Source organism: Pelecanus crispus, chromosome Z, assembly GCF_030463565.1.
Source record: "Pelecanus crispus isolate bPelCri1 chromosome Z, bPelCri1.pri, whole genome shotgun sequence".
Lineage (NCBI taxonomy): Eukaryota > Metazoa > Chordata > Aves > Pelecaniformes > Pelecanidae > Pelecanus > Pelecanus crispus.
The window spans coordinates 85070257-85141783 of record NC_134676.1 but is presented as its reverse complement, the minus strand read 5'-3'; the positions used below and the strand labels follow the sequence as shown (position 1 = coordinate 85141783).

At 45.7% G+C, this 71527-nt stretch overlaps 1 protein-coding gene across 1 annotated transcript; it reads right to left on the bottom strand.

Annotated features, from left to right (window-relative positions):
• Positions 1 to 35230: 35230 nt before the first annotated feature.
• RHOBTB3 (Rho related BTB domain containing 3) lies at positions 35231 to 65538 on the bottom strand. Its single transcript, XM_075726985.1, has 12 exons — positions 65531 to 65538; positions 63377 to 63593; positions 55316 to 55508; positions 52817 to 52968; positions 50839 to 50950; positions 49635 to 50003; positions 46196 to 46308; positions 44473 to 44584; positions 40531 to 40704; positions 39192 to 39358; positions 38177 to 38273; positions 35231 to 35346 (listed from the first exon to the last, which is right to left on the bottom strand). Exons 1-12 carry the CDS (start codon positions 65536 to 65538, stop codon positions 35231 to 35233), a joined length of 1830 nt encoding a protein of 609 aa, XP_075583100.1.
• Positions 65539 to 71527: the final 5989 nt, after the last annotated feature.

Here is a 71527-nt window from a genome sequence, read left to right as displayed (position 1 = left end):
TCTGCCTCCACAAAGACTCCAGTTTTTGCACCTTCTTTTGTAGCAGCCTTCTTTACCCTAACACTTTCCTGCAGTCTGGACCAAGCTGCTCTGCCCTCCCACAAAACACCAACAACTTCAGTAGCTTCACCTTCTCTCTTCTCTGAAACTGTAATTTTCAAAACCTGAGCTTTCTGCTGTCAGTGGGGCTGACAAGAAAAGCAAACACATATTTTCTGCCTATTGAAGGACACAGGACAGACGCTGGTGGTGACATCCTTCCCATCCTCTGCATCGACACATCCCCCAACACCAGTGATGGGCATTTCGGGAAATGCCAGACTTTGCCCCCTGCACCCATCCAGGATGAATCATCTCTTTACTAGCCAGAAATGGGGACCACGCGTGGTACTGGCCACCAAATCCATTTGCCCCATGGCAGCAGCAGGGGGAGTGGGGCGATGCGTGGGATGATGCATGGGCCAACGCACAGGACTGTGTGGGGCAATGATGTGCAGGATGATGCGTGAGGTGATGTGCAGGGTGATGTGTGGGACGATGCGCAGAGCGATGCGCGGGGCGATTCTGCTGCCCGGTGAAGGTTGTGCACCGTGCAGCAGATCCCTGTGTCCCCCTCCCCACTTTCCCCATCCACTCATTTTAGGGAAGAAGGCAGGGAGTGACGTTTCATCCCAGGTTCAGGGGGCACAGGCAGAGAACGGGGACTGCAGTACCAAGGTCATGGTGTGAGTGGCAGTTACAGAGAACTAAGACAACGAGCTAGGTATAAACAAAAAGAGTTCACACTTTGCTCTTGATTTGACTTTTCAGTGGAAGCTGGGGGCAGGAGAGGGCGCTGAAGGATTCTGACCAAGCAGTTTCCTTTGCCTGCTTCTCATGCAAAAAACTGCTGAGACTCGAAGTTCCTGAGCAGGGCACTCACCCGGGGAAGAGGTGGCTGCAGGCTCCAGGGAGCATAGCTTGCATCCAGGCAATAGTTTTCTGGTGCCTGTCTTCCACTGCAATTGTGTCCCACAGGATCCAATTCTCCATTGCTTGCACCAGCCTATAGCCACATTCATCTCTACCAACAGGAGTTAAATCAGCCATCCTGACCAGATAACTGCTAGTATTCACTATGAACAGGTATAAAGAGTGACACAAGAGACACCCCTGCCAGAGTGGCCTGACAGTACCCCTGACCACATGCGGGGGTGGCAGGAAGCCTGCCTAATCCTGGTAGAAACAGAATTTACTGGTTATTTCCCAGCTCTCTACAATTGTCACGCTATATTTCTGTGAAAACAATTTTTAAGAAGTCCGTCTGTAATTACAGGAAGAGAGAGAGCCTGAGAATGTGGCTATGTCCATGCTGTCTGCATGTAAACTGGCAGTAATACTACGCTCCCAGCTGAAAGGAATGTTCTTCTTGATACATACAACTATTTACTCCTGCCATATCACTGGGATGTCCAAATAGTGTTAATTTTCCTGCCAGCTGCTTATTAAAGGAACTAGTGTCAGGAAGCAAAGGTGCAAAGTGCAGAGCCCAGCTGGCTTTCTAAATGCTTCACTTCACTTGGCAAGATTTCTCAGATGCTTGATACTCATCTACTGTCAACCACAACAAGCCTCATCACACTCAAAATCCAGAAAATAAAATGATTCAGCATAGTAAGAGGAGCTGCATCTTCTCCTAAGCTCACAAACCAATACTGATCACTGTGCATCATCCTTAAAGAATTCCTACAGATACTCAACCGTCTGACCCTGTAAGGCCTGTTTTCAGCTGGGATCCCAAGCATTCTCTCCACTGTAGTGCAAAGCCAACATGAAGGGAAACAATTGCAAAACTGTGGCAGTATTACTGGTTTTTTCAACAGAATATTCACTGAACCCTTATCAACTGCTACAAACAGTCTCAGCTATGCATGTACCTGTATCATTGGAATTTGATGATTTTGGTGGAATTTGCAAAAAAAATTTCCTCTGGGGTATATCTCCACCATTTTGCCCAGCTCTGGACTGTGATTCTCTGCTGGGAGGGAAAAAAACCCAATGCTTTGCTTTTATCATCAGTTCTGTGCCTTCCATTGGACGGAAAGGGCTTAGAAAGGTAAATTCTCAGTTCAGATTTTTCAAGGTATTAGGGCCTTGCTTTGCTCAGCAGTGCAAGATGGAGCCACTTGGGCCCATTTTCAGGAGTCACCTGAGATGTGGACTGAAGTCACACCAGGTCAGCACTGCAGGACCTAAATTCACAAAGCATCTCATGGACCTTGCAACCTCCTATTAGATATTCACTGGAAGGGTAACCAAGCCTCCCATTTCTATCCCTATTATGTGTCTGTCTATGTGAAAATAAGCGTGATTGTCCCCCTACTTGTATTGGGGCACAGGTTGAGATGGTGTTTAATAAAAAATGGGCAGTCCACACGCATTCATGCTTTCCACAGTCAGACATTACTCAACGTTCAAAAAATCCTTAATGTGTAGAAATCATTACCAGTTAGTCAGCATCATCTCTAAGGAAATCCCATGCAGAGCAAAAAACTTTGCAAACGCTGGTGACAAAGTCAAGTGGTGTGGCCCATCCTGTCAAAAGCCCAGGCAGGCTGCAGCTCATCAGCAGTGAACAAAACCACTCCATAACCTCCCCTCTGTGCCAGAATCGCTCCATGTCAGCCTGCACATCAAACCCATTTTCATCATTTTGAAGGGGGTTTGTCAGCATATCTAAAGGATTCAAGTTCCTTCATACTTTATCAATGGTATAAATCATTTCAAATACACCCCTGAATTACTCAACTGTTTTTCAAGATATGTCCTTTTTTTTTTTTTCCCCTGAATTAAGGCAAATAATTTCTACAAGTCAGGTTCTGATTACTTGGCCTCATTTTTATTTTCCCTATATTAACAGCCTGTGTTTATGTTTAGTCACAATTTTCACTGCATGGGGCAAGACCCTGGCTGCTAACCCTCCCATTTGGCTTCAAAAGATGCAAAATATCATCCATTTCACTGAAATAATCATCAAAAAAAGTTAAAAATTAAGCACACGTGTAGAAACAGATGTGTGGGGAGGACTGGCACCCTCGTGAGGGTCACCTCCCTCCACGACCAGCACATCAGACATTCATGCAGCCAGCTGCCAGTGGGGACGTAGGATCACGAGACCCACTTTTCCCCAGAAAGTCACTAGTGCCAGTGAATTTTCTCCCACAAAACCTGCGAGTGGCTGTCGACCCCATTCCCTTTCCTCCCAGTGCCTACCAGTACCGTACGGATATGCTCTGAGCAGACTTAGCTCTTCCTGACTTTTTTCTTTAGGGGGGAAGAAGTACAATATGACCATACTAACAAAGGTGTCCTGCAGATTATTAAAACAGACTTTCTTCTGCTATTTACTGGGAGGAAAAATTATTTCACTTTTTAGGTATTTGAGAGGCACTAGAGATAGTGATGCATATCGTGTTGCACAGACATTCCTCTGGAACTAAAATAAACACTCGTATGACCGTAAGAGTCTCGGTAAAAGGAACTACAGGCTTGACTTGAAGTAGAAAATGAATAGTAACGAAGATGCTTATTAAGCCTACCCTTTATTTGGCAAACCAACAGACGTGGCAGTAAATTTTTGTGTTCTGAAACTAAACATTTAAGGAAGTTGGCTTCTCAGCTTCCCTGCACTGCTACTGCGCTCCTATGGTACGCAGATTTACAAAAAACTCTGTTTTCAACAGATGCTGTCTTAGCAGCCAAGAAATAACCATGAGAACCAATAAAATAACCACTACAGAAATTAGAAGGGGGAAGAGGTGACAGTCATGACACTGTCCTGTACTACGTTTAATCCCCATGGGTGTGAAATCCTTGTGCTTGAAAGAAATCGTCGTGCTACATTCCTCCGTGCTTTAAGGAAAACAGTGGCGTGGTTTATTATCAAAGCGAGGAACATCGACAAGCGCACTGCAGCATGGCATACAGTGCTCCAGGGGAGATGAGTATCTGGTTTTGCTCTGGGCACGATCTTGATACTCTGTATAATTCCCAGCCCGAGGTTTCCCAGTCGGGATGCACTTTGCGTATGTTCGTCTTCTCTACATGACTGTGCAATGGCATTTCTGAGAGTGGACGTAGTTCCTGTAATCGGCAAGCTGCTTCAGGTACAAATCGGAAGGCCATCTGTGCGTCTCTACAAAATTGCGCTCCTCCACTAAACAAAGCAATAAGGGAATTACATGTAATATCCAGGCATACGGCACAAGTGCACAGGCTGCAAAAAGCCTTTCAAAAGACGTTAAAAAACATTAAGGATATAAATATGACTAGAAAAGTGAAGATGAGTGCTGTCCATTTTGCCTCGGTCTCACTATAGTACAGGCAGAAGAGCTTCCACACAGTGTTCCCTTGCTATTAAGTGAGCAAGAAATAAGGTACTTAATAAAATAAATACAATACCCATTAAAGAGAGCAGATCGTCTTAAAGATGAATATTCTTTAACCTGAGAAGATAACCAGACGCGGTAATCAACCGCGAGGGCTTTTCTGCGCTGCGACACGACAAAGGAGGGTATTTCAATCCCTATGCCAGTAGTTTGTCTCAAGATGATTCCAAAAAGCAAGGTAAGGCGAGCAATTCACAAGTCAGCAAAAGCTTTTTCTTTCCTTCCATGTGCTTTTTGTCACTGACAAAATCAGGTAACAGGGTTTTTATCCATATTGTTTGGATGAATGCCCTCTGCCTTTCCCAAAATGTGCATTTTCATCCCCCTAGCTCAGATTTTCCCGAGGCAGCCTGCAGCAGTGGTCGCCCGGTCCTTTGAGGGCTTCAGGCCAAGCCGGACAGAGACCAACGCGCAGCAGAGAGACCCACAGCTTGGCCAGGGCTGAGGTCTGGGAAATTGCAGTAATAACGGGCAGCAGGCAGGGCCCTCCCGCTTGCCTTGCGCAAAACGCGGGGCCGCTTCTGAAGAGTTCAGGGGTTGGAAAGCCAGAGGAGAGCCACTGCCTCATGCTGCATTGCTCTCCCTGAACCTTGGGGTGATGCTGAGTTGTGGTGTCCCGAGTACCAAAGGTCAGCTACCCGTAACTGCTGCTGCCTGGAGGAGCGCTCCCATGGGAATGTGCCTGGGAGTGTTTGTGCCCGGGCAAGCCAGGACAGAATGGCTTCACCCCATCCACCTGTATTTCCTTATGTGCTTTTCTTTCTTTCCTCCGGCTTGCTCAGGGCGAGTTCGCTGCAGCGGAGCATGCTGACCCCTCAGCTAACCGTGCGGAAGGGACTCGAAGGAAGGAGAGAAGCAAAGGGCAGGCTGCCGGGCACGGGGACACCAAATCTCAAAGGATGCATGTCCGCTGGCGTGGTACCCTTTTGCTTAAGTCAGTCCCCAGGTACTTTCCGAAACGGCCAGCCTGGTAGCGGCCACCCGCCAGAGACTCCAGAAACCTCATCCGACAGCCAACAGCTTCAGTACTGCTCTGCACCAGCCCTGGATGCTCCACAAGTGGTGGAAGCACGGAGGAAACGCCAGGCAATGGCATAGCAGACGTCTGGCGTGGTGATATCGTACACCTCATCCCCGAGTTACTCGGGTGCTGTCAGAGCACGTGCTGACAAGTGCAGGTAAGCGATGCTTGTCAGAAGCATCACTGCGTAATTTTCACGACAGGCTCATACGCAGCCTGCTATCCATCAGGATAACTGCAACGTGGAGATGGCAGCGCTGTTGTTATTACTTTCCACAGCAGAAAAAAAGCATTTAATAAGCAATAGTGATAAATCGGTGTCCCACCGGGGAACTGGAAAACGGGTAAGTAGATGTGCCTAGACGGAGCCCTGTGGCGATCCTAAGCCATCGGGTCTCTGCGCTCTCCTGCCTCACCAAGGGGGAGCCACCGGCACCTCCCACCTTCACCAAGTGGAGAGGACAACCTGATTCCTGCAGCTTCGGGACAACCTCAGGCTGGTTGAGACCAACGCCCTGTCGCATGGAAAATGCCACAGGGTGCCGTCGAACACACCCTGGCACCTGAACCAGCAGGACGGGAAGCAAAGCAAGTCCACCTTGGACTGAACCAGATCCATGCTTATCACAGAACAAGTAGCTCCGGGACACCAGCCGCCAAGTACTCAAATAGCCCTGCAAGCTCGGTAGGGCTGCTTCTCCCCACAGTATGGACTGGAGCATTTTAAACTAGAAGCCCCAATTTCTGCTTGGTGACCGCATGCAGACGTCCCACGGCGCACGCAGGAAGGCGCAGCCTTGCAGACTCGTACCACTCATTCAGCATCGCAAGCACAACGTTGTGCAGGAAGGGCTCTCCTGCACCCTGATGCCCGCCGCATCTGCAGGCTCTCAATGTAAATATCTGGTGAAGAGCATCCCAAGCCTCCCTCCCTCAGGCACGTCAGGTCTCTTTTCTCTTTTCCTTGTCGACTAACAGCCCAGTCAAGAGTCTCCACCTCCACCCGCAGCTGATGCTACCTAGCAGTCACCACAGCAGGCAGACGCCTGCAGGCTGTTTGTTCGAGGGTGTTTTTTAACCCTGATGCTGCCTGCCCTGACACTGACCCGTCTCGTATGACCAGCTATGAGTAAAGCCTTCCTGAGGCTCTCTGCGGAGAGCAAGCTGCCAGCCTGTCCTCTGGAACTGCAGCCTGCAATTTGAATGCATGCGGGCACCACGTGCCAGGAAGAATGAACTTTTCACCGCTGGATTATAACATTTGGTTTCCTGTCTTATGGCAAGGCAGCATTTACACGTGGATTCAAACAGAGGGTTAGAGCTCCAGGGAACTCCACGCCGAGAGCTGATGATACAGACCATCAGGTTTTGCTTATTGAGATTTAGCAGCATCCCTCTTGTTGCTCATTCAGTTTTCACCAGATTTTGTCAAGTGTCCAGCCAGGGTCCATGTGCCTTTATCACGCGTGAAAGTGAAGCAAAAAAATACTTTAAGAATAAATTCAGTGTTGAACACAGACAAGAAAAAATCAGCAAACCCAAGTGGTATGTCCATCGTCTCCCATTCCCAGCCTGCTCCCCTTTCCCCACCCCCCCCACCCCCCACCAAAAAAGGGAGGTTTTGGCAGTTACCTGCCTATACACCTACACCATTTCCAATTAATATGATCAGAAAAATTCATGGTTTGTCCTGGTAGCCCTTCTGCACTCAAAGTCTCCATGTTGGAAACTAAAACTAAAACTGGCTAGGAGAGAAAATGATCTGGGAAGAGCACGTAGTCTCAGGACTCTTCTGTTTTCCCAGAAATAAGAGAATTACAAGTCGCAGTGGCCGCTGAAAGCGGGGAGAAGTTATGCTGCCCGGGACTTTCTGTGGTGTAGCAAGCATGCGGCCGGTGGCTGGCAGGCTGCTGTGGTGTGGTGGTGCACAGAGGTGCCTGAACCCAGCTGCCCGAGTTTTACTTTCTGAGGACTGCAGAGGAGCAGACTGAGCTCAAAATGGGTCTTTTCCTGGGCCCAATGGAGCAAGTTTCCTCCTCCAATGCTGATGCTGCAGAAAACTGAATTTGGGAAGCCCTGGCTGGGGTAGGGGCAGAGCCCTTGTGCCTGCCTGTCACACGCAACATGGATTAACTGAAAAAAGACAGCATGGGCCCTGGTGCTGGTTTTTCCCTGCCAGGCTCACGAAAAGAGGCAGCTGATTTTCTTTGTTCTCCTTCTGTATTCAGCCTCGCTATTTTAAATAGCTAAAAAGTGAGCGGGTTGCTTCAGTTGGGCGAGGGGCCAAGATACTTGCAGGGATTTCTCACCCATGTAGAGCAGTCCTGGGCTCTCCAGGATGAGAGAGAGGTGGAAATGCGGGAGCGAGGCCAGCAAAGGACTGTGCAGATGTTGAAGGGATCGGCGCATCTGTTACATGAGGGGAGGTGGAGAGAGCTGGGCCCGCTCCACCTGGAGAAGAGGATGCTCGGGGGGGTCTTGCCCATGTGCATAAGTTCCTGATGGAGGAACAAAGACGATGGAGCCAGGCTCTTCCCCGTGGTGCCCAGCACCAGGACCAGAGGCAAAAGGCACAAACTGGAAGGCAGGAGGCTCCGTCTAAACATAAGGAAAACGCCAGGTTTGTTCTGGTTGCGGAGGCTCCGTCCCTGGAGACGTTGAGGCCCGACGGGACACGGCCCTGAGCCACCGGCTCGTGGTGACCCTGCTCGGAGCAGGGGCTTGGGCTGGCTGACGCCCAGAGCTGCCTGTCGTCCTGAGCACGTGAAATGTGTGGAAAACGCGAGGGACTCCCAGGCAATGAACCGGCTGAGTGCAAAAGGAAGTGGAGCAGGGCTGAGCGGTTTAGCAAAAGCTGAACTAAATATTAGACCGAGTCTGCCCAGCAACAGCGCGACGCGTTGCGTACACGTGTTTGGCACCCCCGCAGTAAAGCAGCTTTATGCAGGTGAGCGGATGCTCCGAGACGGGCTCTGCCCACAGGAGGGCTGCTGCGGCGCTGGAGAGGGCCGCGCTCCCACCGGGTTTCTCACTTGCGGGTGGGTGCAACGTCACTGCCACAGCTCGACATCCAAAGTTTGGGCACGATTTAGCCCTGCAGGGCTGGCTACCTGGCCCTGTCTTGTACGACTTCAAAACTATGAAGGATTGCAGTCTTCAGATTTTTCCCCCTGCCAAGTTCACAACATTGTACTTGACTGTGTCATACAGCATGTGTGTCGAATCCTTTTGATGCCATTAATCCGTTCCCTAAATACATTTTCAACATAGGTCCCCTAAAGTAACATTTCTGGACTTTTTTTCAATTCTGGAGCCGGGTCTTTGAACACTCTTGGGTCTTAGTTCATGTCTGGGGTAGCACACAGGCCCTTTGGGAACTGAAGCAAGGCTGGCAAGCCGTTTAGGCACTTCCGGAACCTGTGGGCAGGGAATCCCACCCATCACCAAAGGTCTGCAGGTAGAAATACGCTCCTGCAAACCTTGTGCCGCAGCGCATGCACTGAAAGAACACCGGACAGCCAAGTGTCTTCCTGCTCTTACACTGTTGCTTTGTCCAGCAATCTGGATTTTCTATAAAAGCGGAGAGAAAGAAGAAGTATTGCTGCTTTAAACCAGATGGTCTGGTGAAGAGAGTACGTCCTCCCGGGGAGGAGTTTTCAGGGAGGAAGGCACTGTGCAGCCCATAAATACCCCGGACCGGGATTGCCGCTGTCCCATCTGCCTGTGACCTCGCCGGTGAAGGGCAGCAGTCCCGCTCGTCTTGAAAAAGCAGCATGGCTGATGCATTTGTGGAGAGCAAAATCAGGGACGGCAGAGTAACCCTGTTCATAAAGCCAGACTGCTCTTACTGCAGGAATGCCTGCGACATTCTAAAGAAGTACGACTTTGTGTACGGAGGCCTGAAAGTGTGTGATATTAGTGGGCGGGAGGACGTCCAGGAAACCTTGCAGCGAAGAACAAGGCAAAGAACGGTAAGTTCTCACCGTCTTATTTCAGAATTTGCTGCTCCCTTGCCCCAGGCTGAAACGAGGTCTCTTTCCCCAGTACTTTCTGTGCCAGAACACAGGCAGAAGCTGCACCCCTTCCCTGTTTTTAAAAATGCTCCTTCTTTCGATTCCTCTGCTCCTCTTGTCACTGGAGCCACTGCAGGGATGCGAGCTGCCGTGCCGAGGCATGCAGCCGGCTCCCCATCGCGGGGACCGGGGGCGCGCAGAGCTTCGCCCGCTGCCGGCTCCTCCCGGGGAGCCGCGGCACCTGCCGGGACACGTCTTACCTCCTCCGAAACCCTTTGCTGTTGTAACACGCAGAAGTTACACGGGGAAACACGGGGAAACACGGGGAAAGCTTGATGTTAAGGCTTGGCTCGTGGCTCTGCTGTCTAAAGAAGGGCTGGTGGGGAGGGGTACCTTCATGCTTCTAGGGCTGTGAGCCAAAGCTCCTTCAAAGGGCCTCCTGCGACGCTGCCCGAGGCAGCACCGGTTTGCACAGGAGCAAGAACATAGAGCTGCAGGTTTGTCTCACTTTGGACACTTGCTTTGCCCTTTGACTTGGAGCAGAAAAAGCCTTTTGAATTGCATCCTTGCGTTCGCCTGTAAACTAGACACTGCGCTGGCAAAACTTAGCGGCCGTTTCTTTTGAAGAGTAATTGAATGATTTGATCCGTCTTTGGGAGCAACGTTTTGTGCGCGAGCTTCAGGAAGTAATTGCCTGAGAAGTGCTGTCGCACCGGGCAGGCGCTTCACCCTTCAGTGATTTTTCTGCACTGGCTGCACGTCCAGATGTGCGGCTGGACTCAGCCCAGGAAAAATGCAGACCCGTACTTCACCTCAGAGCCCGACAGCTGAGCATCAGTCACAGCAGCAGCACTGAGCAGTGCTGGGAACCGCAAGCAGTATCCCAAAAGCAGAAGCGTTTTCCCAGCAGCGGGGGAATTTGGGAGGGAAGGAGGGAGAGGAGGGCCAGCTTTGTCAGTGAAGCAACATAGTGAAAGCAGAAACTGATTTCTCAGCAGGAGGGGGATTGATAGGATTAGTAGCAAGAAGAAACACGACAAGCGGAAGCAAATTTCCTGGCTGAAGAAGAATGGTGTGGGTGAGGTTTGCCAGCGAGAGAAGTCAGTTACTGGAAGCAGAAAGTAATTTCCCAGCGGGAGAGGGAAAGGGAAAGGGAAAGGGAAAGGGAAAGGGAAAGGGAAAGGGAAAGGGAAAGGGAAAGGGAAAGGGAAAGGGAAAGGGAAAGGGAAAGGGAAAAGGGAAGAATAAACCCAAATGCCGCTGGTGAGCCAGTGTGTGCCCCGGGCTGCCACTGCCAGCCTGCCTACGGGGTAGGGCGCACCTGGTACCGGTGAAGGGAGATACCGGAGGGCACTGCTGTCCGCTCACACGGGTCCCCAGTGAGGGCAGCGGGGAGCTCGGGGGGGGTGGGGATCCCTCCGCAGGGTGGGGGTGTCCTCCCCCCAAAGTTAGACCTGCACACAAGCAGGGGAGAGGGCTTTCTGAGTTGCTGCCTTCCAGCTATCCGCTTTTCCCCTTAGCATGGCACGCCTGTTCTTGCCCGTGTCTTGTCTCGAGTCCTTGAGCTATTACCATCACAATAATTTCACTTCTGCCTGTGTTTTCATTTCTTTTTACCTTCCCTGGCTTTAGCTGGGGTGCTTTTTCCCAGATCGACAATGATTTTCACTTCCCCCTGCGGAGAGCGGTACATGCATGCCTTGAGGAAGTCTCAGACGCTGAGGTTCACTTATTGTTCCCGCTCTTCAGGAAAGGGGTTTTTGCTTTTTCTTTTCCCTAAATTTGGCTCTGCACTGACTGCCACTCGTCTTGCACCCAAGTGAGCGTTGCGAGATGGGAAGGAAAAGGGACCATCGTGGGCAGGAGAATAACAGACGGTCCGGGCTGTGAAGTAGGGGGGGGACAAAAGGCCAGAAAAAGGGTACCTGGAGAAGGGGCTGTGCCAGAAGGGTGTTTGCTGTGCCCAGTGACTTTGGCAGTAACGGTGGCCGTCGGGCAGCCGGCAGCGTGCCCCAGGGCAGCTTCACGTGCCTGGGAAGCACTCGGCAGGACGGCGGGACTCCTCGGCGCTTGGAGAAGCTGCTGTGGGCCCACGCACGGTCCCTACGCGCCGCAGGTCTCGGCGCTCAGAGCTGCTCGCTCGCTGCTCTGCGACCGTGTGTTTGGAGCCCACCCAGCGCTACCCTGGAGGGCAGTTTTATCCTCCTGCGGCCTCTCTAAAAGGCAGAGTATCCCCCTACTCCTTCTTTTCTAGCAGCAGGTTGTCAGACAGACGGTGGGTTGGGGACAAGAGGGGGATGATTTTGTAAATCGTGGTCTCCTTGGTGTGAAGTCCGCTTCCCAGACAAACCCTCTCCCCGCCCTTTGCCTTCAGCGACCCAGCGCTACTGGATAATCCACGGTGTTGTTTTTGCCCAGGTCCCTTACGTGTTCTTTGGGAGAAGCTGCATCGGAGGATTAGCCGAGCTGCAGAGCAAGAGCTCAAATCTCCCCAGAATGCTGCAGCAGATCGGTGCCCTGAAGTAGCGGGACGGTAAGTGCTGGGAAGCGCTTTCTGGCCAACAGCGGCGGTCTTTCAGTAGCCTAGACAGATTGGAGTATTTTTACTGCTGAAGCATGGCTTGCCGGAGCCGTGTTGCGTGCCACTACGCAACAGCAAAGTGTGCATTCCTTTCCGGGACTCCCAGCTGCGCTAGAGCCATTGTGACTTTCTTCCTGCATGCTTGAAAGAAATGTCACCAAAATCTCTGACAACACAGGCTTCCGTTGCCAGCTTTTGCCTAGCGTCTAGACAAAATGGTTCAGCTCATAGGTCTCCCTTTCTTTTTTTTTTTGCCACCACGCCAGAAGATGGAGCCTGTTGCTCTAAAGCAAAGCCTCCGAAGTTTCAGCGCGACTGCTGATAGAAGATGGGCTTTTATCGTATTGTAATTGGCTGTAAAAAACCATCTGGACACTCTGTTGGGGCCGCGCTGTGCTCTGCTGCTGGTGGGGAGTGTGGTGACCCTCAGCAGGACTTTCTGAGGCGCTCGCACGCAGGCGTGGAGAAGCGCCGCGGCAGGGAAGCAGTCAGCCAGAATACACGGAGACGGGTGGAGCGTGTGCAGGTCCCACACGTGCGTGCCGTGTCTTTTACGCAGGGAAATGGCCGGCGGGAGGTGAGCAGAGCAGGGAAGAGCTCTTCAGCATTTAGGCGGAGGTGGTTTAGGGCCCTGGGTTTGCAAGTGCAGCTAAAAGGGCTTCCAGCACTAAATGCTGACCAATTAGAGGAGAACCAGACATCAGAGCTACCTCACTCATTAAAGGCCTCTGTTGGGTTCGCGTTTCCCTAAGTCCTAGCTTCAGCAAAACCCATGCAACCCCGAGTTTGGAAAAGAGTCATCTGCAAATTCGTTATGAAAAAGGTTTGTTGTGAAACAAGTCAGACCGTGGGCTGATGCATGGCTTGCGGTAGCCCGGAGACTGGCCTGCAGGCGGGTCCACATGACACGGGGGGCGTTAATTCCCACCAGAGCGGCGAGGAGACCTCTGCCCAGCCTAGCCGTGCGATACCCAGGACTACCAGTTTCCCATCACAGGCATGCTCCTTTCACATGGATGAAATCGTTTCGCAACGTGATGACCTCTGAGAGTCTCATCTGAAATCTCTCTTCACCCTGATTTGTAAAGCCCCAGGACTGCGCCTGCCGGTCCCAAAGCAGAGGCCTGCCGCTCGCGGCTGGGGGAAGGCGGGCAAAGAGCGGCAGCCTCGGGCGCGTCTTGGCACCACCATAGCGAGCGTCACGCCTGCAGAGCAGGCGACGTCGTGCCCCTTCTGACTGCGCAGCGTGCACGCGGCTCTGCAGACGCCATAGCAAAGTCACGACAGAGTCTGGCCACACGGTCTGGAATTTTAAGGTGGATTTTGCTGCTACTGGCCATGAGGAGGAGCAAAGGCTCCGTGTAGCCCTGCCAGGAGGTACCCGCCCCTGGAGCCTTTGCCCCACAGGCGTGCTGGTATTGTACTGTGGTCACCTGCCTGGTGCTGGAAAAGGGTCGTATGTATGTACAAGGTACGTGAGCATTAGAAAGAACACCGAACCGATTACAAAACAAGAAAGGAGATTACAGGGAGAAGGCGAGGAGACTCACGGAATCGTCCCGGTCAGAGGAGACCTCCGGAGGTCTCTCGTCCAAGCCCTTGCTCCAGCAGGGTCAGCTATGGGATCAGGCCAGGCTGCTCACGCCTTTACCCAGCCAGGTCTTGGAAAACCTTCAAGGACAGAGTCTGCACAACCTCTCTGGGACCGTGTCACTCTCCAAATGGGCAACGCTTCTTTCCTCACGCCTCTGCTGCCTCTTGCCCTCCCACCGCGCACCAGCCTGCAGGAGCGAGCTGCGAGCGCAGCCCAGTGAGCTGGGGGCCCCCCTTGCTGCCAGAGCACGCTGCTGGCTGGCATTCGCTGCCCTGGCTGCCCAGCCCCAGCCCCGGCCACCTTTTGCGGAGCTGCTCTCCAGCCAGTCAGCCCCAGCCTGTGTCGCCCGGGGAGGCTGTTCCTGCCAGGCAAAACTCAACGCTAGTTGCATTTCATAAGGTTCCTGCCCACCCGCTCCTCCACCCTACCTAGGTCCCGGGCAACGTTTCCAAGTTGCTCCCGTGCAGCCTGTCCCTGCTCCCGCCTCCTGCGCGCTGCCCTTTGGCCCGAGAGCCCAGCTGCGCGTCCCTCCCTCAGCCACGACGCTCTCCTGATACACCCCCCTGTTTTCTGGAGTATCAGGTTTGGGGCAGACCGCTTTTGCAGGAGGAAGTTAGAGGGCGGGACAGAGCAGCCTAAAATCCACATCTACGCTAACAGATAGAAAGGCACAGAAGAAACCGAGCAAAACCCTAAATGAGCAGAGCAGCAGCCACAGAAGATGAAGAGCAGCAGGAGGCAGACGTTGCCATGGACCGTCTCTCGTCCTCACTGCACCGAAGGGCGGGTGCAGGGCATGGAGGCGAGGTGACAGGAGCCATCGCTGCATTCGCGTGCGGCATGAGTGGGAATGGGCCGTGAGCGGCCTTTCAGGGACATCACGAAGGAAAACCCCTGCACTGAGAGTGACAGCAGAGATCCATGTAAATGCGTGGGCTGCGTTAGTCCCGGTGCAAGAAGAGAACACCTTGCTGCTCCTCTAGAGCATAGAGAGAAGGGCAGATACAGGCTGGGGTCCGTCGCTCTCACTCATCAAGCACCCCTTCAGCAACCCGTTGTAGCATGTAGAATTTTTTCTACGCTTCTATCCCACTTGTTCAGAAGCTAAGGTGCAGCGAACTGCGCAGACAGACACGGGCGTGTTTGCGGGTGTGCGTGTGCACACCTCAGCTACTGTGTGCGCCACGCCGGAAGGAGCCTGTGACCATGGCAGCAGCGTGGGTCAAACGTGCAAGCGCTTGCGGGGCCGAGCACTCGACTTCGCCGCCTCAGAGGTCCTTACTGACTAAAACGTACCACTTCGGTAAGACGGCTCTTGGCAAAGATGGCCCGACTTACGCGTTTCATAAGTAATGCGCGTGTACACGCACAAAAAATGTGTGCATGTGTAGAGACACACACGTATATCTGTATATAAGTGAAAGATGTAAGTATGCATAGACATGTAAATGCACTATTTAAAAGGTCCCCAAAGTCTGTTCTAGACGGGTAGGGTATTAATCAAGGAGTTCCTAAGGGCAGTGATCTCCACCATTTATGTCTGCTGTTTCTGCTTTCAGAAAAAAGATGACCGGGAGCTATGACCTCATCGTGTCGACATACGCGCTTCCTGGAGCAAATTCCTTGCAACTGCCTCCTGAGAGATGAGATGCACCTTCTGGGCAAATGCAGCTCCTTTTCCTTTCATTAATCACTGCTTCGACACGTTAACATCTCTTCAGCCTTTCTGTAGCTCTGGAAAGAAGTCCAGAACGTGACCCGATGCAGCTCAATAAAAGATGTTTGCTCTAAGTGGCTGTGTTCACCGTTGTCGTTCTTTCCCCCACAGACCCATTCATACGCTCATCCTAAATGCCTCTTTTCTCTCTACAGTCTTTTCCTACCTGTCCCTCCCAAATGACCTTCTGGAAATTCTCGGTGCTTTCCATGTCCTGTTAAAAATGTCCTTACAACGGTCTGAGCTGGATGTATGCGCAGACTACCGTAACATCAGCATCCTGCAGCGCAGTCTTGAAAACAGCCACTGCAGCCTGTGCACATATCCCCTGCCCTGATGACCCATCGTGTTTTGGCTGACATCTCATGCCAGGGTCGTGACAACTTGTCTGAGCAGCACTTTTTTGGTACAGATTTTGTCACAACACAGCTGCTGGCAGGAAACAATATAGGTTTTTTATTTTTTGCTGTAGTCATTCCAAACAAAGGTGCTTAGGGCAGAAAGCGCCTGGGGCCACGCAGCGGGCTGAGGGGGCTGCTAAGTGCAGACTGCCCCGCTGAGAGAGCGTGGGCCAGATTCAGACCTGAAGTAAACAGTGCTGTGTCGGGAAACGCATTTATGGGAAATGCACAGCACGGCTGCTGCCAAGTCAAACTGGGAGCAGAGCTGCTTTAAATACTTGGCATTACAACAATGCTATCTCAAAAAAAAAGAGTTTAAGGACTGATTCAGCTTGACGATAAGGCAGAAACCCCAAAGCACAAAACCCTTCTGAATTCGCCTCACTTTTATTTCTCCCATCCTGTTTTTTTTTCCCTCCCCCCCCTTTTTTTTTTAAACAAAAAACTGAAAGCTTGTTTTTCTTCTTCTTTTTTGAAAGTTCAGTTCAAACCTGTGGAATTAAAATTATTGGGTTTTTAAAACCTGAAACGTATTTGATTTTTGATAAACAGTTTAACCTTTAGAATTTGCTGAGCAGACAAATCCTGATGGGAAAGACCCAGCATGGTTTTGGGCTACCGTGTCAGCGTGGCCCCTTGACAACTCATCCCTGACAAATCCTCCCGTTAAGCAGGGTCTCCCTCTCCCAGAGTCAAGCTGGGATGAGGCAGCACAAGCCTCCCCCCACTGCCGCCAGCTCTGCAAGAAGCCGTGCAACCTCTTCCTGCTGTAAAATTCCCCAGTGACACCAGCTGGGGTTGCCGGTCCTCCTTACCCTCATCAGGAGTGCAAGAGAGGACATCACAGACTTCCTCCCATGCTTGGAAATGAACAGGAAAGCCAAAAGCTTCATTCTTAGCGAGTTTAAAGTCCTTCAGCTCTTGGCAGAGTAACGATCTCATGTTTCAGCGAGTCCTACATAGCCTAAGCTGACTTGTGCAATCTTCTGCAGATTCATGTTTTTTCAGCATATCTTAACCCCGGGCAAAGGGCAGTCCTTACATGTGGGAAGTTAAATGCAGACATTTTCTACATTGCATGACAGATTTTTTTTAAGTTTAAAATCTAATAGCAATGTTTAAATGCATTACTATCCAGAAACAATGTCAGGTTAGGCTGAAGTTTGCACTAGTCAGCTATTCTGCCAAGAGCTGGAGGACTTTAAACTTTTCATCGAGTGATAGATCTATCTGCATAAAAGGACTGGGAGCAGTGAGTTCTGCTTGAGAACAGATCCAAAAAAATCTAGAATCTGTGGGGGAAAGAACGACAACGGTGAACACAGCCACTTAGAGCAAACATCTTTTATTGAGCTGCATCGGGTCACGTTCTGGACTTCTTTCCAGAGCTACAGAAAGGCTGAAGAGATGTTAACGTGTCGAAGCAGTGATTAATGAAAGGAAAAGGAGCTGCATTTGCCCAGAAGGTGCATCTCATCTCTCAGGAGGCAGTTGCAAGGAATTTGCTCCAGGAAGCGCGTATGTCGACACGATGAGGTCATAGCTCCCGGTCATCTTTTTTCTGAAAGCAGAAACAGCAGACATAAATGGTGGAGATCACTGCCCTTAGGAACTCCTTGATTAATACCCTACCCGTCTAGAACAGACTTTGGGGACCTTTTAAATAGTGCATTTACATGTCTATGCATACTTACATCTTTCACTTATATACAGATATACGTGTGTGTCTCTACACATGCACACATTTTTTGTGCGTGTACACGCGCATTACTTATGAAACGCGTAAGTCGGGCCATCTTTGCCAAGAGCCGTCTTACCGAAGTGGTACGTTTTAGTCAGTAAGGACCTCTGAGGCGGCGAAGTCGAGTGCTCGGCCCCGCAAGCGCTTGCACGTTTGACCCACGCTGCTGCCATGGTCACAGGCTCCTTCCGGCGTGGCGCACACAGTAGCTGAGGTGTGCACACGCACACCCGCAAACACGCCCGTGTCTGTCTGCGCAGTTCGCTGCACCTTAGCTTCTGAACAAGTGGGATAGAAGCGTAGAAAAAATTCTACATGCTACAACGGGTTGCTGAAGGGGTGCTTGATGAGTGAGAGCGACGGACCCCAGCCTGTATCTGCCCTTCTCTCTATGCTCTAGAGGAGCAGCAAGGTGTTCTCTTCTTGCACCGGGACTAACGCAGCCCACGCATTTACATGGATCTCTGCTGTCACTCTCAGTGCAGGGGTTTTCCTTCGTGATGTCCCTGAAAGGCCGCTCACGGCCCATTCCCACTCATGCCGCACGCGAACGCAGCGATGGCTCCTGTCACCTCGCCTCCATGCCCTGCACCCGCCCTTCGGTGCAGTGAGGACGAGAGACGGTCCATGGCAACGTCTGCCTCCTGCTGCTCTTCATCTTCTGTGGCTGCTGCTCTGCTCATTTAGGGTTTTGCTCGGTTTCTTCTGTGCCTTTCTATCTGTTAGCGTAGATGTGGATTTTAGGCTGCTCTGTCCCGCCCTCTAACTTCCTCCTGCAAAAGCGGTCTGCCCCAAACCTGATACTCCAGAAAACAGGGGGGTGTATCAGGAGAGCGTCGTGGCTGAGGGAGGGACGCGCAGCTGGGCTCTCGGGCCAAAGGGCAGCGCGCAGGAGGCGGGAGCAGGGACAGGCTGCACGGGAGCAACTTGGAAACGTTGCCCGGGACCTAGGTAGGGTGGAGGAGCGGGTGGGCAGGAACCTTATGAAATGCAACTAGCGTTGAGTTTTGCCTGGCAGGAACAGCCTCCCCGGGCGACACAGGCTGGGGCTGACTGGCTGGAGAGCAGCTCCGCAAAAGGTGGCCGGGGCTGGGGCTGGGCAGCCAGGGCAGCGAATGCCAGCCAGCAGCGTGCTCTGGCAGCAAGGGGGGCCCCCAGCTCACTGGGCTGCGCTCGCAGCTCGCTCCTGCAGGCTGGTGCGCGGTGGGAGGGCAAGAGGCAGCAGAGGCGTGAGGAAAGAAGCGTTGCCCATTTGGAGAGTGACACGGTCCCAGAGAGGTTGTGCAGACTCTGTCCTTGAAGGTTTTCCAAGACCTGGCTGGGTAAAGGCGTGAGCAGCCTGGCCTGATCCCATAGCTGACCCTGCTGGAGCAAGGGCTTGGACGAGAGACCTCCGGAGGTCTCCTCTGACCGGGACGATTCCGTGAGTCTCCTCGCCTTCTCCCTGTAATCTCCTTTCTTGTTTTGTAATCGGTTCGGTGTTCTTTCTAATGCTCACGTACCTTGTACATACATACGACCCTTTTCCAGCACCAGGCAGGTGACCACAGTACAATACCAGCACGCCTGTGGGGCAAAGGCTCCAGGGGCGGGTACCTCCTGGCAGGGCTACACGGAGCCTTTGCTCCTCCTCATGGCCAGTAGCAGCAAAATCCACCTTAAAATTCCAGACCGTGTGGCCAGACTCTGTCGTGACTTTGCTATGGCGTCTGCAGAGCCGCGTGCACGCTGCGCAGTCAGAAGGGGCACGACGTCGCCTGCTCTGCAGGCGTGACGCTCGCTATGGTGGTGCCAAGACGCGCCCGAGGCTGCCGCTCTTTGCCCGCCTTCCCCCAGCCGCGAGCGGCAGGCCTCTGCTTTGGGACCGGCAGGCGCAGTCCTGGGGCTTTACAAATCAGGGTGAAGAGAGATTTCAGATGAGACTCTCAGAGGTCATCACGTTGCGAAACGATTTCATCCATGTGAAAGGAGCATGCCTGTGATGGGAAACTGGTAGTCCTGGGTATCGCACGGCTAGGCTGGGCAGAGGTCTCCTCGCCGCTCTGGTGGGAATTAACGCCCCCCGTGTCATGTGGACCCGCCTGCAGGCCAGTCTCCGGGCTACCGCAAGCCATGCATCAGCCCACGGTCTGACTTGTTTCACAACAAACCTTTTTCATAACGAATTTGCAGATGACTCTTTTCCAAACTCGGGGTTGCATGGGTTTTGCTGAAGCTAGGACTTAGGGAAACGCGAACCCAACAGAGGCCTTTAATGAGTGAGGTAGCTCTGATGTCTGGTTCTCCTCTAATTGGTCAGCATTTAGTGCTGGAAGCCCTTTTAGCTGCACTTGCAAACCCAGGGCCCTAAACCACCTCCGCCTAAATGCTGAAGAGCTCTTCCCTGCTCTGCTCACCTCCCGCCGGCCATTTCCCTGCGTAAAAGACACGGCACGCACGTGTGGGACCTGCACACGCTCCACCCGTCTCCGTGTATTCTGGCTGACTGCTTCCCTGCCGCGGCGCTTCTCCACGCCTGCGTGCGAGCGCCTCAGAAAGTCCTGCTGAGGGTCACCACACTCCCCACCAGCAGCAGAGCACAGCGCGGCCCCAACAGAGTGTCCAGATGGTTTTTTACAGCCAATTACAATACGATAAAAGCCCATCTTCTATCAGCAGTCGCGCTGAAACTTCGGAGGCTTTGCTTTAGAGCAACAGGCTCCATCTTCTGGCGTGGTGGCAAAAAAAAAAAGAAAGGGAGACCTATGAGCTGAACCATTTTGTCTAGACGCTAGGCAAAAGCTGGCAACGGAAGCCTGTGTTGTCAGAGATTTTGGTGACATTTCTTTCAAGCATGCAGGAAGAAAGTCACAATGGCTCTAGCGCAGCTGGGAGTCCCGGAAAGGAATGCACACTTTGCTGTTGCGTAGTGGCACGCAACACGGCTCCGGCAAGCCATGCTTCAGCAGTAAAAATACTCCAATCTGTCTAGGCTACTGAAAGACCGCCGCTGTTGGCCAGAAAGCGCTTCCCAGCACTTACCGTCCCGCTACTTCAGGGCACCGATCTGCTGCAGCATTCTGGGGAGATTTGAGCTCTTGCTCTGCAGCTCGGCTAATCCTCCGATGCAGCTTCTCCCAAAGAACACGTAAGGGACCTGGGCAAAAACAACACCGTGGATTATCCAGTAGCGCTGGGTCGCTGAAGGCAAAGGGCGGGGAGAGGGTTTGTCTGGGAAGCGGACTTCACACCAAGGAGACCACGATTTACAAAATCATCCCCCTCTTGTCCCCAACCCACCGTCTGTCTGACAACCTGCTGCTAGAAAAGAAGGAGTAGGGGGATACTCTGCCTTTTAGAGAGGCCGCAGGAGGATAAAACTGCCCTCCAGGGTAGCGCTGGGTGGGCTCCAAACACACGGTCGCAGAGCAGCGAGCGAGCAGCTCTGAGCGCCGAGACCTGCGGCGCGTAGGGACCGTGCGTGGGCCCACAGCAGCTTCTCCAAGCGCCGAGGAGTCCCGCCGTCCTGCCGAGTGCTTCCCAGGCACGTGAAGCTGCCCTGGGGCACGCTGCCGGCTGCCCGACGGCCACCGTTACTGCCAAAGTCACTGGGCACAGCAAACACCCTTCTGGCACAGCCCCTTCTCCAGGTACCCTTTTTCTGGCCTTTTGTCCCCCCCCTACTTCACAGCCCGGACCGTCTGTTATTCTCCTGCCCACGATGGTCCCTTTTCCTTCCCATCTCGCAACGCTCACTTGGGTGCAAGACGAGTGGCAGTCAGTGCAGAGCCAAATTTAGGGAAAAGAAAAAGCAAAAACCCCTTTCCTGAAGAGCGGGAACAATAAGTGAACCTCAGCGTCTGAGACTTCCTCAAGGCATGCATGTACCGCTCTCCGCAGGGGGAAGTGAAAATCATTGTCGATCTGGGAAAAAGCACCCCAGCTAAAGCCAGGGAAGGTAAAAAGAAATGAAAACACAGGCAGAAGTGAAATTATTGTGATGGTAATAGCTCAAGGACTCGAGACAAGACACGGGCAAGAACAGGCGTGCCATGCTAAGGGGAAAAGCGGATAGCTGGAAGGCAGCAACTCAGAAAGCCCTCTCCCCTGCTTGTGTGCAGGTCTAACTTTGGGGGGAGGACACCCCCACCCTGCGGAGGGATCCCCACCCCCCCCGAGCTCCCCGCTGCCCTCGCTGGGGACCCGTGTGAGCGGACAGCAGTGCCCTCCGGTATCTCCCTTCACCGGTACCAGGTGCGCCCTACCCCGTAGGCAGGCTGGCAGTGGCAGCCCGGGGCACACACTGGCTCACCAGCGGCATTTGGGTTTATTCTTCCCTTTTCCCTTTCCCTTTCCCTTTCCCTTTCCCTTTCCCTCTCCCGCTGGGAAATTACTTTCTGCTTCCAGTAACTGACTTCTCTCGCTGGCAAACCTCACCCACACCATTCTTCTTCAGCCAGGAAATTTGCTTCCGCTTGTCGTGTTTCTTCTTGCTACTAATCCTATCAATCCCCCTCCTGCTGAGAAATCAGTTTCTGCTTTCACTATGTTGCTTCACTGACAAAGCTGGCCCTCCTCTCCCTCCTTCCCTCCCAAATTCCCCCGCTGCTGGGAAAACGCTTCTGCTTTTGGGATACTGCTTGCGGTTCCCAGCACTGCTCAGTGCTGCTGCTGTGACTGATGCTCAGCTGTCGGGCTCTGAGGTGAAGTACGGGTCTGCATTTTTCCTGGGCTGAGTCCAGCCGCACATCTGGACGTGCAGCCAGTGCAGAAAAATCACTGAAGGGTGAAGCGCCTGCCCGGTGCGACAGCACTTCTCAGGCAATTACTTCCTGAAGCTCGCGCACAAAACGTTGCTCCCAAAGACGGATCAAATCATTCAATTACTCTTCAAAAGAAACGGCCGCTAAGTTTTGCCAGCGCAGTGTCTAGTTTACAGGCGAACGCAAGGATGCAATTCAAAAGGCTTTTTCTGCTCCAAGTCAAAGGGCAAAGCAAGTGTCCAAAGTGAGACAAACCTGCAGCTCTATGTTCTTGCTCCTGTGCAAACCGGTGCTGCCTCGGGCAGCGTCGCAGGAGGCCCTTTGAAGGAGCTTTGGCTCACAGCCCTAGAAGCATGAAGGTACCCCTCCCCACCAGCCCTTCTTTAGACAGCAGAGCCACGAGCCAAGCCTTAACATCAAGCTTTCCCCGTGTTTCCCCGTGTTTCCCCGTGTAACTTCTGCGTGTTACAACAGCAAAGGGTTTCGGAGGAGGTAAGACGTGTCCCGGCAGGTGCCGCGGCTCCCCGGGAGGAGCCGGCAGCGGGCGAAGCTCTGCGCGCCCCCGGTCCCCGCGATGGGGAGCCGGCTGCATGCCTCGGCACGGCAGCTCGCATCCCTGCAGTGGCTCCAGTGACAAGAGGAGCAGAGGAATCGAAAGAAGGAGCATTTTTAAAAACAGGGAAGGGGTGCAGCTTCTGCCTGTGTTCTGGCACAGAAAGTACTGGGGAAAGAGACCTCGTTTCAGCCTGGGGCAAGGGAGCAGCAAATTCTGAAATAAGACGGTGAGAACTTACCGTTCTTTGCCTTGTTCTTCGCTGCAAGGTTTCCTGGACGTCCTCCCGCCCACTAATATCACACACTTTCAGGCCTCCGTACACAAAGTCGTACTTCTTTAGAATGTCGCAGGCATTCCTGCAGTAAGAGCAGTCTGGCTTTATGAACAGGGTTACTCTGCCGTCCCTGATTTTGCTCTCCACAAATGCATCAGCCATGCTGCTTTTTCAAGACGAGCGGGACTGCTGCCCTTCACCGGCGAGGTCACAGGCAGATGGGACAGCGGCAATCCCGGTCCGGGGTATTTATGGGCTGCACAGTGCCTTCCTCCCTGAAAACTCCTCCCCGGGAGGACGTACTCTCTTCACCAGACCATCTGGTTTAAAGCAGCAATACTTCTTCTTTCTCTCCGCTTTTATAGAAAATCCAGATTGCTGGACAAAGCAACAGTGTAAGAGCAGGAAGACACTTGGCTGTCCGGTGTTCTTTCAGTGCATGCGCTGCGGCACAAGGTTTGCAGGAGCGTATTTCTACCTGCAGACCTTTGGTGATGGGTGGGATTCCCTGCCCACAGGTTCCGGAAGTGCCTAAACGGCTTGCCAGCCTTGCTTCAGTTCCCAAAGGGCCTGTGTGCTACCCCAGACATGAACTAAGACCCAAGAGTGTTCAAAGACCCGGCTCCAGAATTGAAAAAAAGTCCAGAAATGTTACTTTAGGGGACCTATGTTGAAAATGTATTTAGGGAACGGATTAATGGCATCAAAAGGATTCGACACACATGCTGTATGACACAGTCAAGTACAATGTTGTGAACTTGGCAGGGGGAAAAATCTGAAGACTGCAATCCTTCATAGTTTTGAAGTCGTACAAGACAGGGCCAGGTAGCCAGCCCTGCAGGGCTAAATCGTGCCCAAACTTTGGATGTCGAGCTGTGGCAGTGACGTTGCACCCACCCGCAAGTGAGAAACCCGGTGGGAGCGCGGCCCTCTCCAGCGCCGCAGCAGCCCTCCTGTGGGCAGAGCCCGTCTCGGAGCATCCGCTCACCTGCATAAAGCTGCTTTACTGCGGGGGTGCCAAACACGTGTACGCAACGCGTCGCGCTGTTGCTGGGCAGACTCGGTCTAATATTTAGTTCAGCTTTTGCTAAACCGCTCAGCCCTGCTCCACTTCCTTTTGCACTCAGCCGGTTCATTGCCTGGGAGTCCCTCGCGTTTTCCACACATTTCACGTGCTCAGGACGACAGGCAGCTCTGGGCGTCAGCCAGCCCAAGCCCCTGCTCCGAGCAGGGTCACCACGAGCCGGTGGCTCAGGGCCGTGTCCCGTCGGGCCTCAACGTCTCCAGGGACGGAGCCTCCGCAACCAGAACAAACCTGGCGTTTTCCTTATGTTTAGACGGAGCCTCCTGCCTTCCAGTTTGTGCCTTTTGCCTCTGGTCCTGGTGCTGGGCACCACGGGGAAGAGCCTGGCTCCATCGTCTTTGTTCCTCCATCAGGAACTTATGCACATGGGCAAGACCCCCCCGAGCATCCTCTTCTCCAGGTGGAGCGGGCCCAGCTCTCTCCACCTCCCCTCATGTAACAGATGCGCCGATCCCTTCAACATCTGCACAGTCCTTTGCTGGCCTCGCTCCCGCATTTCCACCTCTCTCTCATCCTGGAGAGCCCAGGACTGCTCTACATGGGTGAGAAATCCCTGCAAGTATCTTGGCCCCTCGCCCAACTGAAGCAACCCGCTCACTTTTTAGCTATTTAAAATAGCGAGGCTGAATACAGAAGGAGAACAAAGAAAATCAGCTGCCTCTTTTCGTGAGCCTGGCAGGGAAAAACCAGCACCAGGGCCCATGCTGTCTTTTTTCAGTTAATCCATGTTGCGTGTGACAGGCAGGCACAAGGGCTCTGCCCCTACCCCAGCCAGGGCTTCCCAAATTCAGTTTTCTGCAGCATCAGCATTGGAGGAGGAAACTTGCTCCATTGGGCCCAGGAAAAGACCCATTTTGAGCTCAGTCTGCTCCTCTGCAGTCCTCAGAAAGTAAAACTCGGGCAGCTGGGTTCAGGCACCTCTGTGCACCACCACACCACAGCAGCCTGCCAGCCACCGGCCGCATGCTTGCTACACCACAGAAAGTCCCGGGCAGCATAACTTCTCCCCGCTTTCAGCGGCCACTGCGACTTGTAATTCTCTTATTTCTGGGAAAACAGAAGAGTCCTGAGACTACGTGCTCTTCCCAGATCATTTTCTCTCCTAGCCAGTTTTAGTTTTAGTTTCCAACATGGAGACTTTGAGTGCAGAAGGGCTACCAGGACAAACCATGAATTTTTCTGATCATATTAATTGGAAATGGTGTAGGTGTATAGGCAGGTAACTGCCAAAACCTCCCTTTTTTGGTGGGGGGTGGGGGGGGTGGGGAAAGGGGAGCAGGCTGGGAATGGGAGACGATGGACATACCACTTGGGTTTGCTGATTTTTTCTTGTCTGTGTTCAACACTGAATTTATTCTTAAAGTATTTTTTTGCTTCACTTTCACGCGTGATAAAGGCACATGGACCCTGGCTGGACACTTGACAAAATCTGGTGAAAACTGAATGAGCAACAAGAGGGATGCTGCTAAATCTCAATAAGCAAAACCTGATGGTCTGTATCATCAGCTCTCGGCGTGGAGTTCCCTGGAGCTCTAACCCTCTGTTTGAATCCACGTGTAAATGCTGCCTTGCCATAAGACAGGAAACCAAATGTTATAATCCAGCGGTGAAAAGTTCATTCTTCCTGGCACGTGGTGCCCGCATGCATTCAAATTGCAGGCTGCAGTTCCAGAGGACAGGCTGGCAGCTTGCTCTCCGCAGAGAGCCTCAGGAAGGCTTTACTCATAGCTGGTCATACGAGACGGGTCAGTGTCAGGGCAGGCAGCATCAGGGTTAAAAAACACCCTCGAACAAACAGCCTGCAGGCGTCTGCCTGCTGTGGTGACTGCTAGGTAGCATCAGCTGCGGGTGGAGGTGGAGACTCTTGACTGGGCTGTTAGTCGACAAGGAAAAGAGAAAAGAGACCTGACGTGCCTGAGGGAGGGAGGCTTGGGATGCTCTTCACCAGATATTTACATTGAGAGCCTGCAGATGCGGCGGGCATCAGGGTGCAGGAGAGCCCTTCCTGCACAACGTTGTGCTTGCGATGCTGAATGAGTGGTACGAGTCTGCAAGGCTGCGCCTTCCTGCGTGCGCCGTGGGACGTCTGCATGCGGTCACCAAGCAGAAATTGGGGCTTCTAGTTTAAAATGCTCCAGTCCATACTGTGGGGAGAAGCAGCCCTACCGAGCTTGCAGGGCTATTTGAGTACTTGGCGGCTGGTGTCCCGGAGCTACTTGTTCTGTGATAAGCATGGATCTGGTTCAGTCCAAGGTGGACTTGCTTTGCTTCCCGTCCTGCTGGTTCAGGTGCCAGGGTGTGTTCGACGGCACCCTGTGGCATTTTCCATGCGACAGGGCGTTGGTCTCAACCAGCCTGAGGTTGTCCCGAAGCTGCAGGAATCAGGTTGTCCTCTCCACTTGGTGAAGGTGGGAGGTGCCGGTGGCTCCCCCTTGGTGAGGCAGGAGAGCGCAGAGACCCGATGGCTTAGGATCGCCACAGGGCTCCGTCTAGGCACATCTACTTACCCGTTTTCCAGTTCCCCGGTGGGACACCGATTTATCACTATTGCTTATTAAATGCTTTTTTTCTGCTGTGGAAAGTAATAACAACAGCGCTGCCATCTCCACGTTGCAGTTATCCTGATGGATAGCAGGCTGCGTATGAGCCTGTCGTGAAAATTACGCAGTGATGCTTCTGACAAGCATCGCTTACCTGCACTTGTCAGCACGTGCTCTGACAGCACCCGAGTAACTCGGGGATGAGGTGTACGATATCACCACGCCAGACGTCTGCTATGCCATTGCCTGGCGTTTCCTCCGTGCTTCCACCACTTGTGGAGCATCCAGGGCTGGTGCAGAGCAGTACTGAAGCTGTTGGCTGTCGGATGAGGTTTCTGGAGTCTCTGGCGGGTGGCCGCTACCAGGCTGGCCGTTTCGGAAAGTACCTGGGGACTGACTTAAGCAAAAGGGTACCACGCCAGCGGACATGCATCCTTTGAGATTTGGTGTCCCCGTGCCCGGCAGCCTGCCCTTTGCTTCTCTCCTTCCTTCGAGTCCCTTCCGCACGGTTAGCTGAGGGGTCAGCATGCTCCGCTGCAGCGAACTCGCCCTGAGCAAGCCGGAGGAAAGAAAGAAAAGCACATAAGGAAATACAGGTGGATGGGGTGAAGCCATTCTGTCCTGGCTTGCCCGGGCACAAACACTCCCAGGCACATTCCCATGGGAGCGCTCCTCCAGGCAGCAGCAGTTACGGGTAGCTGACCTTTGGTACTCCAAATACTGAGGGTATTTCCTTTCCTGGTTTTGGACACAAAAAAGATAGAAAATGAGCTTGTGACTCAGCTGGCTGCTGCAGGCTCAAAATTCTGAGGTTAGTTTTATGTAAGAACGACAAACTTTTTTATTTTCAACTTTTCATCTGAAGATCCTAAGGTTCTTTAAAAGCTGAGATATACTTATCTACATCTCGCATATAAGGAGTCTGAACTGTAGAGCATTGCATTGCATTTCAAGATCACTGAAGAAAACTGAAAATGTTAAAGAAAAAGAATGAGTATGAAAGTAATATGTATTGAACTTCAATGTGAAAAAGGTCATTTCCTGTCATTACAGTAGAAATTAAAAAACTTAAGCATAAGTTAACTGGACAGATAGGCAGGAGAACCCCCTCCTTGCCTACCCCACCTTCCCAGGTGGCTCTGTACAGCAGGTATGAGTCTCTGGATGTGGAAGGGTAGTCAGTGGATGATGGTCCATCTACACCAGAGGTGTTGCCATGGTCTGAAACGCCTAGTCCCCCATATCAAGACCGTGAGGAAGAAAAGAATGGCTATAGGTGACGGCCTTCTGAGAGGAAGCGAGTATCCAATATGCCGGACAGACCCTCCTCATAGGGAAGTCTGTTGCCTCCCTGGGGCCCAGGTTAAGGACATCAGTAGGAAACTTCCTAGCCTGGAGTGGCCCTCGGCCTATTACCCATTATTGCTGTCCCATGTGGGTGGTGATGAAGCCACAACACGTAGTCCAAGGGCCATCAAAAGAGACTTCAGGGCCTTAGGATGTCTGGTGAGGGAAACCAGAGCACAGGTAATTTTTCCTTCTCACCTTCCAGTTGTGGGCAGTGACACTGGAAGAAACAGACAGACCCAGTATATTAATACATGGCTCCATGGCTGGTGTCTCCACGGCTGGTGTCTCCACCATAATTTCAGGTTTTTTGATAATGGGATTGGCCTACACGGCACCAGGCTTGCTGGCGTCAGATGGGATTCATCTTTCTCAAAGAAGGAAGAGGGTCTTTGCTCAGGAGTTAGCGGGGCTCATTGACAGAGCTTTCAACCAGACTTGGAGGGGGAGGGGGGATGATATCAGGCCTGCCCGTGACAAACTGTAGGACAACATGCCAAGGATTGAGGGATGGGCTGCTAGTGAGAGCCCTCAGCCTGTTGCCTTGAGACTTGCTGGATACACTGGAGCACACTTGAAGTCTTATGGAGATGAGGCAGGGGCTCGTGAGGTAATAGGAGACAACAGGGAAACACCAGTGAAATACCTCAAAGGAATGAAGGGGTGTTCCTCTAAGAAGGTGACATGGCCAGCAGCCTAGCTGAAGTGCCTCTACACCAATGCATGCAGCATGGGCAACAAACAGGAGGAGCTGGAAGCCACCGTGCTGCTAGAAAGCTATGACCTAGTTGTCATTACTGAAATAGGATGAATCCCATGACTGGAGTGCAGTTATTGATGCCTCCAGGCTGTTTGGAAGGGCCAGGCAAGGAAGGAGGGATGGAGGGCTTGCCCTCTACATCAAGAAATGGATAGAGCGTGAAGAGCTGTCTCTGAAGAATAGCCACGAGCAGGTTGAAGGCTTAGGGGTAAGAATTAGAGACTGAGGCAACAAAGGGAACCTTGTGGTTGGTGTCTACTACAGGCCACCCTATCAAGGGGAGCCTATTGACGAAGCCTTCTTACTCCAGCTACAGGAGGCATTGCACTCGCAGGTCCTTCTCCTGCTGGGGCAACCACCCTGACTCCTGCTGAAAAAGTGGCTGTAGGCAGTCCAGCAGACTCCTGGAGTGCATTGAGGATAACTTCTTAAGCCAGGTAATAGATAGCCCTACCAGAGGGGATGCAATACTGGACCTGATGGTCACCAACACAAGTCAGCTAATCAGTGACATCAAGATTGGAGGCAGCCTGGGCTGCAGTGGTCATGCACTCATGGAGTTCGCAGTCCTGAGGGATATGGGTCAGGCGAAGAGTCAAGTCAAGACCCTGAGTTTTAGGAAAGCAAAATTCCAGCTGTTCAAGGAGTTAGTCAATAGGACCCCCTGGGAAACTGCCCTCAGGTACAAGGGAGCAGAACAGAGCTGGAAGATCTTTAAGGATGCTTTCCATAGAGTGCAAGAACTGTCGATCCCCAGGTGTAAGAAATCAGGAAAGAAAGGGAAGAGACTGGCATGGAGGAGTTGAGACCTGCTGATCAAACTAAAGGGCAAGAAGGAAATGCACAGGCAGTGACGCAGGGACAGATATCCTGGAAAGAGCATAGGGACACTGCCTGGTTGTGTAGGGATAGGGTCAGAAAGGCCAAGGCACGGCTGGAGCTGAACTTGGCAAGGGACACAAAGAATAATAAGAAGGGCTTCTATAGGTATGTCAACCCGAAAAGGAAGGTCAAACACAACTGGCAAACTGGTAACAACAAGAGAAGGCTGAAGTACTCAACAACATTTTTGCCTCAGTCTTCACCAGCAGCCTCTCTTCCCACACCTCTTGAGTGGATGGACTGCAAGGCAGGGACTGGGGGAGCAAAGTCCTGCCCACTGTAAGAGAAGATCAGGTTCGTGACCACCTGATCATACTTAACCTGAACATACTTAAGACTATGGGACCTGACGAGATGCATCCCAGAGTCCTGAGGGAATTAGCTGATGTAGTTGCCAAACCACTCTCCATGATATTTGAAAAGTCATAGCAGTCAGGGTGAAGTCCCTGCTGACTGGAAAAAGGGGAATGTTGTGCCCATTTTTCAAAAAGGGAAGAAAGGAGGACCCTGGGAACTACTGACCTGTCAGCCTTACCTCTGTGCCTGGGAAGATCATGGAGCAGATCCTCCTAGGAGATATGCTAAGGCACATGGAGGACAGGAAGGTGATTCAAGACAGCCAGCATGCCTTCACCAAGGGCAAGGCTTGCCTGACCAACCTAGTGGCTTTCTACAATGGCGTGACTACATCACTGGACAAGGGAAGAGACACAGCCATCGTCTATCTGGAGTTCTGTAAGGCCTTTGACACAGTCCCCCCACAACACCCTTCTCTCTGAATTGGAGGGAAATGTATTTGATGGATGGACTATTAGGTGGATGAGCATGTGCTTGGATGGTCACATCCAGAAGGTAGTGATCAATGGCTCAATGTCCATATGCAGATCAGTGATGAGTGGTGTCCCTCAGGGGTCTGTCCTGGGACCAGTACTGTTTAATGTCTTCATCATTGACATAGTGGGATCAAGTGCACCCTCAGCAAGTTTGCAGGTGACACCAAGCTCAGTGGTGCAGTTGACACACCTGAGGGACAGGATGCCATCCAGAGGGACCTGGACAAGCTGCAGAAGTGGGCCCATGCGACCCCCATGAGGTTCAACAAGGTCAAGTGCAAGGTCCTGCACATGGGTCAGGGCAACCCCCGGTAACAATATAGGCTGGGGGATGAAGGGATTGAGAGCAGCCCTGTGGAGAAGGACTTGGGTGGATGAAAAGCCGGACATGAGCCGGCAATGTGCACTCGCAGACTGGAAAGCCAACCATATCCTGGGCTGCATCACAAGCAGGTGGCCAGCAGGTCGAGGGAGGTGATTCTGCCCCTCTGCTCTGCTCTGGTGAGACCCCCACCTGGAGCATCCAGCTCTGGAGTCCTCATTACAGGACAGACATGGACCTGTTGGAGTGGGTCCAGAGGAGGACAAAAGTGATCCTAGGGCTGGAGGACCTCTGCTGTGAGGAAAGGCTAAGAGAGTTGGGGTTGTGCAGCCTGGAGAAGAGAAGGCTGTGGGGAGACCTTCTTGCGGCCTTTCAGTACTTAAGGGGGCTTATAAGAAAGATGGGGACAGATGTTTTAGTAGGGCCTGTTGCAGTAGGGCAAGGGGTAATGGTTTTGAACTGGAACAGGGTAGATTCAGACTAGATATAAGGAAGAAATTTTTTACAATGAGGGCAGTGAAGCACTGGAAGAGGTTGCCCAGAGAGGTGGTAAATGCCCCAACCCTAGAAACATTCAAGGCCAGGTTGGATGGGGCTCTGAGCAACCTGATCGAGTTGAAGATGTCCCTACTCATTGCAGCGGTGTTGGATTAGATGATCTTTAAAGGTCTCTTCCAACCAAAAATATTCTAGATTCTACGATTCTAATAACCTACAAAATATCTCCAGCGTAACACTCAACTTTTTTAATGCACATGAGTAAATAATCACAAGACTGACTAGAGAAAACTTTTTATTTTGTGACAAAATTTTACATATTCAGTCTAAAAACATGTACATTTAGTCAGGGTATATTAAAAGAAAAACATACAGGAGTTTCAGTACATGCCTAATCAAACAGCTTTTCTTCCTTCTAACAGTTTTTTTCAAGTCAAATACACCAAGACCTAAAGGATGATAGCCGAAGTTTTTTAACTATCATGTGGAAAACTTTATTAGTGCAGAAAGCTTTCTTTGTTAGTCTCTATGAAGCTTAGTGCTAGCTTGGGACAAGCATACATGTGTATCGGTACAGCAGGAATTATACAGTGGAATCCATTACTCAAAAAATTGTCTTCTAAAAGTGCATTTTGAGACTTAGTTCTAATGAAGGACTCAGGGCTTGAAACTCCACTTAAACCTAGGTCTGAAACTGTAATCCCAAACCCTCTAAGACCTGCCAAAAGGCACACAAATTTGCCACCGGCCTCCTTCTTTGACCCCAACATTGCCAATGCCCTGGGAGTTCAGGAGATGCTGGGACCAGTGGAAGCCTTCCTCAGACCTTTTCCTTTTTTCAAAACCACCTGCTTAATTGTTTTTTCAGCTGGTTCCTGATTTTTACTTTATACCATAGTATAGAGGGTTTTGGGTTTTTTTTATACCATAGCAACTTTTACTTTCTACCATACAAAGTTATTCATAAATACCAAACTCAGTACTGCCCTAATTCCTAACTGTCCATGAGGGATATGGTCATAAAGCCTCCACTAAAAAAAATTACTGACAGCAACTCACCAAGCATCATGATCTACTTTCAGTCAAGTTTCTGAATGCTAAAGTATGAGTTTTAAAAATAGCTTTAAGATAAATACATTCCTACAGAAAATCATCATACAGAATAAAAATAAGAATTTATAATAAGAATTCTTCTAAGAATTTAAATTTATCAGATGGTCTATGTCTGCAAGGACAGCACATCTGCACCTGATACAGGCAGCATTATGGGATACTCAGTAAAATAGAAATCTGTTTTAATGTCTGAATAATAGTATGAATTAATCTGTGAATAAATAATAAATATTTTTACACTGCCTGGCTTCTCTGTATAAAACCTGTGGTTACCACTGACTAAAATACATAATAGCAAATTATTTCTCTTGGTTGGATATAAAGTGTTTGTATTTCCATTAAGCCTATTTTTAAATGCCTATAAAAATTTTCAGAAAGTTAAAAATAGTATTTTGTTATTTGTTATGCATACTTAAATTATTGGCAACAGACTAACTTCTAGCAAAAAAACTGGGAATGTTCAATGTTCAAAATGTTAAAAATTTAGGACTACATGCAACGCAGACAAACATTCACACACCTTTTGTATCAGTTTCGTACAAGAAGCAGTGTGAGGCATATAATCCATACTACTGATAACTGAGCTGGCAGAAGCACATGCTGTGACAAAGGATACTATCAGTTGTCCAGGCAAGCTTACTTCAGCTGTATGGTCACTTTTGTTCATGACTTTATGCTAAAAAACCTCTTAAGTTTTATTCCTACCCAGCCAGTTAACTTATGCTTAAGTTTTTTAATTTCTACTGTAATGACAGGAAATGACCTTTTTCACATTGAAGTTCAATACATATTACTTTCATACTCATTCTTTTTCTTTAACATTTTCAGTTTTCTTCAGTGATCTTGAAATGCAATGCAATGCTCTACAGTTCAGACTCCTTATATGCGAGATGTAGATAAGTATATCTCAGCTTTTAAAGAACCTTAGGATCTTCAGATGAAAAGTTGAAAATAAAAAAGTTTATCATTCTTACATAAAACTAACCTCAGAATTTTGAGCCTGCAGCAGCCAGCTGAGTCACAAGCTCATTTTCTATCTTTTTTGTGTCCAAAACCAGGAAAGGAAGTACCCTCTCAACCTCTGCAAAATATCACCAGAAAAAATAAAATCCCTACGACTCTAGCATGGAATTTGAATAGAACAATTTACCTACAAAACTGTACTGAAACGTAAAAACAACTCTTACAAGCAAAAAAAAAGATTCAGCTCCAGCAAGCTGCTGTTCCATCTTCATCGCACAGCTGCAGTTTCCAGGTACTTTTGAGGTGGTCTGCCGTAGACATTGGGGAAACACCGAATAATTTTTTTCAGTGTCTTTTCTTTGTCTTTCTAGGCTCAGACTGTATACCAAATTTAAAGGCAGCTGGCAAAGCAGACTTAAAAGCACAACAAGATTGATAATGAAGCTTTACTTCCTCAGTAAGATTTCATTTACGGAAAAGTATCTGTGCTCAGACAAATATGCTGATGCAAAAGTTGGGTTCATTTTGTCATCAATGTTACTACATACTTACAAGTTAGTGGCACAACAAATGAATGATTTAGGTCAAGAAAACTCTCAAGAGCGCCTGCAAGGGTCATCCTAGTCATAATATTCAGGATTTATCTGTTACATGCGACAAGGAATCCACGCAGCCAGAAACTATAATCAGGTTTGTCTCACACGGTGTAGCTTATAAGCACATCATGATAGTACAATTTAAACTGAGTCCCCGCTGGGCAGGGTCAGGCTCAAAGTCCCACCACCACGGCTGGCGGTCCTCATCGGACTGGCACCCTCGTGAGGGTCACCTCCCTCCACGACCAGCACATCAGACATTCATGCAGCCAGCTGCCAGTGGGGACGTAGGATCACGAGACCCACTTTTCCCCAGAAAGTCACTAGTGCCAGTGAATTTTCTCCCACAAAACCTGCGAGTGGCTGTCGACCCCATTCCCTTTCCTCCCAGTGCCTACCAGTACCGTACGGATATGCTCTGAGCAGACTTAGCTCTTCCTGACTTTTTTCTTTAGGGGGGAAGAAGTACAATATGACCATACTAACAAAGGTGTCCTGCAGATTATTAAAACAGACTTTCTTCTGCTATTTACTGGGAGGAAAAATTATTTCACTTTTTAGGTATTTGAGAGGCACTAGAGATAGTGATGCATATCGTGTTGCACAGACATTCCTCTGGAACTAAAATAAACACTCGTATGACCGTAAGAGTCTCGGTAAAAGGAACTACAGGCTTGACTTGAAGTAGAAAATGAATAGTAACGAAGATGCTTATTAAGCCTACCCTTTATTTGGCAAACCAACAGACGTGGCAGTAAATTTTTGTGTTCTGAAACTAAACATTTAAGGAAGTTGGCTTCTCAGCTTCCCTGCACTGCTACTGCGCTCCTATGGTACGCAGATTTACAAAAAACTCTGTTTTCAACAGATGCTGTCTTAGCAGCCAAGAAATAACCATGAGAACCAATAAAATAACCACTACAGAAATTAGAAGGGGGAAGAGGTGACAGTCATGACACTGTCCTGTACTACGTTTAATCCCCATGGGTGTGAAATCCTTGTGCTTGAAAGAAATCGTCGTGCTACATTCCTCCGTGCTTTAAGGAAAACAGTGGCGTGGTTTATTATCAAAGCGAGGAACATCGACAAGCGCACTGCAGCATGGCATACAGTGCTCCAGGGGAGATGAGTATCTGGTTTTGCTCTGGGCACGATCTTGATACTCTGTATAATTCCCAGCCCGAGGTTTCCCAGTCGGGATGCACTTTGCGTATGTTCGTCTTCTCTACATGACTGTGCAATGGCATTTCTGAGAGTGGACGTAGTTCCTGTAATCGGCAAGCTGCTTCAGGTACAAATCGGAAGGCCATCTGTGCGTCTCTACAAAATTGCGCTCCTCCACTAAACAAAGCAATAAGGGAATTACATGTAATATCCAGGCATACGGCACAAGTGCACAGGCTGCAAAAAGCCTTTCAAAAGACGTTAAAAAACATTAAGGATATAAATATGACTAGAAAAGTGAAGATGAGTGCTGTCCATTTTGCCTCGGTCTCACTATAGTACAGGCAGAAGAGCTTCCACACAGTGTTCCCTTGCTATTAAGTGAGCAAGAAATAAGGTACTTAATAAAATAAATACAATACCCATTAAAGAGAGCAGATCGTCTTAAAGATGAATATTCTTTAACCTGAGAAGATAACCAGACGCGGTAATCAACCGCGAGGGCTTTTCTGCGCTGCGACACGACAAAGGAGGGTATTTCAATCCCTATGCCAGTAGTTTGTCTCAAGATGATTCCAAAAAGCAAGGTAAGGCGAGCAATTCACAAGTCAGCAAAAGCTTTTTCTTTCCTTCCATGTGCTTTTTGTCACTGACAAAATCAGGTAACAGGGTTTTTATCCATATTGTTTGGATGAATGCCCTCTGCCTTTCCCAAAATGTGCATTTTCATCCCCCTAGCTCAGATTTTCCCGAGGCAGCCTGCAGCAGTGGTCGCCCGGTCCTTTGAGGGCTTCAGGCCAAGCCGGACAGAGACCAACGCGCAGCAGAGAGACCCACAGCTTGGCCAGGGCTGAGGTCTGGGAAATTGCAGTAATAACGGGCAGCAGGCAGGGCCCTCCCGCTTGCCTTGCGCAAAACGCGGGGCCGCTTCTGAAGAGTTCAGGGGTTGGAAAGCCAGAGGAGAGCCACTGCCTCATGCTGCATTGCTCTCCCTGAACCTTGGGGTGATGCTGAGTTGTGGTGTCCCGAGTACCAAAGGTCAGCTACCCGTAACTGCTGCTGCCTGGAGGAGCGCTCCCATGGGAATGTGCCTGGGAGTGTTTGTGCCCGGGCAAGCCAGGACAGAATGGCTTCACCCCATCCACCTGTATTTCCTTATGTGCTTTTCTTTCTTTCCTCCGGCTTGCTCAGGGCGAGTTCGCTGCAGCGGAGCATGCTGACCCCTCAGCTAACCGTGCGGAAGGGACTCGAAGGAAGGAGAGAAGCAAAGGGCAGGCTGCCGGGCACGGGGACACCAAATCTCAAAGGATGCATGTCCGCTGGCGTGGTACCCTTTTGCTTAAGTCAGTCCCCAGGTACTTTCCGAAACGGCCAGCCTGGTAGCGGCCACCCGCCAGAGACTCCAGAAACCTCATCCGACAGCCAACAGCTTCAGTACTGCTCTGCACCAGCCCTGGATGCTCCACAAGTGGTGGAAGCACGGAGGAAACGCCAGGCAATGGCATAGCAGACGTCTGGCGTGGTGATATCGTACACCTCATCCCCGAGTTACTCGGGTGCTGTCAGAGCACGTGCTGACAAGTGCAGGTAAGCGATGCTTGTCAGAAGCATCACTGCGTAATTTTCACGACAGGCTCATACGCAGCCTGCTATCCATCAGGATAACTGCAACGTGGAGATGGCAGCGCTGTTGTTATTACTTTCCACAGCAGAAAAAAAGCATTTAATAAGCAATAGTGATAAATCGGTGTCCCACCGGGGAACTGGAAAACGGGTAAGTAGATGTGCCTAGACGGAGCCCTGTGGCGATCCTAAGCCATCGGGTCTCTGCGCTCTCCTGCCTCACCAAGGGGGAGCCACCGGCACCTCCCACCTTCACCAAGTGGAGAGGACAACCTGATTCCTGCAGCTTCGGGACAACCTCAGGCTGGTTGAGACCAACGCCCTGTCGCATGGAAAATGCCACAGGGTGCCGTCGAACACACCCTGGCACCTGAACCAGCAGGACGGGAAGCAAAGCAAGTCCACCTTGGACTGAACCCACTGGTGGGTGACATGCGCCAGCACGGGTGCCCTGGTCTTTCATGTTTAATCCAGATCAGGCTATACAAAACGGACATGTCAGAAGATGCGCAGATGGGCCGCTGGAAGACAAATTCCATGTTCCAACAAAGCAGGGAGGACCTAGCTCTCCTTTCTTTGCTCACAATGATTACGAAGTCGCCCATCATCACACACACATGTACAAGCTGTGCAAATGAGGAACGAGGACCTTTAATGTATTTTGGACCAAACAGAGCTTCGGCTCACTGATAAGGGAAATCCCCTTCTGGCATACACTGGCCCCATACCAACGGTCTGAATACGAACCACGGGTCAAAGAGATGCACCCGTCAAGGTCTCCTTCACCAGACTGATGAGAAATCCCATAGGCAATGAGCAAAACTTTCTAGAGTTACATGTCAAGAAACAAATACGCTCTCTGGGAAAATAAATATCAGTTCCCTGGAAGAACCTGCATTTATTTACTTGAATGGACATGAGTTCTTTGATTTCATGAATTCTGCTGGAGAGTGCTCTAAGAATCCTATTTTCTTCAAAGAAAACCCCAACCCTTAAAGAGAAGGTATTAGGAGTGAATCATTACCTTGATTCAAATGTACAAACTAAACAAAATTGTGTACATAAGGTGGGAGGAGTTGACATGCGATGACCAAACTTCCCTAGTTGATTCAGCTACGGGTGGGAACCTGGCCATCAGCACAGGAACCAAAAGACAAGGCGACGTGGCTGCTGGCCACGCTGCTCTTCATGCGTCACTTCCTGGTTCCACAGTGGGGTGGCAAACCATCCAGCTCAGACAGACTCTGCACTGGACTAGACTGTGTAGCCTAAAGAAGTCCTAATCATCTTCTCATGCAGAAGCAATATTGTCCAGCGCCTCGCTTCTGATCTAAGCAGCACTGGAAAACATTTCTTGTTTTAAAAGTAATTGATGAATCATTACCTGAAAGCTCTTGAAATTCAGGCTTTTGACTGAAGATGAGGTAGTTAGTGGCAATAAAATGAAGAAGCCAAGTTGAAAGGCAATCAGAATTGTGAAACTGTGAGAAGAGCAGAAACACAAACAACGCTTAATGCTATTGCATCTAAAACACAACCATGCCTCACGTGCCAAAATACTTCAGATTTCCACCGTCAACGTAGTGGTTCACTACATAAAGTTTTGACTGTAGGAGATAATGACAGAGAAGTCATTGATGGAAATATGTAAACCGATGGAGACCCAAGAACGAATGACAAAACTCCCTCCCCCAGCGTTGTGACCTAACCCCTGGGGCTCCTTTAGTCATCAATCTGGGAAATTTTTCTCTTCTGCACAGTAGAAGAGCTTCAGAAAAAGGAAGGTGAGGAGTGTGGCATGTTGGTTTTGTTGTCTCCTCTTTCCCCACAAAATCCTGTTCATGTAGGACAACATCCTGCCTGAGACTCGTAAACCATGCAGGTTTTATTTTCTGCTTTGCTTTTCCAAATCTGTCTTTGCTGTCTCTCTCTCTCTTTTTCAGCCTCTAACCTTTCCTTTTCATGCTTTTTATGCATTTCACTCAATGTTGTATTGGGTTAGATTTCCTTTGCCACTTGCCACTGGTGCCACTTACCACCAGTACAATTTTCTTTCTGACTAAAACAGGAAGTAGTGCAGCTTCACTTGCCTAAAACACATCTTTTCTGACAGCAGTTGCAATTAAGCTGAATTACTGCAGTGTGTCCTTAATGAAGGAAATGGCACGGATTATGGTATGACTGCACATTCTGCAACAACAGGCTGAAGAACGCCTTATTTTAGCCAACCTTGTGCCACCAGATATCCCGAATCACTAGACTGTGTGTCAATGTTTGGTTTTGGGAACGGGAATTATTAAGATCGTAAAAATCTTAACGATTATGTTTTAAAAAACAAACAAAACCCCCACTAATCACAGTCAGCATATATATACTTATTTAATAGATACAACACTTACCTTAGCTTTTTTGAGTAAGCTAACAATACTGAGACTTGTGGATGCCAGTTCCCTGCTAGGCATGCTCTGAAGCTGCGTGATAATGTAAAGCTCACAAATATGCTGGAGTCTCATTACTTGGTACATCTCTGCACAGATCAAGAGAGACATAGCTTGGAGAATACTGGCTGAAAAACAAGAAAACAGAAATTACAGGTGTTTTACGTTTTTGACAGGATGATCAAAGCCACTTCTCACAGTCAGCTTTTAAACACCTAACAATGAACACAAAATAAAACCGCTGTTGATCACCTTTTATTTTTCAATATTATCGTTACAAGCTTTCTGTATCACTCTTTTTCCAGATAAACTGTGTAATTAACATGAAAAGAATAGTTAGTACTTTTTAGAAGGCAAGTGTAATAAACTGTAGTCAATATACTGTATCTTGAAGATGCTGAGCCAAGAGCTGCTGGGCTATTTAAAGTAAGTGATGATTAATAAGAGGATTTAGCTTTATAACTTCTCTTTCAGAAAAGAACCTCTATGATAAATATATGAGAAAATATAGTGAAAAGGCCAAAGAGAAATGGAGCAACCATATTTTTAAAAGACTGTGATATGGTGGTTGCATATTTAAACTGATGAATAAGGAAATGTTAGACAGACTGAAAAGAGAAAGATACAGAAAACCTAAGAATAAGGTAGATTCATTTGAAAAGGAAACAAAAGCAAAAATACATATCACACTATCATTCATTCATTATATCAAAGGAAAATTATCTGTATTTAAATCGTATTTCATATTCATTACATAGATTTTCTTCTCACTAAAAAAGACAAAGGTGAAGACACGAAGAATATGTTAGCTCCATTTTTTTGCCAAATACTCCAGTTGACACATTTTTTTTCTGGTTTTACATACAAATAAGATAGCCATGTGTATAAATAAGTTATTCTTGCAATTTAACCTTGTTTATATTAAACTTAACAAAACATATGCTAAACAAAGTGACGATTTTGAAATAAAACCCAGAATTAAGATTAGAAAGCATATTACTTTAATGTAGAAAGAAACTTCCAAATATTGTACTGGACCAGAAATTAAATTTCACAGGTTTTTGAATCTTACTATGCAAGCACAGAACAGTGATATTAGTTCTGCCTCCAGCTGATTTTACTTGAATAAGATTGATTTATTTTGTTATTGTCCAATATGAACAAGTTCTCTTTCTTGAGACATAAATTCATTAAAATATTGACATTTTTCAATGAAATAAATGCTGTACATTGCTTTCTATCAATGCCCCACTGTGGAAAAATGAGTGACAGTTATATGTGTGTTTTTAAATTTTCTTACCTGGGCAGCAGGAGTCGGTATAAAGATACTCTAGAAAGGAGAGGAAAGTGTCTTTGGAAACCCCATACACTGGAACCAGAATACTATTTGCTTCTAGATAATTACCATTAAACATAGCTGCCATTACCTCACAGCGAGCTACCAGAACTGCTCTGTGGGCTGGTACAGTTGCACCTGCAGGATGCAAGACAAAATATATGATTATGTTAAATACACTGTAGTATCTTGATTTTAAAGCTCATATATTCTTAGAAAGCCTCCATTTCACTGAACATGATTTAAAACAATTTTAGAGTGTTGAAAATTAACGTATCCCACTGATAATTAATGACACACTCACTTTACACCAGTCAAGATGTTTACATCTGCCTAGTAGCCACCAGCAAACAAAAAGAAATACCAAATTTATTATGACAACCTACTCCCAACACCAGGTGCTCCAAATAGGGCAAACTTTTATCAGTCAAAAACAGGCTTTCAACTAGTATAAAATGTGACACCACTGGAGTTACACCAGTTTACACTAACTGAACCTCTGGCCCATAGCATAAATATGTAGTGTTGTGAATTATTATGCAAATGAGTAATTTGTGTTCGTCAGTAGTCCCATTGGTAATGAATGTGTGTTCCAGAAGTCAAACTTTCACATAACCACAGAAAGCAGAGAAAGGCAAATTATTGCAGATGAAATTCCCTTAAATCCATTAAGGAAGTATGAATTTAACCAGATTAAGTATTTTGCCTAAGTGCATTTCCTGATGGTTGTCTTACAAAAATAATGCTGATAATTTTTTCCAGAAATGTTTCTGTTTTGTAATATTTGCAAGTGAATCATTTGCTACAGCATTTCTAAGACCTGTTAAGGTTAACAGCCCAGTGCAGTAGAGGTCTTACAGGCTTTTAATGAAAATGTTGACAGCCTGAGCTGCCAGCCCTGACGCTCAGACTTCTGCAGAGTCCAGGTGAACTCAACAGTCCTGTGCGCAAGAAAGCACCAAACAAGTGCCAGACATGGCAACAACCGAAGACAGAATGAGAATATACAGCCAGATACAAACATTTTAATCAAAATTATAATAAACAGATCAACTGACATGCAAGATAAATATATTGTAAATACCTACATAGAAGTTACTGTCTTAATTTCCTCCTTAATCACAACCCTGCCACCTGCTTAATTGCTTGAAAACATCTGACACTTTTTATTTTTGTTCTTATTTCTCTTCATCTGTGCTTCTATTCCAAATTGTCTAAGCTGCATACAAAATTTATATATATTTCTATATAGAGAGAGCACATGTCACTGGTATTATATATTTACGCATGTAACATGAGCAATACACAATGCAGACATGATGTAAGATACACGTGCACTTTTGTATGTGCATGCAATTGGATATTTACCTACTAGTTAGGAAGTTCAGTCACATTATGGGTCTTTACACAGATATAATGAGCTCTCATTTTCAATGGCTCCCAAGTACTTTTGTAAGCTAGAAAGCTCAAAGCAACCCCCAATATTCAAGGAATTAGTTGACGACTTAAAAATGTATTTGCCTGATCAAGACTAAAGACTTCAGTTTCTCTTAGTAATTACTTAATTTTAATGCAATTATTGTGGCTGATGAATTAGAGAAAAAGACTTGAAAGATTTACCAAGCATTAGGAAAAGCAGTCCACATTTTAGTAGTGAATAAGCACACTTTTTTTAAAATATTTGTCAACCTATTTGGCAGTAACTTTTTTTTCCTGTAAAATATATAGTGGTGGTATGGTTTCATCAACTTCCCAGAAAGCCTTTCTCAGGAGTGGGACAGTGAGATGAATTGTTCAAGTCATTAAACTCAGCATCAGTATTCTGTTCTCACTTTCAAAGATCTTTTTGTTTTTTCTGCATATTAAACAGAACAGCTAGAAAGAATCTGCTTGTCCTCATGTGCTTATGTTTGAAGGATTAATGCTTCATATTTGGCTCTGAGATTTAAAGCTGAAAATAATTAAACAATTGTCCAATCCTAAGACCATTTCTGCACAAAGGGTGGGCGTGGACAAATTGCGAAAATCATGACTGGTTAAAAACCATCTCATTCTTATTCTCAAAAAAACATTCAACACTTTGTTCCCCCTGTATCTTTATTTTTAAGGGTGAACGCATTTAATTTCCAGAAAAAATCAGCCATGACACTACAGCATGTTGGTGTGCCCAAGCACATTCTTTGCAGACAAAAAGGGAACAAAAGAAGGTTTCACCAGTGCAGATCCTGCTTACGCCTTCACCAAGCAGCATTTGGCATCTTTGTGAGCAGACCTACGTAATGACACCAACAAACTTTGTAACTGAACAGTCTGTTACAGACAAGTCAGTGTGGAGAGCCAGCCTCTGCTCCCCCACATCATAGAATCATAGAATCACAGAATCATTTAGGTTGGAAAAGACCTTTAAGATCATCAAGTCCAACCATTAACCTAACACTACCAAGTCCACCACTAAACCAATTAAGGCTAGAGTAAGAATTAATTTCATATTTCCTAGCTTGGTGGCCGGATTATTTTTTCATGAAAGTAAAACTAGGAATCTTTAAGGTTGGAAAGGACCTCTAAGATCATCAGTCCAACCGTCAACCCAACACCACCATGCCTTCTAAACCATGTCCCAAAGTACCACATCTACAGGTTTTTTGAACACCTCCAGGGATGGTGACTCCACCACCTCTCTGGGCAACCTGTTCCAATGCTTGACCACTCTTTCCATGAAGAAATTTTTCTTAATATCGAATCTAAACCTTCCCTGACACACCCTGAGGCCATTTCCTCTCATCCTATCACTTGTTCCTTGGGAGAAGAGACCAACACCCACCTCACTACATCCTCCTTTCAGACAGTTGTAGAGATCTTTTTAATCCTGGCCACAAAGAGGACTAGATAATTACCACCCTCTCAACAGACTTTTGCTTTTTAAAAAAAAAAAAAACCAAAACCCAAACAATAATTTAGACACTTCTTTTCACTCTTGTAGGGTTAAGCAGTAGGCAGGTCTATTCTAGGCGCTGCAAGGCTGAAGATTGCTTCCATAACTAGTCACCAATCAGATGGAAGCTGCAGAGACCCATGACAGAAGCATGAAGATCGGTATGGGAACATCTAGAAGGGCAGCAAAGCACATCAGGTGTTGAGGGTACCTAGATTAGCAGGTCATCAAAACCCCAGCACATCTACGTGCATTTCCAGGGATGCCCACATTGGGGAAAGAAGGACATTGAATAAAGCCTAAGGAGGCACAGGGGTTGGACTTCAGTCCCTGTCAGCTTCTGGAGGGTAGAGAAAGGCACATCCACAGCAAGGGCCAGCCTGAGATGGACAGAGGGAAAGTGGTCAGGAGTCAACAACCAGCATCTCTGGTCTTTTCACTGAAGGCAACAAGTGTAGATGTGGCCATTGAAGTCCATGCCTCTCCGAGCTTTGATGCTGGGCAGAGCTCTTGGATGTGTCCCGCTGCTTGTGCAGGTGGGAATGTGAGAGAGATAAATAAGTTTTAAAATAAAATCAGCTTCCCCTGTGATGCAGTCCCTGGTTTAGCCTTGCTATCTTGGTGCTGTGCCATTGCAGGAGCCTTTCCTGCAGCACAAACCTCATTTTGCTAAGCCTCCGAGGGGCACATGTGAATCAGAGAGGCACAAAGTCTACCATGACAGGCAGAGGGCATTTGTACAGGCTCAGCCCTTATAAACCACGTTGAGAGTGGACACTGCTGTAAAGCATCCCTAAGGGACAAGCCCTAGTTCTAAGCAAAAACTGCTTTCCTCAGTGATAGCAAAGCGTATACATTTTCTTAGTTTTGACCCAACAGAAAATATAGTCACCTCCATTTCCCACTCTCCTGCAGGGATGGTAAATGCTGGAGGTGAAGTGGTGCTCATGTCAACAGAAGCAGAGGTAACGTACCTTGTATTTTGAAGATGACATCAGCTAGGACAGGCGTATTAAAGAACAGCCTGAGAGAAGTATTATACAGCCGTTTTATCTGGTGAGATCTGCAGTCCTTTATAGTGTTTAGCTGCAAAATAAATTATTAATAAAATACTGTCAGAATAAAATAATACAAGACATCATTTATATGGGGAAACTAAACAACAGTCTTTTGATCTCTACTTTATGTTCTTTTGCTAATGCTACTCAGCTATGCCTCTCACATGTGCAATCCTCTGCAATCCTCTTTTATCGTTTATTTTCCTATTTTCTGCAGTGCAGCAGCTCCAAGGTGTCTCTGTCTCCTACACTTACACCCCACCTCCCGCCTTGGCACTCTCCGGCCTGTGACAAAACTCCCCCATCCAGCACCTCTGTGACTGCATCACAAAATTTCTGGACTCCAGGCTTTTTCACACATGCCCTGTTCAGACCCAAGGCTGCAGAAACACAAGGTTTGAGGGTTCTTGGGGGAGCACCGATGGGACACACAGCCACCCCCTGGCATGATGACATGTACAGATGCAAAGCAGTCAAAAGTTTAGCATTTTTTGATATTGCCCTGATACTGCCTCCACAGAGGCAGAGGGAGCTCACGGGCTGAAGCACAGACTTCTCTTACAATAATCTGGGCATGCTAGCATCAAGACCCTCCAAAACCCAGTACTTCCAGTTAGTTTTTCAGTTCTGTTTTTCTTTATTTAAAAATGGAATCTAAAGCTACCAAAAGACACAATGTCAAAATCATATTGCTAGATTGTGGTAAGTGAAATTCAGATGAGGTTGAATTTATGATTAAAATTTTATCTAATTTACATAATTAATTTTTATCAAGAAAATCACAATTCATTTCTAGTTATGTCTTTGAAGCAAAACTTTTAAATGGGAAATGAAAGTCTCCCAAAGGCATAACAAAACCCCAGAAGAAACAACAACAACTCAGGCTTATTATCTTAAAAGTTTTCAGGACTTTCTAAGTCCAATCCTATGAATGTTTTAGCTGTGGACACTTAGGACTGGCAAACCTGCAGCTGAGCGATCAGAAGCTTAAAACAGCTAAGAAACTGTTTGATCTTTATATTATGTTATCTCAAGACAGTCTGAGATGATTTCCCATTTAAATTGACAGAAATACTTTGTGGAAGTATCAGGGAATGTACGACTTCTATCAGCAAAAAGCTGTTAAAACTAATTCTGTATTCTAACTTTTTATTAACATAATAGTGTGACATAAATTACATTTTACTATGAAGTAATCTGTTGTATTAAATATATTGAGCTATAGACAGACTTCTGCATCACAACACTTAAAAGAGAAACCAACTCTCCAGGTCTACTGCAGAAACATAACTTTTGGCACATATTCAGGAAAGCAAAGCTTTCCTGGGCAGCCTCTATTACATGAGAATTAGGAACACATAATCATATTGTTAGACAATGTGCAAAGCTGTGAATATGAGTAATCCGTTTAGAATACTTGTGTGCTTTTACCGATTACAGTAATTCTGCACATTGCATTAGCATCTTTGTGTTTCTATCTTGTACATGCCTGTGAGCAACCCACTGATAAAGTAATAAAAGCTGTGTAAGCCAAAGTGAGTTTGAAACAAAGACTGACAAGGAAACCTTGCCTACAAAACAATTTCCCTAGAACTTAAGTAACTAATACTAACAGTTACCCCAAGAGAGTTAGATATACCTTCCCTGGAGTTTTCAGGATACATTTAACTTTCTCAAGCACATGGTCAGTTTTTTCTGGATCCTTCAACTTCTTTTTTATATCTTCTTCTAATCGTTCCCACTGAAAAGCACCTGTCACAAGACCAGGTAAAGTTGGATTATAAATCAACAAGGCATGGGGCTTAGCAAGCAGAGAAAAGGTGATATCAATACCAAACAGATCCTGCAGAAACTGTATTTTCTGCACATAAATCAGCCAGACCTTTGTGCTTAGGAAGGGCATGATGCAACTCTTGCACAATAAAAATTCCATGGTACTTCTACAAGAATGCAATTAAGTACAGACCAATCAGGGCTTCTGCCTTGCTTTCAAAGTCAATTTCTGGATTCCTCCCAGTTCAATCAGTACATATTACAGGTAGAAAAAAATCCTGAATGTTTTAATATTTATGGAAGTTCTTTAGCTTCTGCTCATATTGCTGGTTGCATTGCTTTGCAGGTGTGTGAAGCAGAAAAGCTTCATAGAATCATAGAATCATTCATGCACAGTTATATTCTGAATACTGGTAGCTAAAAACAGCACAAAGTTTGCAGTGGAATTTCTTTTTTTCTTGTTTTCAGATTCAAAACCATGATAGTCTCTTAGGTCTCTCAATAGCTTTCTTGGAAAAACTAGAATTGTTGACCAGTGTTAAAACAAACGTAGTTTATTCTTATGCATTTTGCTGGAGTAAGTCTCAAAGACACCATGGGGCTTTTTGGTAAATTTCAGCTCTGATCCCCAGGGCAATGCAGCAAGGAAAAGCCAGAGACAGAAAAAGCTCAGGGTAAAGCACAAGTCAGCAGAGCCCTGAAGGCACTCTGCTGCAGAAAAGGCTGAAACAGCACATAACAGCATCTTTAGCTCTATCAGCTCCTAGGTATACCATATGGATGTGTTTATGACCTCATGGGCACAATGTCATGGTCCTGAAAGGCTGAAAACAATGATACTGCCTCATGATCTGATCTATTCTCAGCTGTGCCTTAAACATCTTTGAAAGACCTCGTCATCTCTCAAAGGTGCTGAACAGTGCAATGACTTTTAGCAATGCCCTTCAGGTTGGGAGCTGTGACTTACAGCAGAGTTTCACCTACAATTGTCCAAAGTTTCCCAATTCTTTGGTTGACAGAAGCAAAAGTAAAATCAATACACAGAAGGCAGCAGATGCACTTATCTTTCACCTTCTGAAATTCCAGGTTTAATACTCTATTCATGTCACCAATAAATAAAAAAACCCAATCCATTCACACTGAAAAAATTCTGCATCTGTTCTTCATGTCTGACACTGGTTTGGAAAGAACTGAAAGGGATATTTTCAATGTACAAAGTCTAACTGAAAGCTGAAAGAGTCTCCCTTGTGTCTTCACAAGCCAGTGTTCACGTCTCAGCTACTAAGGCAGAAATCCTTTTCATATGTCAGGCAGGTATCAGTCTACAGAGATTGACTAAGCTTCTTTATAGATGCAGCTCTAACAATGTAATTATTTGGTGCTTTTTTTTTAATTACAGTTAAAATCAGAATGCATCATTAAAAAGCTTGCTAATTCTTTTGATAAATATCAAATAGATATGTACTGAGATCTTGCAAAATATTTTACAAAGAATAAATGGGTATCAGGTACTTCCAGAAAAAAAAAAAATTCTCTTTCACCTGAGGATTCCTAAGCAACACTTAAAAAGATAGAAAAATACCAGTGCCACTTCAGTAGACAGCTGGGATTAGGTAAGGGAGGTCACTGCCTGTCCTGAATTGGTAGCAAAACACATGCAACAGATCAGAGCCCCCAGCACTCCGGCCAGTTCACAGTGCTTTCTCTTCAGCAGCACCATACCCAGGAGAGAAATCACTTCAGTGTTCCTAAGGAACCCTGTGTGGTGGTGGATCCCCCCCTCCCCTTTTCTCTCTTCAACCACTTTATGACCTCAGGGATTCCCGCCAGACCGCGACCTTGTGTAGTGAGCTGGTCAGTTAGCTGCACCTTAATTGTACCAGAAACTCCTACGTGGTTGACGTGGAGAGCGGCCCTGTCCTTATCAGAAACTCTTACATGGTTGAAGTGGGGAGCGAGAACAATCAAGTTACCCCTCACAGCTTTGAAACAGAGAAGTAATTACCCACCCGGATTGTGGCTCAGATGGAGATTTATAATGACGAAAGCCAATCATCTCACGATGCTATAAACAGCAGTCCTAAGCGAGGCCCTTTCAGCTCTCTGGGACTGCAGTGGCTGCACCAGCACCTCCCTCTGAGCGGGACGCCTCTCAGAGCTAGCAAACTCTGAAAGTGTGCTAAAATCAGAGGTCCATTGCCTGGAGCCTGGGCTCAAACCCTTCACTCCTGAGGCTCAACCCTCGCCCGCTGAGAAATGCCAAGACATTCAACGTGAATATTTCACCGAACTCGAGGGGAATTTTTAACAGGTATACCATTTTTTTATATATATATATATATATATATGTATTCATGTTTGTGTGTATGCATGTGTGAATCAGTTTAAGTAGTCTGTAGATGTATGATTTAATTTCAAAGTGAGTCTTATACTGCTGCATTATCCTTATTCACATAAACGGTTGACCAAGTCTGAGACTAAGATTGGACCTAGCCGCACCTAGACTCCTCTCTGAGAAGGAGGTTAGAAAGCAAGGGGGTCTATTCTGAACCTCGTGACTCAACAGGAGGGTCCTTCCTATCCCCTGCATCCACGATCTCTCCGTAAATCATTCCAATCATTCCAAATAAATATTACATTCCAGTGTAACTTAATTTCCCTTTATGCACTTCCATGTAGTAATAAAGCGAACCTTGCCATCTTCAAATCCGTAACTAAGTCACTGTCTTGATCAATTTTGCCTAATCATTTTGTTAATCACTGATGACTGAGTGCTATTAAAATATTACAATCAAATCCTGCGATTTGCTACAAGTAAACTCTAAACTGCTACTAAATCAAACTGTGTAAAGTTACTCATCCACAATAAATTAACGTAATCAGCAGGATTCACAAACCTGCATTCGTGACACCCTGCACTCTTGTCAATGTGTTTAGAACATGGAACCATTTAAAATATTTTAAAAGCCTGAAATCTGAAACTGTCTCAAGCTCCAGATTTTTTTGGCAAAACTTTTGAATATTATTGATGTTAGCTTATGGGCTTTGTTCAGTAAAATATTGCACTTCACTTATGTTCATTAGATCTGGAATGACAATTAATTTAATTTTTATTAAATCTAGGTGAAGGGCTTTTTTTCATACAGACATTGTTTGTAATAATCGCAAAGGATAAAAGAGATGTCACAACATGGCAGAACATCATCTCCCAACAGAAAAACACATTCCTTAGGGTGATGTACGTACTCCTTCATGAGACATCAGCTGTACGAGAAATGAGTAGCCGGACCGGTTCCCTAGGGTACCTGAATAAATGAAGTGGAGGATGACTGGCAGACAAGAGCAGAAGATGGAGTCCTTCACCACCACCCTCACCGGTGGGACGCAGGGTGGGACACCGCGGGAGACAAGGGGCAAGGCAGCCCCCACCTCCACTGCAAAGAGGCTCTGAGCTGTCCGCACGATGGAGGCATCGTGGATGTCAGCAGGGCTCTTCACCTCGAAAAGCAGCATGAAGAGGTGGCTGACAGAGCAGAGGATGATCTTGTGAGCCTCTACCACTGTGCTAAGGTCTTCAGGGTAAAATGCCACATCCGCACACTGGCAGCAACAGAGCAGGTTGTGCAGGTCCGCATCGTAGTGCGAGGCTTCGCCCTTTAAGATCGGCATTTTTTCTGTGAAAGATAATGAGTTGGGCTGTAGAATTGAAGCAAGTATTAACCACAGAACCACTCTACTCCCAGACTCCTGGTCAAATGAAGGACAACTTTTGAAAGAAGTATTTGGTAAGAAAATTTCTTATATGCAATTTGAATGTTTAGTAAAATACTCTAAAAATGGAAATGCTTAGTATAGTAAAATAAGAAATATAAGAAATACTTAGTTTAGCAAAAAGTGTCCATCCTTTTACAAAAGATGTCTTTAGGCACTTACGTTTGAAAGAAACCTTGCCTGTGAATCCCAAACCTAAGGCATCTGAGTGAATTTCTAGTACAGGTGAGAAGAGACAACTACATATTCACAGGTAACTACTTGTCAGTAATTATTTCACTGAATAAATGCATCAGATGCTCAGAAATCATGTGCAGAAAATCACATGCACAGGCACACATTTCTCCCTTGTTTTATTTGCAGCAAATAAAAATATTACTTGATGATATTGTAGAATAATAAAGCACTATGTAATGACTTTCTTCTATAATTTGTCAGTACAGCTTTCATGTAAAGCTTTTATTAATTCATGTTTGCATTATTTCATCAAATGCACCAGAAAAACACTCTATTATTTCTGTCTAAAATGAATTAGAAGTCCATTGCAATGTTACATACTGCTATACAATTCTCCCCAAATTAATTAAACCACCACTAAAAGATTATGCAACTACGGCAACACAACCAGAATAGCTGACAATAGATAGCGCAGCTCACAGTAATGATTACAAAATGTTAACTGTGCAAAGAACATGACAACATAATGAACAGTACTAGAGACCAGACATCACTGAGCACCTGGCTGTTCAAGCTGAGGTGGTTGAACTCGATGACACTTCTGTGTCTTTTTCCTTTTCTTCATTTTTTCAGATGACTTCTGATTCAAACTTTGGATCATAAAATATTCCAGCTAAAACACAAAATGTATTTTTTAAAAAATGCTAGGCATCAAACTAGGGAGAATGAGCAGGTGCTGTATGCAGGACAGAGGCTACTGCCACTATGAACAGTCATCCAGGTCACTGAGTCCCAACACCCCCTTACCAGCAGAAGGTACCAAATGTGGTTGGAATTACACAATTTAAAAGGCTATTTATTTAAATTATGGTGTTTAATTCTCTTGCATTTAATCTTCCCAGAAATGACAGGCACAAAGATATTCAATTTACCAACCTCCATAGATACTAATTACAGAATTACACAGAATAATAAGACTTGATGCATAGCAGTCAGGTGCAAGTGATGGAAATAACAAAACCATATATGAGCTCTTCAGCTTGCAATTAACCACCACCACACAATGCTACCATGTCCTCTGAAGAAGTCACATTACAGGGTAATCTTTGTGGGCCAGGTTTGTTTCACTGGGACAGACTACAGGTATCATCACTGCAATAAAAATGTACCTGAGGGGAAATGTTCCTTTTACAGGAACAAAGAGGCACAAAGGGTGGATCAATTTGAGTTAATGCATGTCGTAAATGCTTTTATCACCCAAGGTATTACTGTAGCACATATAATGCTTTCTAAAAACTAGAAAAATACTCAGACTGGACCAGATGTTGAGTGGATTCCTCAATTTTAATTGGGCATGAATGGATCCAATGAAAATTGGCTAACTGTTGTGCCAGATATTCCAAGCTACTATCAAATCCCATGGAAACACACTGTACTTATACACCAGAGACAACAACAGTACAAACCATGTGAAATTACTGTGCCAAAAGAACTGCATTTTTTTTGTTCAAGCCCAAATGCCACTGGGAAAGTAATTAAAAGGTTCAAAAAAAAGGCTAACCTTAAAACACCTCCTAAAATTGAAAATGAAATATCAGTGTGAAATAATTTTGTGGAGAAAACAAATAAATCTGAAAGGCTGTATTTAGAAACTGCTCAGTGGGCTTTCCTGTCTTCAGGAGAGTGGAAAAAGAACAAGCTCATTAGAGGTGTGACATTTTAACAAGTCTCCCAGCTTCTGCCTTGTTCAGCTGTGCTGTGGCTGCCCTAAGGCTCTGCTCAGGGTTGCAAACTGTATCACTACAAACTGAGCAACCACAAGAATATGCTACAAAATCAGGCAATTCAACAATCTTACCTGTCTCACTTTACAACAGCTGTGAGAGTTTAAGCAACTAAAATAAAAAATATCAGGATAGAATGGAATAATTCAGGTTGGAAGGGACCTGTTGAGGTCACCCACTCAGGGCATCTGCTCAAAGCAGGACTCATCTTCAAAGTGGGATGGGGTTGTTGAATGCCTTGTCCAGCTGGGTTTTGATTATCCCATCCCAGCAAGAAAAAAGGACAGGAATAGGAGGGGGGAATTTATTGCAGTGTGTAGTATGGCTTTCGTAAACCTTCCTAGAAGGTATTTAAAACTAGAGCAACCTTGGTACTGCCATTTCAGCTAGCATCCTGGAATCACAGAATGGTTTGAGTTAGAAGGGACCTTAAAGATCATCTGGTTCCAACCACCTTGCAGTGAGCAGGGACACCTTCAACTCGATCAGGTTGCTCAGAGCCCCATCCAACCTGGCCTTGAACACTTCCTGGGATGGGCCATCTACCACCTCTCTGGGCAACCTGTGCCAGTGCTTCACCACCCTCAAGGTAAAAAATCTCTTCCTTTTATCTAGTCTAGATCTAGCATCAGTGAGAACTCACCCTCAGTGGGAGGGCTTGTGGTCTGCCTCTGCTCACTCTCCAAAGCCCTGACATCGGTCATGCACCTCCCATGTGTGCCACCCTGCCTTCAACCCAGGGGTTTCTCACTCACCACTCCTCCAAAGTACTTCTGTATGTAGAAGTCATTAAGAGTGTGCAATTCAAGGTAAGTAGCTCCTAGTTCCTTGGCCAGCTGCACTCCCTCAGAGGTGGTGACACAGCTTCTCCTGTCCGATGTGCACAGGGGGCAGGTGCAAGGCACTCCTGTGGTGCAAAGCCATGCAAAAAACCCATTTTTGTAAAAAAATCCAGAATACTTACCTTCCTAAAAAAATGTAAAGTGTATTACTTACAAAAGAACAGAAAGGGAAATGGAAACATAGTCATTTTATAGTAAGAAATCTATAATTACTGCAAAAAAAATGAACTTATTATTAATCAGTTCAAAATATCAGCTGCTATACAAAGCTCAGCTTACATTACATTACCATTATTATATATTCAGTTTGGTGAAGGTGGAAAAATCAAGCAGGACTTCCAGAAGTCAGGTTTGGCTTAGGACCTCAGTGTCCTTATAAGCACAGGTGCTGTACTAGCCGCAGGTGTTACCATTTGCTAATGTCACCCTTAAACTTGTTTAATCATTGCAGCCTCTCTGTGCACAGTAATGGAAGGGAAAAATTTCCACTGCAGTCCTGGCTGTTGCAGGCATGTTAGTACTGCAGAATAAGATTTCATTACACATATTTTACATATTTTTTTTTTAAGCCAAAATAGGTCATTTTTGAAGATTATGCTGGTTAACTGATAAAAATCTGTTAGCTGCCATGGCTCAACTTCACTTAATGCCAGTAAGAACTTGCCAGCCATGGATGTGCATTCAAATGTGCCGTGCATGCTCTACATTAATTTTCTCTGCTGAGACATATGGATAACGTGTAATAACACAGCTCTTTTTTATTTCTTTTGGCAGCACCATTTGCTACTACAGAGGATTAAGATCTTAGTAATTTGTATGAGCAAACTGCTGTGTTCACACATACCTCCTAGAAACAAAAGGGCTCTGTGTCTGCACGGAAGTCTGCTCTGGCAGATCCCAAAGTGAAACTGCAACTGAAGAGCCTGACTTCTCCCACAGTCACATTATTTTGGGAGGAAGACAGAAAAAAAAGGGGGAAAAGAAAAATGCCAGTAGTGGAGTCACTCAGATTGGTGGTATTATGTGCTTAAATAAAAAGTGCAAGAAAAGGTGTTGGGGAAGACAAACATTAGTTTAGTGAGACCCTGCCTTTAGGCTGGCAGGTTTATTACCCCTGTATAAACCAGAGCATGAAGACATTTAATCATTATCAGTGAGTTACTATTGGGAAGAAAATAAAGATCTAATTGTTATAGAGTTCTTTAACAGTCCTTTCTCAATCACTGAGCAAAAAGCAGACCCTGGCAAAACTGAGCATTATGGCCACAGAAGACACACTTTGTGTAGCTCAATATTTCTTTGTACATTATAAGATAAATGTCTACATCTACATCCATCAAGTCCCTTACTCATAGCAGGAGGGACGCTCAGAAACACTTGTTTTAGTCAAATTTCAAAAGTAAAAGACAACTCACAGGCTCAAGTTTTGCATTCATTGCTTTAGAAAAAAAAACAATTAAAAATCAGGCCCCATGACTAAAAAGACCATATGAAAAACAACAAAAGCACAATGCAAAACATTTGGAAATACAGAATAAAGTTTGTATGTTTGTTCTATTGGTATCTGTGCTATTCCTTCTGAACTTCATTTCCCTGATGTTAACAGACAGAAGTTTCTAATGTCTACCCAAACCATGAACGCGTTCTCACCAGCATTGCAATTGTCAGCTGCTGAACACTTTGTAAGTCCACGTGGTCCTTCCACAGTTGAGCAACTTTGATTTTCATGTTGATTAGACAGCAACATCAACAATTTCATGCTAGCTAAATATTCCGTGTAAAATCAATTTGCATTGCTCTCATAGCAGACTACTGATCAGCCTGGACAGGGCATTGTGCGAACGCGTAAGCTAAACTATAGCTATACCATAGCTACTCTGCCATGACAGGTCAGCTCTGCTGACACAGCAGCACGTGGCACTTTGTGGTACCCAAAAGGCTGGTAAGTCCATTTATCCAACAACATCCTAGAGAATTTTGAGGCTTTTCACACCCTGTCCCCAGTGGTTGCAAGCTGATAGACTTAGTTTTAATCTCATACACTAGAGATATTTTATACCTGAGACATGACCAGAGAGAACTCATAACCATAGGGTTCATCTCATACACTCAAATGTATGCTGCTTATTCCAAAGCACTAGATTTAATCCCCATGTGTGATGGCTCCACAAGAAGAGTCATTGCAGAGGTCAAAGCAGGATAGGATGCCTTTCATTGCCAGGGTAATTAAGCATAACGTTCTTGCCAGTACACCAGTCTACAGAACCATATACATGCACATATTACTGTCATCCTGACAGACTAATTGTTTCTGTTAACAACTTGGAAAAAAAATCAGCTTCTACTGGAATTACAGCATCTGTAACTTCCAAGTGAGATTTTAACTATTACCACAGAAGACTGGATACATACCGTTTTTTCTTGCACCAATAGCAGAAATTATTACTGGAACTGAACGGTGGTTTAATGCTTTTTTTATCATTGGGGCATAACTGTCCTTTAGTTCTTGAAATGAGGCCTTGTCATTGACAGAGTATTTAATCACAATAATATCAGCTCCTCCAATGAGACTGCAAGAGGTGTACCAGTCACTGTCAAATATATCCTAAACAGAAAAAGCACTGATTCAGATTTTCCTGTCTATAAAGGAAAAGGTGAACTATTCAACAGTCTTAATGCAAAATCTTACAAAAGCATTCTTAACTGATAACTTAATCTCTCATTTGAAGATGTGAAACAAGGAGCAGAATTCATGCTTTATAATTTCCTTATTTGGAGAACAAGTCATTCATTATAATAATAAACCTCTTCTATGAATTCAGGAATTCTTCAGGAAGAGGAAAAAATAGGTTTTATCTAGGAATATACTTTGCAGGAAGAAAATTTACGGGTTTAATTACTTAACTTTAAAATGTTTTTATTAATGAAACAAAGCAGCTTCAGTGGTAGAGGTTTGTAGCAATTCATACAAAACCATTATTTATCACAATATTTTAGGGAAAGGGTTACACAGAACTATGCTATGTACCTATGAACCTTTAAATACAAGTTTCATCAGCTGGGTGTGATTTTCATTTGCTTTGCAAGAGCTTCCATGTAGCTTTAACAAGTGTTAATGTCTTCAGGATAAGGACTTCAATCACATAACTAAACTTTTTTTTTTGACTTCACATTCAATTTGTCATTGTTCTGTGCTTTAAGTGTAAAACTTACATTCTAAAATTATTTTGTATCCCATTAATTTACAACTGTGCTGTAACCACATGTAATATACAGTTATTACTTGTATATTTGTCATGAGAACTGTAATTTCACAATTTTTGCTGTACGTAAAGGTAGCTTATAAATACCAATGAAATCCATGGCTTTGCACATATGCTCAATTGAAAATTCTTGACGGAAATCTGGAACTGGTCCAGAGAACTAAAAATCAACTAAAAAGCCTAAAATACTATGACCTTTGGAACAGAGAGACCTTATTGTGGCCTTTCAATACTTAAAGAAGGCTTATAAGAAAGGTGGGGAGAGACTTTTTACCAGGGCCTGTAGTGACAGGATAGGGGGCAATGGATTTAAACTGAAAGAGGGTATGTTTAGATTAGATAAAAGGAAGAAATTTTTTTTTATGAGAGTGGTGAGACATTGGAACAGGGTGCTCAGAGAAGCTGTGGATGCCCCATCCCTGGAAGTGTTCAAGGCCAGGTTGGATGGGGCTTTGAGCAACCTGGTCTAGTGGAAGGTGTCCCTGCCCATGGCGGGGGGGTTGGACAACAGGTAGCATGAAGTTGACAGAAATGTATCCATTGGCAAATATTTGTCTAGACTATAAGCGCACATCATACCAAATTTAGGTCTTGTCTTTACAAAGAAATATCAGGAAATTAACTGAAGGTACAATAGGTATTCCCATTAATTTCTTTAACAGATGTTCTTGTTTTGTAATACGAAAACCACATAAATTGAGAAATTATCAAGAATAGATATTCAATGATTCACCATGTTCACAGAGCTTTAAGAGCACTGCTTTTGGTATTTGTTTTTTCAGTCGACTCAGTTAGAAACTGTTATAATCCCAGGCTAAGGAAAATCTCCCCTAGCATTTAACAGAATAATTTAAGCTGTGCTAAAAATATAAAGTTAACACATAAAGTTTAGCACCTGTAACAGTAAGACTACCAGCTACAATGCTTTGAGACAGCCAGCTAGATGGGTATTTGCAGAACCTGATCACATAGGCAAAAATTGAGAATTTTCAAGGGACAGCTTTAATAGGTTTTAGCTGATGAAGATCTCAACAGAGATTTTAGTAGGGTTGTATACATTTAACACAATAAGGGCTTAAGAGAAAAATACAACACAAACCAAGAAATAATATGAAATATTTACTTGTCCTATGCCAGCAGACAGAAAGCATAGCTGTTCCTTTGCAATTTCCTTCTAGCTGCCTGTCTTCAAGCTCAGCCCCGGTTTGCACATGCCCATTCTATGAGCTCAGTGATAACCAGCAATATCACCACTGAGATTTAGCACACAGGTGCATAAATACACAAGAATTCTGCCATGAGTTTAAGGATTAATAATAAAAAATATTTATGGAAACTTCTTACAGAATGTAATATGTATTTTTTACATGTTGTGATATGTTTGTATATGGTTTGTAGCTCCCTCCACTTTACAATGGAGCTAAATGTCTAATGCATTATGACATCATTTCATGTTACAAAACAGAAAGATTTTGGGAAGATTTTGGTGAACATGAATACAGCCATGCCCAAGGAAAGAACCAACTCTGACCCTTACCCTTAGCTTCAGCATAAACCTAGTCCTGACCTACAGCAGAGGACAGGGCTCCTAGATACCAAAGTGCGCTGAGCTGTGGCTCCATCCTGACTCCAGCCCCACCAGCAGCAGAGGACAGGACTCCAGGTATCTGATACACAGCCAGACATGCACTCTGCTCTGGCCCCAGCCCTCATCCTGGGCCTCCAAGGAGAGTATTGTCCAGTAAAACACCGGTCTAGAAGACCCTCCATGCCCTAAACCCAAGCAGTGGCAGCTCTAATGCTTTTCTCGTTGATAGGAATCTCCACAGAGTACGCTGAAGTAGACTTGCAGTTGCATGTGCATGCTCTTGCATATAACACAACAGCAGTTTAAGAAGTCAATATCATATAGCAAAAAAAAAATAGATTTTTTTTTCTAATGAAAATAACACTAATAAAAAAAAGTAGTTTTATTTTGGAAAACAAAACAACACCGAAAAGAAGATATGGCCATTACCTCATATGATTCCCCCACCCTTTTTGTACTTAGCCCAATTTGCCGTATTTCTGTCTCTGCAGGTGTGGGGAAACCTAGCAAAATCCTTACTGAAAACACCCACACAGGTGTGCAAATACACCTCTTTGTTTAACTATTAGAGGAAAGAAATCCTATGGAGATGTGGTGCAGGCTGTAACAGCTTCCCAGGTGCGTGTGGCTGCATGTTGCAGCAGGTCTGTGGAGGTCTGTGCTTTCCACCACCGCCCTGTGCCACTACTGTGTGTGTCTGTTAATTTTATCAAGAAGGATTTTACCAAAGTTTATGAAGTTCTGGTGGGGATGGACCCCACTTTACCAAGGCAAGAGCCAGCCAGGGTTACATCAAGAAGTGAAAAACGCAAAATGTGCCAACAAACGTCTCACGACACCCAAGTTCTGTTACTGTTCTGTGGTTTCCCTATGCCCTCACCTATTTGATTTAACACCCAGAAAGCCCATTCTTGAAGACGGATGTTATGCTTAAAAACACAGAGGAGAAAGACATGTTCCCAGAGGTCTTGGTGCAATTATTTTCATTTTGTATCAGCGTAGCATAGCCTGGTCTGTTCTGGGAAAATGCTCCAAAACATCTCTGACAATGAAGGGTTATTTGCCCAAGGCGTCACTGAGACAGAGCACCTGGAGTCTCAGGCAAGGCTAAGCTAGTTAAATTGATTACCACTTTTAGGGAAGCTTTCACACAAAAATGGCAGAGGGAATTTCTTCAGATGATGAACAAGAGTTCAGATTCAGGAATAACCTTCATTCCAGGCTCCAACCATGAAATTTATGTAACAGCTATTCCTCATCATGCTTCCTGCCCTTGGTACAGTCCATTTCCCATGACAGCCATTGACAAAAGGAAAAAGTAACTGCATAGCTAAGGATATTATAATATGACCTTATTAATTATAATTATACTCCTGTCATTATTCCTCTCAGGACTTACTAGAAAAAAAGCTTCATTCTTTCCTTGCATGTCTCCATTTTACACGTCTGATAATATATTCTGGCCATTAGTAAATCATACTTCTCAAGCATTAACATTGAAAATAAAGCCTTCAGAGGCAATGAAGACATGAATTTCCTACACAATCACATGACCCCTCAAGAGGACAATACTTGCTTTGTTAAAAATAATTTATGAATGCCTTTATGGAATGGCAGTGAAATCCACTGTGCCCCTGCAATGCCCACACTCTTTCTAAAAGTTGCTCATAAATGTCCTCATGTCCACCTAGCCCAGCCCTTGATCTGGGGCAGGAGCAATAGCAAATGCTCTCTGGGGGGAACAAGGGAGCCTGGACATCCCCAAGGACCCTTCCCCTGGGATTTCATCGTGTACTACTGGGAATATTGGAAAGTTCATCTCTCGCTACGATCCATTTACAGACCCATTCTCCATTAACAGAGCCTTCTTTCCAGTGATGCTTTCCGCCTCACATACCAGAGCCTTCCACATTTTTTCAAGGTTTTTCTGCAATTTCTAATCAGTCAGGTCTACAGCAGAACAAATTTTGCGGGAGTACTCTCCTTAACCTACTAGTCTCCTGAACTTATGCAGCTAAGTAACCTGCAACACAGACGGAAGTATCTTCTTCAGAAATCAAGGGAATTCAGACCACAACCCTGGAATGCCACTTTTGTTTTTCACTTGAGGCTTTCCAAACCAGCTTTAACTGGTTGAGTTGACCCCCAAGAAAAAATAATTAAGGCTAGCATTGTCCTGTGTTGTCCTTTCATAAAGTAATTTAATGATATTTGTAAAAAGCAAAAATAAAGAATACCATAGGGAAAATAATTTACCGGGATACAATCACTCATTGTAAACTGCCAAATTCAGACAGCCAAGCTTAAAAATGAGATAGGATGACATACTAAAAATGAAAAGTTGCAATTTTTAGTTTTGTACTGAAGCAGTAATTTGACTTGATTTCTAAAAATAATAAATAAAATTAAAAAGTGGATCAGATTCCTTTACCTTCAGACATGTTAAGGGCCAGCCAGCCTAGCCAGCACAAGGATGCTGATGGAGGGAAGAAGCCAGGTAACTACAGCATGGACGATACCATAGACATAAGAAAGCTCACAGGGTTCAAGGAATTACTACTGTTGGAGCAGTAAAACAAGCAGACAGAAAAACATGGAAAGACACAGGGAAAGAGATTGTTGAAAGGGAGAATTAAAAAAAAACAATGCACAGAACACCTTTTCACTAGTGAGTCCCATGGAGGTCTGCAGCTCTGTGCAAGCCTCTGAGCAGGCACTGGCAAGTCCCTAGAGGGTACAAAGACAGCACAGCATCCAACCCTCTGCAAGTGCTGAACACAGCACAAGGCACTCTCCAAAACCCAGCTGCTCTATTTTCTCCTTTTGAAACATTTCTGCTACTGGGAATGTGATGATATCAGTGATTCTCTAGAAACTGGGCAGTTTTCATGAACTAGGGGACAATAAAAAATTTCTGGAGGTATTGTTCCCTGAGGGGGAAAAAAAAAAACAAAAAAAAAACCCCAACCCCCAAAACAAAACAAAACAAAAAAACCCAACCCAAAACCAGGTGGCTCACAGAGGAAAAAAAATTAAAAACGACAGTAAGACCCCCAGCCCAGGGAGGAAACTCTCTCACATCCATATAGTACTGCTCCAAACAAGAGATCAAGGAACAAGAGAGGTAACACAGGTAGGGGGCACTCACAGTGAAGTTTTCATTCTGCCATTTCTTTTCCAGCATCATAATTAAATTAATCAAAACATGAATTATAGCTCCTATGCTATGCTTCATTCTGAAGTTGAGGAAGATTCACTTGCCATCAGATATCCAGTTTGGCAGCCACCTTCAGTAACCATCAGCTTATAAAATATCGTGCTCACGGTAGCACTGCTGCTGTTTCACCAACCACATGCCCAGCAGGATGATGCCACCATGACAGCGTTCACTGCATGGTCCAGACCTTTTACCTTTCTCCAACCCATCAGCACATGAACACTTCAGCAGCTGATGAAAAGCCTTGCTGCAGCCCTTTGAAAGAGATATATAGTACATAGTAAGACGCCCAATATCATAGTATCATCAGGAAGAGTTCAACTGAAGACGCTTGAGCTGTTGACCCCTCCTGCAGACTCAAGAGAGTTGAGCAGTGTCCTGGGCTGACAAGACACGTGCAGCAGCCGACTGAAACACTAGCAAGCGCACCCTGTACACAGTCTATCTCACAGAATAACCTGCCCATGCACTGGGGAGCTCTACTTGGTAAACTTGCATCCATGTTGCTTTTCCAGACTGATAGGTGTAGAGGACAAAGAGCAGTTTGCAGCTCTTGAGTTTGTGGAGACCCATAGCTATCAGCGTACTCAGTTGCCAAGTCTATGTCTAGGACTGGCTTGCCTTAATCATATGGATTTAATCTAGATCAGATAAAAATCTCAGGTAAAATGCAAATGCGCCTTTACATTATGCTCAGACGATAGAGATGGAAATAATGCAAGGTCCACTACACCACCACTTCTATGTTTCAGTAACGTGCAACAAGAATCCTTTTCCATGAAGAACATGATGTATTAACAGCAATTGTGCTTCAGGCAATGTCAGTCAATGTTTCGAATTGTCATGTACCATTTCCCCAGGCTATGAGAGGAAGAGTCCTAAAATGACCACCGTGACGTAGCAAACGTCAAGCATCCAGGCTATGGGAAAAAATCCTATTCTGCCTAACCCTAGCAAGGAGACAGCTTCATTCAGAACCAATAACCTCCTGCAGAGTCCAGTCCAGCTATCTGAGATGTCTTCTACCAAGCAAAAAATACCAATTACTCCTCATCATTTCCAGTAATAAATCTCCTGCCTCCTTTAGCTGAGAAAGGAAAAAACAACAGGCCTCAGAAACATAATGCTTCAGGCAGTAACAAGCTAGTTTTTCAAGGGCAAAAATTATAAGGTCTCCAGAACTGAAGAACCTTGTTTTGTAGAAAAGCAAATGCAAATAAAATGACATAAAACCACATGAACCACATCTCCAGTCTAGGTCCTTCCTTCTGCCCTTCTCTAGCTATCCCTCCCTGCCTGCCTGCCTTCCCCCCATCCATTACCAACCCCCAATTCTCTGAAACACCCTTTGAAGTTCTACAGCCTTAATTTATATTCAGGAGCTTTTACTCATTGCTGTGCTCAAATGACTCCAGCAAACTGCACGTGCAGGTCACATGCAGCTTTGAAGGTTAAAACCAGGATTCCCCAGTCCATCTGAACCAGTGTCTGTAAATGCAGCTGACAAAAAAGCATGAGAAATAGAAAACAGAAGGATAGGTAAACTGGATCATTCTGTTTTAAGATTACAAACTTCTGATCATGTATTTCTGGAACAGTCAGGATTCCTGCAGATTGCAAAATAAATTTCCTTACAGGGCTGCAAAAATCAATCTAAGGATAGAATTATGGAGCTGAAACTGATTATTGTTTTAACTTCTAAAAGCTGCTAAGCTTAATTTTTGTAACGCTACTAAGTAGTCATTAAATGTGTTTTAATTTAGATTATCAGCATCATTTCTTACATAATCATTGATATGCTCATACTCATAACTAAGTTACCACACTTACTAACAAAAATGCTGACAACCTGGAACAGTGCCAAAAGCCTTTTTAGTTACCTTCAAAACAAAGGAAATAATGTTAAGATGTGATTATTCATCATAACAAAAATAAAATTACTCCCTATACTGCATTTTGCAAGACATCGGATCTTATAATCTGTCATTTTTCAAAGCTGGAAAACTGATTACCTTTTCATTTTTACAGAAAAAAAAAGTAAGTTTTGTTTTATTGTTGATAAATATTTGGAGAGAGTACTTACAATGCAGTGTCACAAAAAAGGGGTTCTTGTTTACATTGGGATTATCCTCAGTAAAATTTTCACTCAACAGCACAGTTGAAAATACCACCTTCCTACACAGGAGGTGGGCAGCAGCTTGTTAATGAGAAACTTTCTGCAGCACCTTCAAGACTTTGCAGCATTTGCCTGGTTACATTTTATATGCTTTTAATATTTGCAATAATTAAAAGATGAATAAAATCCCAGAAGAATGAAAATAATTTAAAATTAGGATATATTTTTATTTGATTAAAACATCTTACACTGTTAAGTGCAGTTAAAAAGATTGAGACTGATCTCTTACCCAAACAGGACAGTCGTGTACCATCAGTCTGACATTTCCAAACACGCAGGCTTGATACTCGGTAAAAACTGGGTTTCCAACGTGACTGGCAGACAAGCTGCTGTCGATCTGGGAAATGAGAGCACTTCTCCCAAGATAGCTCCAGATCAGGCTCGGCTGCTGATTGTCCTCAGAAAGCCCATCTCTTTCATTCCCAAAGGCTGCAATATTAACCGACCTAAAATAAAAATAATGAAGACAAAGCTGTGTTAACAAAGATGAAGGGCAGGGATAAGAGAAAAAAAATCCCCTTAAATCAAAACTAACATATTAATCCTTCCAAATCCTCTTCCCTCCCTAGATTTTAACACCGCCTGTAATCAACAGCAAAATCACATACATGATCTCAAATCCAACAGCAGGATGAGAGCAAAGCAGAAAAGAAACCTGGAAACGCTGCTTGCATTACAAACCCCCAGCTGGCTTGGCTTTTTATATGTCCAAACTCATCCTCGCTGCTGTGACCTCCGGGGCTCCTGCTGCATTCCCTCGCCTGTGGCCAGCGTGGCTAACTTGGTGCCGGCTGCTCCAGGCAATGGATTGCAGCCGCACGCCAGAGCTGCAGCAACAACAGCAACAGCAGCAGTAGCAGCAGTGGCAGCAGCAGCCCAGGCACTGGTGGCTGCTTTACTCAGCAGCTGTAGGTGAACTGAAGGCGTAAGGCATGCAGCTGGCCGCTCGGTCACGGCCATCGCATCCTGACGTCAGTAAGCAGGAGCACAGCACACGCAATGGGCAGAGCGAGCTGACGTTTCTGCAGAGCCAACACGATGCAGCCAGGTCAGCAAAGGCAGACAAAGGCGCTCGAGCAGAGTTTGCAGGGCACGCTTCTGCTGCAGCCCTGCAGAAAAAAGAACAAGATCATGACACCAGGTCGCTGCCACAGCTCATCTGCACCAGAGGAGAGCCCAGCACCAAGGGACCGTCACAGCTGAAGGAGAGCAGTGGACCAAATCCTCTGTTAAAGTACTATTTTAAGCAAATAGTATCTATTTTTTCAATATTAGGCTGATAATTTCTTAAATGCCCATGTAGATTTTTTTAGTGTTTATGTGCTGCTTAAAATGCAGTTTTCAAAAAGGATGATCTCTAATTATAATAAAATAAACACAAATACCTGGAAACAAGTCCATCCTGAAATGGCATGTTATCTGTCAGATACCATTATACACATGAGAGTAAAAAACCAGAGTAAAAATATTTTAGGCACATTTCATGATAAACAAATACCCTCTATTATGTGAACATATGCTGCTGTTAATCCCACAGGCAAGAACTCATTCAACACTGGTCTTGATACGATTATCCACAGAATAATTAACAGACCTTTGCCTGCAACAGCCCATACTCTGAGAAAGGTACTGTTCCACTATTGGCAAATGTGGGAGATGACAACTGATGCACTGCCAAAGTTTTATACCAATGTTGTATTGACTGGCCAGGCCATTTTTAAAAATCATAAGCATTGCTAGCTGTTGTATGCTAATGAAGTCAGGTATTACCTTTTATATTTTTATTTTTAATTCTATGGAGCCCACTGGAAAATAAAACCAAAACCAAACATAAAACAAACAAACAAAACCAACAGAAAAATTCACCAACATTTTTGTTTCCCCATATTTTATCACATTCCAGTTTCTTCTGCTTTTTGATCTCGTTTTGCTTAGAAAAATAAGACAAATGACAGACGGGGGTTTTGGTGTGCCACCCCCCCCCCCAAGAAAAAGTTTCAATCCATGTTTCTTAAGTGAATTAAAAAAATATAGACAAACAAAGCAAGCCACTGTTTTTTTTCCCCAGATGATGCCCAGACTGTAATGTATCATCCTCCACATCCAAATCCTCAGTAGCGTCCAAACACTGGGTATATGAAGTTCATTTCATGAGAGCCAACATATTCAGAGACATCACACTCTTTCAACCATGTCTATTAATGTACTTTTTAAAGGGCACTGAATATCCCTTGGAAATCTTGAATTTGAACTTGTAGTTGTCTAGATGTTGAAAATGAGGAAACCTTTGAGAGAAAAGGTTTTTTACAACACTAGTGAACAAAACCTAGCGTAAATACATACATACACACACACTTGCGCACACACAAATATATATACTCACACGTACATACATATATATTTACCCACATATATATATTACATACATTTACATATATTTTTTATATATATGTACACGCATGCATGCGCACACATAGTTGTAACAACAGGAAAAACTGGGCTGGTAAATCTGGCAGCCCTAGTGAGAAATGACCCAATTAACCCAAACTCCAATTAACATAACTTAGTTATTCCTGTGGACCTAGCCCCGCCCAAGGGTGCAAAGGGCAGAGGTACCAGCAGAGATGGAGGGTTGCAGAAAACACTTGTTTTCCTCTCACTCCTTCTTTGAACCACCTGGGAAACTAATTAGGACTGCAAGAAACATTAATTCTGGCAAATTATGCAGATGGTGGATGTGGGATTCATCTCACCTGATGAAGAGAACTTGAAGCTTACAGCACTAAAATACCGTACTGTTTTAGTAACACTTCAGCAATCAGAAGATTTAAAACAACATTTGAAAAGCAAGCTTTAAAATTAGATGAACATGCTGTCTGTTATTCTGTGAAAGTAGGTCCATAACCCCATTTTCATCTGCATTGCTGAGGGACTGTGTAATACATTTCAAACAAACAAAAAAACAGAAAAGGAAATGAGTTCACTTCTGCAGGGTAATAAACATCACGAACGGAGAAGTTGCTTGGTGCCGCTACCTCAGATGCATTCTGCAAGTTATGTGGGCACTGCAAGGGAAAGCCATAAAAGATTGTTTAACTGAGAGAAGAGGATTATAGAGGATTGCTTGACTGTTCCTTGTTTGGCAATCTGGAAGTTGAATATCTTATGATCAGCAAACATTTCAGCAGCAGGCATTTGCCATTGCTGCTGACATACAATGACAAAACTGCAGAAAAGGGAGTCTTTGACAGGGTTCAGAAAACAATGGCATATTTGGTCTTCTGCGTTTTACGCAGGAACATTATTATCTTGTTTCAAATTATTTGTGTTGAAGCTTTCCAGCAAGTATCTTAGATAAAGCAATGAATACAAATACGCAGTCTTTGCTGACAAAAGAGTAATGACATTTTCCATGGCAAGGAGAAGACTGCAGCCAAGTCACAGAGGAGGATTTTTTTCCTTGTGGATGCTGTAGCCTTACTTGCACTGAATCGCATATTGGACACAATATCACAAAGGGGACAACATTTTCAGGGCAGTGAGGGGACCTAATGCACTTGAATTCAAAGTTGTTGCTAAGCCCACTCGTTAGCTGAGCCTGCACACCGCACAGAGCTGCTGCTGATGTTATGAGCAGCTTTAGGTGTATGAGAAACTATGTTGTTCTAGGAAAGGTAAATTTCCATTTTTTTTTTCAAAGATAGAAGGTGGGTCCAGATAACACATTTTGGTGAATAGAGGTGTTTCCTCCTAATGTTGCAAAACATAACTTGTGATAAGCTTGACTTTATTGGGGCTCATCCACACTACAGAGATTGCTGCTGCAAGATCTGCTAGCCGAGGCCTCCCACATGGACAAAGCATGAGCAAACAAAAGCAGTTTTTATGTTGTTGCAGCCATCTGCCACATTCAAACCAACAAAAGCAGCCTGTGGGTGGGAAAGTGAGGAATGAATGGCAGGACAGAGTTACGGACCACTAATATTTTTCCATATAACTATGCCAGAAAAATAGTGTAGGGCTGATCAGGTTTGGAAGAAAGTTTGGGTTTTTTTCCCCGCAGGAATAATTGAGCCAATTTTAGAGACGGCACAGGCACTCACTGCCAGACATTACTGTCCCTGCAGCCTAACACATTTCACTGCTGACTGCTTCCCAGAGGTCACTGATAGAGACATCAAGGAAAAGCACCACAGATCCCAAGGATTTTGTACTGAGTTGTGGAATTGCCATCCTTGGAGGCATTCAAGCTTTCACTGGAAAAGTCCTTGTGCAATCTGAGCTTATTAGACATGCTTGGAGTGGAGGGTGGGTTAGATGACCTCCAGAGGTCCCTTCCGACCTGAATTATTCCCTGACTCCACGAATCCCCTCCCTCCTGGAAGTGACTGCTAGGCCCTGTCCTTCACTTCCTTTTCTTACACCAGCTTTTAACCCAAAACCCAACCTCCCGTCCAATCTTGTGGCAACATAGTTTCGTTACAAAGTTTAATAAGCTTTAGAAAAAGCTTCTCAAAGGCTTTTTGAAAATGCAAGAGGATTATTATGCCCACACGACCCCCTTTATCAGCATACTTACCGCCCTTCCTCCAAATGCCAGTGATGCAGGACTTCACTGGAGCTTCTCCAACACCCTCCCAACAGACCGTGTTCACCTGTGTGTCCCTTGATCTCATTCTCTATCACAGACTGTGCCATCTCACCAGGAACAGCAGCCAGCCCCGTTGCTTTGGCATTCCCCAGGCCCCGCTAAAGCAGTTTTCGAACCTACTGGCAGCCTCCAATGGCACCTCCAATGATAGACAGACCCCAGACCCAGTTCTGTGGTTTCTCATCTGAGTTTCTGAGGAACACCCTCATAAACATTATCCACTCCTGGGTACTTATTAACTTCTACTTTTTCTAGTTTTACTGTATCAGATCAAGTAACATAATATCAGCCCAATATTGAATCAAAAGTATGAAGGGGGTGGAAACAGATCTGATGGGAGGAGAAGGAGAAAGGAAAATGACACTTTTTCAATGTAAACCAGATCCAGTTTGTAGCAGAACAGAGCTGTGAAAGCAACTACTGAGTTGTGGAAAGCTGCTAACACAGTGAGGGTGAGCCATGCATTACCAGCTCTGCTGCTGCAAAAGTCCAGTGGAAGGACTGCCCTCCAAGCTTGCTGCCTTCGGCAGTGAGGGAATGAGTCCCCGTATCACAGGCAGGGGACCCATCTGCTGCCTAGATGCCTCAACCTGCTGCAGAGACGAATGTCTGAAACAACACTACATGCTGCAGAAGAAGACACCCTGTTCACAGTGGGAAGAGTTCCCAGCTTGTCGTGGTTTATCCCCAGCCAGCAACTCAGCTCACGCAGCCGCTCGCTCACTCCCCCTACCCTGATGGGATCGGGGAGAGAATCGGAGGAGTAAGAGTGAGAAACACTCCTGGGTTGAGATAAGAACAGCTTAATAATTGAAATAAAGTAAAATAGTAATGATAATAATAACAATAGAATAATGATAATAACAATAACAATATACAAAGCAAGTCATGCACAATGCAATTGCTCACCACCCGCTGACTGATACCCAGACAGTTCCTGAGCAGCGATCGCTGCTCCCCAGCCAACCCCCCCCAGTTTCTATACTGAGCATGATGTCATATGGTATGGAACAGCCCTTTGGCCAGTTTGGATCAACTCTCCTGGCTGTGCCCCCTCCCAGTTTCTTGTGTACCTGGCAGAGCACGGGAAGCTGAAAAGTCCTTGACTAGCATAAGCAGTACTTAGCAACAACTAAAAACATCAGTGTGTTATCAACATTCTTCTCCTACTAAATCCAAAACACAGCACTATGCCTGCTACTAGGAAGAAAATTAACTCTATCCCAGCCGAAACCAGGACACAGCTGTAGACGTATAGCTGCCCTATGTAATTCTCATGTTGTTGTTTAACAAGATTTATTAATTTCTTTAGCACGCAGGTCAAAGGATCAAAAAAGTACTTTATATGTTATTTCTGCTGGTTTAGAAACAGTTTAGAAACATCACCTCGAGGTGGACATGGACCATCACGTCATGCAGAGGTGCACCACCCCCAGCCTGCACTTCCAGGACAGCCTGCTATGGTTCTCCTTGCTGAGCCTTATTGGCTGGGCCTGGTACTGAGACTGAGCTATGGGGAGAGGTGGGCATGGAGCAAGCACCAAGGGGAATGGGGAAGGGGCAGGGGCTCCCTACCAAAGTAGTGGGGAAGGTCTCTTCTGGGGTGGCCCCGCCAGACGTACTGATCAAACTGCTCCACAGGTCTCTGCTGCCTGGGTGGCCCCTTCCATGAGGTGCTTGGAGAGGCATGGGACCACCTTGGCAGGAGATGCTGCTGTAGTCTGGGAGCAGGGAAGGGATGGCATATGATCAGCATGTTTCAAAAGTTCTGGGCTATTTCAATCCACTATATGATCCCCTGGGTAACTGCTTAAGACTGAGTGACCCAGTGCATCAATTCTACAGGGAGAAGTGCCTCAAAATGACTTAACGTGATCCTGCAGAAGCTCTGCCCTTTGCCGGCCCACAGTTTTGTTCAGTAATGTATAAAGTTTATAGTTTTTCTTACTAAAAACATATTACAGGGGTGCAGATAGTATTCATTACATCGGGTAAATGAAAATGATCTCATAATGTCAGCTAAACATGTGAGTTAATGTGCATTTTAAGAAGAGAAAATTAAAGAACAAAGATTATATCTAGATATGCAAATAACTACCCTGTAGTATATGCATAACAAAAACCGTTATTCACCTATCAAAGTTGTAAGTTCTCAACGAGTCATAAATAAAACTTCACTGGGAGTAAGTTTCTGTTTAAAGTTACCTTCTAACTCTTTTTATACAACTGCACTTCTCCAGAATTAAAAGACAGAGCAGATTGTTAATTAGCTTTCCTTATACAGGTGTTGAACATCTTCCAAGTGGTATTTGGATGGCCATTTAATCTTTGAAAAATTGTTTTCATTTCCAAAAATCCAAAGATCCAGTTCAGATCTGTGCTTTCAATCAGCTGTTTGTTTATTTATTTATTTATCTATCTTATTTCTGCTTTCTTATTTTTCCTGCTGTTATGATTTTATAGCTATTTAATGCTCCTTCCAGTTCTCACTAGTTCTCAGCCTCCTCTGCTGTTCATATGCCTCTAACGACAGAAGTATGTATCAAGGCAGCAAGAGAGAGGATGATCCGTGTGTGGAAACTGAATGTTTTTCATGGATTTGAATGTTGTCCTTACTGCATTCACTGTAATAGAAAATCCCTTCATTTTAGTCTTATAGCTTCTTACATTCTTCTGCACTCTTATATTACTTATTGCAAAACTGGAGCACGCTCTCAAGAGGTATTTGGCTGCTCAGGAGCCTTTGCTGGGTGATAAACTATACATACAATGTGAGAAATGGCAAGTAATAAAAGGACATAAATGAAAATGTCTCTATAAATAGATTTTTTTCTTTTCTTTTTTTTTTTTTTTAAGAGCAGAAGCCAATGAATGACTATTTTTCTGCCTCACATCCTGGGTATATAATGCATAGTCACAGAAGGGTTCCTGTTTTGGCTGTTATTGAGGTCTCACTACTAAACAGCCTATTTTACAAAACTAATAGGAATTTACAATCTTCAAGGCTTTTCCACCATCATTCCACTCTAGTCAAAGTTTACTACTAAGGGCTTAGAGATGGACAGCTATGGACAACATGACCCTCTAAGCGTTGCTTCCCCTGGAAATCAGTCTGGCAACTATTCCCTCTGAAGAGGAGGGAGATGGAAATCCACAGCACTGTGTCATTTTTTATTTTCACAATAATTTCTTGGAATTTTTGTTGTTGTTGTTTTGGGGTTTGGGGTTTTTTTAACTTGAAGTGTGCATCTGCACTAAATATCTCACCTCTGAAATCACTAAGGAGGACCAGGACATATTTGGCATGTTTTCAAGTAAAAGGTTTTCAATAAAAAGCTGACATTTCTGAATGCCAGCTCTCCAAACTGAAATGGAAACCTTGACTTAATCCATAAATCAGTATTGTACCTTTAGGTTTACTTTCTCTAAGTTGAGGTAAATAAAAGTAACGACAAATTACCTTGTATTTGTTGTTGGACTAGACTTCACACAGATATAAACTAACTGATTAGAACTAGATATTTTGTGGTAACTAGGTTCAGTGTTTATTGCTTCATTAATAGTATCGTAGTTGCAAGAAAATTGAGGCCAAAACTCCACTGGTCAGCATGAAAGATGGTCTGCTCAGAAACAATCAAAATACCTTAGCATTGAGGGCCTAAACTTTTCATATTGAAAAAAAAAAAAGAGCAAGAAGAGGAATTTTCCTATATTATAACAATATACTGT

Coding starts and splice junctions, on each gene's coding strand:
- RHOBTB3 (XM_075726985.1), bottom strand. Junction 52,969..55,315: donor TATTGGTGCAAGAAAAAACG/GTATGTATCCAG, acceptor TTTGCACCACAG/GAGTGCCTTGCACCTGCCCC. Junction 44,585..46,195: donor TCCTGAAAACTCCAGGGAAG/GTATATCTAACT, acceptor TTTATTTTGCAG/CTAAACACTATAAAGGACTG.